The 58894-nt window shown below is 35.1% G+C and overlaps 6 protein-coding genes, 2 non-coding genes and 1 pseudogene across 10 annotated transcripts; 3 read left to right on the forward strand and 6 right to left on the reverse strand.

The window, feature by feature from the left end:
• The first annotated feature begins 4181 nt into the window (after window positions 1–4181).
• On the forward strand, window positions 4182–5603 carry LOC145124892 (small ribosomal subunit protein mS79 (rPPR3b)-like). Its single transcript, XM_079060373.1, has one exon. The coding sequence runs from the start codon at window positions 4233–4235 to the stop codon at window positions 5445–5447; it is 1215 nt and encodes a 404-aa protein (XP_078916499.1). The 5' UTR covers window positions 4182–4232; the 3' UTR covers window positions 5448–5603.
• Window positions 5604–5957: 354 nt separating this feature from the next.
• Window positions 5958–6029, reverse strand: TRNAW-CCA (transfer RNA tryptophan (anticodon CCA)). The gene has a single exon. It is a non-coding gene; the product is annotated as a tRNA-Trp (tRNA).
• Window positions 6030–6245: 216 nt separating this feature from the next.
• On the forward strand, window positions 6246–7206 carry LOC145124895 (signal peptidase complex subunit 1 pseudogene; annotated as a pseudogene). 2 transcript variants are annotated; one of them, XR_013715732.1, is made up of 2 exons: window positions 6246–6505; window positions 6796–7206. The product of XR_013715732.1 is annotated as a signal peptidase complex subunit 1 pseudogene, transcript variant X2 (transcript). The 2 variants fall into 2 exon arrangements; XR_013715731.1 differs by having other exon boundaries at window positions 6251–6505; window positions 6676–7206.
• A 634-nt stretch (window positions 7207–7840) lies between these two features.
• Window positions 7841–7912, reverse strand: TRNAW-CCA (transfer RNA tryptophan (anticodon CCA)). Its single transcript has one exon. It is a non-coding gene; the product is annotated as a tRNA-Trp (tRNA).
• Window positions 7913–8026: 114 nt separating this feature from the next.
• On the reverse strand, window positions 8027–9462 carry LOC145124893 (2-oxoglutarate (2OG) and Fe(II)-dependent oxygenase superfamily protein). Its single transcript, XM_079060374.1, has 3 exons — window positions 8927–9462; window positions 8494–8836; window positions 8027–8388 (listed from the first exon to the last, which is right to left on the reverse strand). The coding sequence occupies exons 1-3, from the start codon at window positions 9430–9432 to the stop codon at window positions 8146–8148; spliced, it is 1092 nt and encodes a 363-aa protein (XP_078916500.1). The 5' UTR covers window positions 9433–9462; the 3' UTR covers window positions 8027–8145.
• Window positions 9463–16623: 7161 nt separating this feature from the next.
• Window positions 16624–19694, forward strand: LOC145124894 (putative serine/threonine-protein kinase PBL23). Its single transcript, XM_079060375.1, has 5 exons — window positions 16624–16956; window positions 17066–17253; window positions 17780–17969; window positions 18128–18519; window positions 18798–19694. Exons 1-5 carry the CDS (start codon window positions 16923–16925, stop codon window positions 19011–19013), a joined length of 1020 nt encoding a protein of 339 aa, XP_078916501.1. The 5' UTR covers window positions 16624–16922; the 3' UTR covers window positions 19014–19694.
• LOC145126519 (uncharacterized) lies at window positions 19238–19660 on the reverse strand. The gene has a single exon (XM_079061876.1). The coding sequence runs from the start codon at window positions 19658–19660 to the stop codon at window positions 19238–19240; it is 423 nt and encodes a 140-aa protein (XP_078918002.1).
• A 2859-nt stretch (window positions 19695–22553) lies between the features above and the next one.
• LOC145123935 (phospholipase A I-like protein) lies at window positions 22554–30781 on the reverse strand. The gene is made up of 18 exons (XM_079059118.1): window positions 29778–30781; window positions 29520–29667; window positions 29350–29428; window positions 29114–29267; window positions 28830–29039; window positions 28498–28743; window positions 27102–27264; window positions 26713–26973; window positions 26521–26642; window positions 26246–26407; window positions 25979–26159; window positions 25721–25857; window positions 25478–25616; window positions 25149–25352; window positions 23867–24353; window positions 23553–23769; window positions 23380–23469; window positions 22554–23290 (listed from the first exon to the last, which is right to left on the reverse strand). Exons 1-18 carry the CDS (start codon window positions 30387–30389, stop codon window positions 22826–22828), a joined length of 4077 nt encoding a protein of 1358 aa, XP_078915244.1. The 5' UTR covers window positions 30390–30781; the 3' UTR covers window positions 22554–22825.
• Window positions 30782–37403: 6622 nt separating this feature from the next.
• Window positions 37404–40144, reverse strand: LOC145127357 (glucose-6-phosphate/phosphate translocator 2, chloroplastic-like). The gene is made up of 5 exons (XM_079062570.1): window positions 39401–40144; window positions 38603–38828; window positions 38249–38471; window positions 37895–38108; window positions 37404–37682 (listed from the first exon to the last, which is right to left on the reverse strand). The coding sequence occupies exons 1-5, from the start codon at window positions 39908–39910 to the stop codon at window positions 37671–37673; spliced, it is 1185 nt and encodes a 394-aa protein (XP_078918696.1). The 5' UTR covers window positions 39911–40144; the 3' UTR covers window positions 37404–37670.
• Window positions 40145–58894: the final 18750 nt, after the last annotated feature.

A 58894-nucleotide genomic window follows, 5' to 3' on the forward strand; every position in this document is an offset into this window, starting at 1 on the left:
CCATGGGAAGCTCATGCATCTTATAAACCCCTTTTTAAGGATTTTGGAGCCAAAAACCCCTTGCATGGGCATCAACTTCGTAGCTTTACGTATGAAATGGACCCTAGGAGGTCAGATTTATGGTTTTGATGCATTAAGAACCATTATAATCGACTGTATAGTTTTGGACAAAGAGAGACTCGGCGAGTCGCTTGGGTGACTCGGCGAGTCGGGACGCATTTTCCCCCAAACGTCTTCTAGGAATGGTTTTGGTTGAGTGGAAGGAACACTCAGCCTGCTAGGGGTTTGTTTTGGACCTGGAAATCATAGGACTCGGCGAGTGGATGAACAGACTCGGCGAGTTTAAGGCAATGTCCCAACCTCATGAAGACGGACTCGACGAGTTCAAGGAGAACTCGGCGAGTCATAGACTAGACTCATTCATTCGGATGAAGATGAACTCGACGAGTTCAAGAACGAACTCGGCGAGTCGGTTGAAGATAGTTTGATATGTTGTTGAAGGCGAACTTGTCGAGCTCTTTCTAGACTCGACGAGTAGGGACGGGATGGTAACATTTTGTGGACATGGGGAATCGGCGAGTTGGTGGACCAACTCGGCGAGTCGAGTCAACCATATGTTGACTTTGACCAAGGTTTTGACCTTGATTTTGACTTGGACATGAGTTGGCCGTTGTAGGGGTTATGAGTATGAAACGATAATGTAGAAAGGATGTTGTGTAGGGATTGAGGGGTCGAGAAGAGTTGATTTCCATACCGAGGACAGCGCAGACACTACACCACATTGATGTGAGTTACCTTCCAGTAGAAGTGGGTCTAAGGCACCAAGGCCGACCCACTAGTAGTTGATTACAGTTAAGATGACTGTCTTTGTGATAATTGTCTGGTTTGCTATTACTTGATGTGTTCTATGTGCCAGTATGATATGTTCTATGTGATAGTGGTAGTAGGGGGAATAGTCCCCCGATTCGGTCGTTAGGGCCGAAGGATAGGTCGGACACCCTAGATATGTCTGACAGCATGATTATGATATGTTATTATGTGATAGTAGTAGGGGTGAAATAGTCCCCGTGACCGAGCGAGATAGATCGGAGGGTAGGCAGGCACCCCAGAATGGCCTGACACGGGTAGGTCAGCACCCCAGAATGGCTTGAAACGGGTAGGTCAGCACCCCAGAATGGCTTGACATGGGTAAGTCGGGCACCCCAGAACTGCCCGGAAGTATATATGTTGTATGGTATGTGGTATGATGGGGGAACTCACTAAGCTTTGTGCTTACGGTTTTCAATTTTGGTTTCAGGTACCTCTTCATCTAAGGGGAAGGAGTCGGCAGGGTAGCAGCGCATCGCACACACATGAATTCCGCTTTGAGAACCTTGGGATTGTACTCTAACGTTTTACTATTTGATGTTATGGTTTTCGAGACTTGTAATTTTGTGACTTGATGTTTTGAAATGATAATAACGATGTTTTCGGTAAACTATTTGTATAAATAATATAATTAAACAAAAAAATTTGGGTCTCGATTTTGGGATGTTACATTATTCATTCTAAATCTCATGAACTGATGGGTATAATGCAAAACATATAAATTCCTATGTGTGCATGCAACCCTAATACTTTATATATGTTTTCTCTAATTGAACATACAACTTTGAACAACAAAAAAGTAGAAACCCTAGAACACTAGCATATTTTTGAAAATACAAATAGAGTTAGGAGAAACATACCTTGATTGTTATTTAGTAATAACAATGAAAATCCTTGTGTTGTTGAAACCTTGAGAGCAAGCGTCACAAATGTCACACCTCTAGTGGTTCACACCCAACACTAGCGAAGGAAGATGATTAAGAGAGAGGAGGAAGGCTATAAATTTCGGCTATCTCTTCAAAAGAATGAGTGGCCGAAATTCTTATGGTTGTAGCTCTATTTATAGTGCAGTCAGGAAACCCTAGATAAGCCCAAATCCAATATTATCTTAAACCTGGTAATTATACACCTTCATGTTTATCCACCAGGGATAATTCTAGAATCCCTTAAGCTTCAAGAAACCGTCCAAGTATATCGAGTACAATCATCAACCACAATAAGAAAAAAAATTATAACCATCATAAGAAGTGTGTTTTTATGGACCCCATACATCTATGTGTCTCAAATCAAAAGGTTCATTAGAAATAGTTTGACTGATAGGAAAAGGAATACGATGCTCTTTGGATTTAAAACAAATGTTACATGGTGAAATACCAGAAATGCCCTTTCCAAAAGGAATGAAATTAAGATGTCGAAGAGTTTCAAATGAAGCATGACCCATTCTATTATGCCAAACAGATACAATAGAATCTTTATTCAACAAAGTAGAATTGAAACATTTGAGTACATAACAATTAAAAGAAAGACTAGTTCTTATACTTATGTGATCAAAAACATAAAGATCATTGATCTTTTGTCTCATAATTCCCAAAGAAAGCTTACTCTTCAACAAAGGATCCTGCAACATGCAGTATTATCAATTAAAATGATAAATGTATGAATGAGATGTCAATTTAGTGACAAAAACACGATTATACTTAAAAGCAGGGACATACAAAACATTATGAAGAGTAATAGAATCATGCAACTGAACACCACCATAAGAATCAATAGATGTTGCATTGCCATCAGGAAGCCTAATGAGATGAGGCTGAATAAGTTTATGAAAGGTGATAAACAAAGATCGATTAGAACACATGTGATTCGAAGCCCAAAAATCAACAATCCATGAAAAATATTCATGTAAATGTTGAGAAGATTTATAAACATTTGAAGCAAAATGTTTAAAGTTCAATTTACCTTCAGAATTCATTGCACCATCAGTGACAGAAATAGGTGATGAAGTAATTGTAGTTGGAGATTTGATGTTGTGATTGTTGAACATTTGCATCAATTGTCTATATTTCTCAACAGTGATGGGAGAAGAAGAACACTCAACAATGGACAGTAGATCGAGGTTTATCTCTTTTTCCTTTAGTGAATTTGAAGGTTGAGGGAAAGTCGTTGAGTCTATAACACTGGGCTTTAATGTGTCCTGCTTTCTTCCAATGATTACAGGTGAGAGTCTTCTTGTTTGAATTAGCATCATAAGAAGCTTGCATAGCGATTGCATCGGAATTGAGAGAAGTTGGAATGTTAATTCCTCTTTGTTGTTCTTCTCAAAGAAGAAGAGAATGTTCAGAGGAAATAGATGGCAATAGTTTCATCATCAATAATTAACCTCAAATGACCATGAATGAATCATTTAATCCCATAAGTAACTATATGAGACGTTGATCTTCAAAAATTTCTGAATCTTCGAAGCAGTGCCACATGTACATGATGGAAGATCTTGAAGAATGCACAATTCGTCCCCTATTTTCGTGATTTTGGTAAAATAAACAGAAAATTCATCCGAACCCCGAGAGAGAGAGAGAGAGAGAGAGTAAAGTTGTTGTTGAACTTGATACAACGAAACTCCAATGGATTGTTCATATTGTTGAGCAAGATTGTTCCAAATTTCAGATGTGGTCTCAAGAAAAAGAACACTGTCTGCAATTGGTTTAGAAATCGAATTGAGAATTAATCCAACTTATAGCCATCGAATTGGCTCTAAACTAATTGGAATAATATGGTGAATTGATATTAGGTTTTGAAATAGATCCATCTACAAAGCCAGGCTTGTTCTTTGTAGATAAGGAGATGAACATCAAACGCTTCCATGAATTGAATCCAACTCTAGTAAAAACAGATGGTACAAGAACTGAATTAGGTGTATCAGAAATGGAAATAAAATATGGACTTGAAGCATTGAGACTAAGTGATCCATTGGTCTGATTGGATGAATAGGCCATTGGAGAGGAAATTGACGAAGATCAAAGAGAGAAATACATAAAGATTAGGATCGAATTTGATACCATGTAAACATGATTGAGTTATGAAACGTTGAGAGAGAATTCCATTGATTGAAAAGTAAAAAACTGTATACCATGTAAACATTACAATTAATGATTAAATATAACTTCTACTTCTAACTACAAACTATTAAAATACCTAAAATACCCTTATGCTAACATTCATTTAACAAACAATGGAACTAACTTTACAATAAATGACTAAAATACCCTTATGCTAACATTCGTTTGGGTGACTATAACACGCTTGCAAAACCCTACTTCCTGATTAAACCTCCAGTTCAATCGCCCAAATTTTCTGTTTGGAACATAATGGCTTCCAACATCATCTTTCGACGGTTCAATTCGTTTCGTCATTTTCAAGCTCGTCCTTTCTCATCAGTTTTAAACCCTGATTCCACCACTCCTCTCTCCAGCAAAGAGAAATCACGCGCCGCTCTTTCTCTCCTCAAAACGGAGAAGAACCCGGAACGCATCATCGATATCTGCCGAGCAGCTTCACTCACACCGGAATCACATCTAGATCGCATAGCATTTTCAATCGCAATTTCGAAGCTCGCGGATTTGAATTACTTGGATGGTATACGTGATTTCATCGAAGAGTTGCTTAAAACCCGACCGGATTTGAACAACGAGAAGTTCATCTCTCACGCGATTGTCTATTACGGTCAAGCTGGGTTGTTAGATAATGCATTCCAACTGTTTGATAAAATGTCCCAGCTGGGTGTTGCTCAAAATGCAAAATCTTTAAATGCGCTGCTGTTTTCTTGTATGTTTGCCAAGAAATACAATGAGGTGAAACGTGTTTATCTCGAGTTTCCATTGAAATACGGGGTGACGCCTAATCTTGATACATACAACACTGTGATCAAGTCCTTTTGTGAATCAGGATCATCAAGCTCATGTTATTCAGTGATTTCTGAGATGGTTAGGAAGAACTGCAAACCAAATGCAACCACATTTGGTACTTTGATTGCTGGATTTTACAGGGAGGAGAAGCTTGAAGAGGTTGGAAAGGTGTTGGAGTTGATGAGGAAACATGAAGTTCCAATAGGGATCTCAACATATAACACCAGAATTCAAAGCTTGTGTAAGCTCAAGAAAACAAATGAAGCGAAAGAGTTGCTTGATGGGCTTATGTTGAGTGGAATGAAACCAAATTCTGTCACTTATTGTCATTTGATTCATGGATATTGCAAGGAGGGGAAGTTGGATGAAGGCAAGAACTTGTTTCACAAGATGATTAACAGTGGCTTTAAACCTGATAGTGATTGTTATTTTACACTGGTTAATTATTCGTGCAAAAATGGTGATTTTGAAGAAGCATTGAAGGTTTGCAAACAGAGTATGGAGAAAGATTGGGTGCCGAATTTTTCGACTATGAAGATGCTTGTTGAAGGGCTTGCAAAGAGTTCAAAAGTTAATGAGGCAAAGGAGCTTGTTGAGAAGATGAAGGAGAAGTTTCCAAAGAATGCCTACATGTGGATTGAAGTAGAAGAGACTTTAGCCAAATCAGAGGATATATAAAGATGATATAATGACAATTTATTTGCATTTTTACATCTTTGCAAGAAAAGTAAATGTACTTCATGTTTTTCTTTATAGCATTGTTGTTTAACTTTTTCCTATTATAACATTGTACTTTCTAAATGCTAGAGAAGTATTTACTTTCTATTTTTTCCACATCGTTAGTCTCAAATATCCATGTTAAAAGTTGCTGTAAATAGCATTCTAATATATGAGACATGAACAAAATCTCTGTTGAATTTCATAATATTACTTTTTAATCACACAACTAATTTAAGTTAAGGAAAACTAAAAAAGACTATTAATAATTGACGTACTAAAATCATCAACACGACAAACAAGAGAACTTAAAAAGACTTCTCATAATTAGTCAAAGAAGATTTAGCATTTTGAGCAACACCATTTCAATCAAACAATTGGAGGGCATTAGTATCACCCAACAACTCATGCAGCTTGATTCATTTGTGATTTTTGGGATAAAAAAGATATGGATCAACTGTTTAAAGGGATTGAACCCGACGTGAATCGAACACGCAACCTTCTGATCTGGAGTCAGACGCGCTACCATTGCGCCACGGATCCTGTTGAAATATACGTCGTTTTCAATGTAGTTACCACATATTAGTAATTAACATTTATAAAATAGTAATATGTTTGTTGATATAAAACAAGATTGGTAGATTGTAAGTTGGTAAATACACTTTAATAAGCATTAAATTAGGATTTCTTTATAGATATTTTTGATAGGTTTATATGTAAACTATGTGACTGTTTCAAGCCATGATACATGCAATTTGACTTAGAATTAGACTGAGTCGGCTCAGACCATTTTGGCTGACTCGCTCAGCTATTTGTTATTTGTGTTTGATAAACACTTTATTCAGAAATCTATAGCTGATTGAGAAAGAAGTTGGAAATCAGCTGACTGAGAAGAGGAGAAAAGTTTCCATCGGTGCCCTTTCTTCTCCCCTTTCAGCGATTCCTCTTCTCCAGCAAGCAACATCGACCTATTTCTTCCTCTTCCAATCGCCGGTCGAAGCTCCTTCCTCGTCTATCAGGTATGCTTCTGCTGTTCTTTTCTTCTCCAGCCGATCAAAGCTCCTTGCCCTAAATGCTCACTGTGTTCGATTTCACCTTATGATTGTCCTTTTGCTTACTCCTTTGTAGCTGATTGACTCTGATTTCAATTACATGTACAAAACTGATAAAAATGAATTTACTGTTGAAGGTAGCAGAGCAATTGCTTACTCCTTGCCCTAAATCCATCTATTTACTGTTGAAGGTAGCTGATTGACTCCGATTACACCTTATATATTTTTTAATTCCGATAATACCCTCGGGTAAATAGATGGATTGGCAAGGACAGAAGGTAGCAGAGCAATTGATGCAGATATTGCTGGTGGTATTTGCAGTTACAACATTTATAACAGGTTATGTTGTGGGTTCATTTCAACTGATGTTGATAGTGTATGCTGGGGGGGTGATTTTGACAACTTTGATTACAATTCCTAATTGGCCCTTTTTTAACAAACATCCTCTCAAGTGGTTGGATCCAAGCGAAGCTGAAAAGCATCCAAAACCACAGGTGGCTGTGACTTCGGTTTCAAAGAAGAAACCCAACAAGAAATAGGCTATGGCTATTATATCATAATTGGGTCATATTGAAATGAGAATTGTGTTTTTTCGGAATTTATTATGTTTTTAATGTTTATCTTGATAAATGATATAAGGCAAGAAGATTGAAGAAAAATATTTTAAATGAGTAGAGCATTTGAATTTGATTATAGTTCATTTTTATAATTTTTCAACAACTTCATCCATTGTTGTATAGAGTAGAAGGGTAAAATGGTCATTTTTCATCAGTCAGAACATTAAGTCAGATGTACAATCAAACAGCATGGTTTCTTACTTATTTAGGATTTCTTACCGAGACAGACATTTCCCAGTCAGCTCTTTCTCAGTCAGGAACTATCAAACGGGACCTAAAATGGCTTTGATGGAAAAAAGTTAAACATGGTTTATCCGATGTAAGTAAAATATAATAGTTTTATGAAGTTTATCTTTTTTATAAACATTATTTTTTTATATATCCATGTCACACTTGAAAAATATTTAATTTTTTGGTAAAGTTATTTTCTCAGGGTCAAGTGTTCAACATGACTTTGATTTTAGTTTAGATTTTAGACAGCAGATATGATGAGGAAAACTTCAACTACGATATCTTCATTTTTTTAGACTGGAAAATGCAAACTAATCGAGATAACTTAGAGATCATCAAACAATAAATATTATCAATTGAAGTGTAAAGTCTTTTTTATGCAAACTTAAGCTTAGCTCCGGAATGCTAAATCTTTCTTGAAATAAATGAAAAAGGATGAATAGTTTAAAGGTATTGAACCCGACGTGAATCGAACACGCAACCTTCTGATCTGGAGTCAGACGCGCTACCATTGCGCCACGGATCCTGTTGTAACATACGTTGCTTTCAGTGTACTTATCACCTATAAGTAATTAAAAAATTATAAAATAGTAGTAAAATATTTTCTTGTATAAATCTGCCAACCAAGAAACATGATTAATTTTCACACAAAAGCATACAAATATTATTACCAAAGAAGACCTTAAGTTAACCAGGTCGATTTTATGAATAGAAAGACTTTTCTTACAAACAAGAAACACCATTAATGAAGATGAGAGGTTAAATAGCTGCAAAATCAAGTGACTTCTTTCCTTCATGAGCATTCCCAAAGAAGTTGTTCATGTATTCTTGGAATACGAGTTCCCTATATCGAGCAACCCCATCACGAGCCACCAACTCTGGCAAAGGACCTATCTTTGCCACGGGAAGTGGGACGTTGAATATTGGGACCGACACTCTCGATGCACTGCTTGTGGTTCGTACCCTGTGTTCCGCACTTTTGTACCTCCCATTGCTTACGATCTATAATTAACATCAAAACACCAAACAATCAAAATTTAATTACAAGAGCACCATTGCAATTAAACGTGTGCGAAATTTTAATTAGTTACGGCATGAAAACTTAACCTGTAAAATATCGCCAATATTAATCACAAGAGCACCATCGATAGGTGGAATCTCAATCCACTCTTCGTTTCCTGATGATGAGTTTTCACCTTTTTTCACGTATAATCCACCGATTCCATCTTGTAGAAGCACCGTTAGGGTGCCCATATCCGAGTGTCGCCCAACACCAACGGTCAGCTCTGGATTCGGGCAGGTCGGGTAGAAGTTCATGTTCACCATCCTTAAACCCATAAGCGATTCAAGTCTTGAATCGTCTAAATTCACTCCAAGGTTTCCGATTAGTTCTTGTAATAGCCTTTTCACCATCTCCTTTGATGTCTTTATGTACTCCAGTGTCACTTCTCTACAAAGCATATATATACAAAATAAACTTATTATCATGCATATGCTGCATGCTAATTAATTTTTCCATTCCAAAGTTAAAAATTCTTACTTGCATTCATTAGGCCAGAACTCAAGAGCATCGGAATCATTGGTGTAAACCATGTTAATATAATCTTTCCATTCCAAAGCTTTCTCTACCTCAGGAACAAAGCTTGTTCCATACTTGACTATCGGACTAGGGCTCACCTCTTTGAGATACACCGCCTTCTTTTCAGGTGGTTGGCTGAAAAACTGGTGGGCTGAAACTTTGAGTGAGTCAAGAAGCTTCAATGGTACACCATGGTTCACCACCTGAAAGAACCCTAGGGTTTCAGCAGCATGGGCAATGGCCTTGACCACTTGATCATGGTTAGCTCCATCGAGCTCTGATAGATCAATGGCCATGTTTTCCAGCAATGCGGTGGCTGCTTCTTGCTTGTTGATTCGCTGGTGGGATGGTTGGATGTAGCGGCTGGGGACCTCTGTGAGGCCGGAGTCCACCAGACCTTTGACACCGTTGCCATCTTTTACCACGAAGTTGAAGAGTGAGTTCTCATCGTTGAAGCTTGGAGCCATTGGAGAACGGTAAATCTACTTGTGTCTTTGTGCTTGACTGATTAAACATCTCGATCATTAATGCCTATAAATAGTCTTGTATGTCATGGTTTACTTAATTTTTTTTTGTCTATTTTATTAGTCATGTTGCGATTCTATTGCTATATGTGTTTAAAGGCATGGTCCAGGCCCCATAAGTAGGCAATGATAATACTCTTTCACCAAACGAGGATTGATAATATACTATGTAAATTGGCAGTTCAGTTGATTCATTTAAGAATTAACTCATTAGTAGTTATCAAGAATTAGTAAAAGCAATTGGCTTAGCAATAGTAGTCTTTCGGTTTCATACTTTGGCCACCAGATTTTTATATATTGGCGGATTTGATCCTTATATTTTTTGGGTTTCAGACTTTGACCATAAGAGTTTCGTATATTGATAGCTTTTGTCCATATACTTTTGTATATTGGCAGGTTTGGTCCCTAGAGTTTTGGCATTCAGACTTCTACCACAAGACTTTTGTATATTTTCGTGTTTGGTCCATAGACTTTCGTATGTTACGAAAATGCTTTCTCTAAGATTGTATATCGAAACTTTACTTTTATTTTAAATTAACAATTTTTTGCTAAAAATAAGGTCATATTGTGCCATACTTTCATATTTCTTGTTACCTTTTGTACTTCATTTTCAATCAATAGGAATATACTAGCCATTTTTCTACATAACTTTTTAATCATGTCCTTCAATTTAAACATTATAATGTTTGATTACTCAAGAAATATTTGAAGTGTTATGTTGGCTAGTTTTCCAATTCCTACCTTTAAATTGACTTACATGTTTTTCTCCTTCAATACTCAGCTCTGTTATTACTTATTTGGGTTATTTGTGTGATACTAGGTTGTAATATTCCTTGCATAGGCTTTTTATGATATTGGAACTATGCATATTTTCACAACACATTAGGGACTTTCCATAATTAGCATGGTGTGACATTGAGCCGAGCGCAGTGTTTTAGTTCTAGTAATGAGCTAGATCGATCATATATATATATATATATATATATATATATATATATATATATATATATATCGTGATATGTACAAGGTATGATCTCTTGTATGCTTTAAGCGCGACAAGTCCTTATCAGGATAATTATGGTGAAAATCAATGGATTGCTTTCAAGAACATTCTCAAGTATCTATAGATGAAAAATGGTATGTCCTTGATTTATAAAAGAACTTAGTGTAAAGAGTTAATTGATGTTGTGTCCAAACTGATAGAGACATCAAGATTCGTGTTCTTACTATATGGTGGAGCAGTGACTTAGAAGAGTGCCAAGAAAGACACCATAGTGGACTTGACAACAAAAATTGATTATATTGCATTGACTGCAAGGAGGCTATATGGCTAAGGAGTTTCACCATAAATCTTAGTGTTGTAACAAGAATTGATGGTCATATTGAGATCTTTTATGACTATAAGGGTGAAGTCATCTTGAATCACACAAGAAGACAAGGCATATACTTAGTAAGTCTTATTATATTTGAAATCTTGTCAAAAGAGAAGACATCATAGTCAGTAGAGTTATATTGGAAGAGAATCTTGTCGTTACATTCACTAAGCCACTGTCACAGACAAAGCATGGTTTTCATAATAGGTCGAAAGGCATTAGATTTGCAAATGAATTGGTTTGATTGTATTTAGTTTAGTTTGTTTTGATTTGGGCACTTATACACTTTAATATTTATCTAATTTGGAGATTATTAAGTGGAGATCTTAATATAGTTGGAGAGCAACCATTTCATTAGTTTACTACTATGTTCCATTTTCATGTTTAACCAACTTCCAGAATATTAACTGGTTTAAACCCTCCACACTCGGTCGTACTTTCGAAAGCAAGTAGTGATTTAAGATTGTCATTGAGTATTAGTAGATTGTCCATAGAGATGGACATAGCATGTAGATGCGACCAATAATCATGTGTACTTTGTAACGACCCAATTTTCCAAAAGAAAATTTTCATTTTTAAATAGCCAAAACACTTTTTCATAAACCATAAAATCTCAATACAATTGTTTTCAATTTCATATCCTTAACAATATTATTTGAAGTCATCAGAGTGTCCCATAAAAATGCATGAGAGAGTGCACACTGCGCCATCAAGCCTTGCCCTTGCCCTTGGGCCCGGATGTACCTGCAACAAATCCACAAATTGTAAGCTAATACTTAGTGAGTCCCCCAGAGCATACCCCGCACATAATCCACATAACACATATCACATTAGCCATAAAGCTACATATATCACATAAGCCATGCATACAAACATATAAGGATGTCGTGGACTCCTCCTAAGGTCTTACTCCAGGATGTCATGCGCTCCCCCACATGGTCTTACACCTAAGTGCCATGGGCTCCCCCATGGTCTTTAGCTGGAAAGCCATGGGCTCCCCCACATGGTCTTACATTCAAGTGTCATGGGCTCCTCCCATGGTCTTTACTTGAAAAACCATGGGCTCCCCCACATGATCTTACATTCAAGTGCCATGGGCTCCCCCCATGGTCTTCCATGCAAGTATCACATATATAGCTAGCATAACACCAAGCATAACTAACTATCATACCACATATCTCTACAACAACAAGATGGTGAGTTCATAAGCATGTTTTTGTAATGAAAATCTTGTCATTGAATCTGTAAAATGTTTGTATGCTTCCCAAGAAAATCCAATATTTTCTAACATATATGTTTATTATTGTGTTCTGTAGTAGTGTATAATGTATTAGTTTGTACGTCTGGTTACCACCAGCTGTATTGTATAACGTTGTTTTGAATGAAAACCCTTTGTATGAAAACCCCGACTATCACCAGTAATGTATAAGATGTTCTGTTTGAAAAACCCTGGTTACCACCAGTAATGTACAAGATGTTCTGTTTGAAAACCTGGTTAGCACCAGTATGTATAGTAGTTTCATTACTTCAAATAAAACTATGAGTTGAAATCCCTGGAATCCTCCATTTGTATTATGACTTAGTTTTATTAATAAAATAAAATTAAAGAAGAATGAAATCCCGTAAACAATAAGGTTAGTTTATACTATTTTGAGTCGTATAACCATGGTTGATATGACCTAGCGACCTTTACGACGTTCTTCAAGTGTCGGATAAATGACATTTGTCACCCTAGGCATGCCTGTCTAACTGTAGCTAGGAGTTCAGGTGTGGGATTGTCACTCCCGAATAGATCTATTCACAAATCTCACGCTCTCCCTCCAGGAGACTCTGGTTATACTATGATAGGATTTAACTTGTACCCCGAAAGGTACAATTGAAGTGTTGTCTCACAATCCTGTATTAACTAGTTTACGTGTAGTTCTGTATTGATCTACTGTATTTAAACCCGTGTGTATACTTTATAGGGTAATAATTATACTTAAATAATTATTAAATGCTATACTCTTGTAGTAATGTATATCATAAACTAAATTTGTCATAGTTTATATGTTTTGCTATGTAAAACTCTGAATTCGTAAAACTGTGTATTGAAAACCCAAACTATACCTATTATAGTTTGCATGTATGTTGTGTACTTAGTTTATGTATTGATCGGAAAACTATACAATTTTGATTGTAGATTGAAAAAGTCCCTTATGCTCAACACGTTACAAAAGGGATAAAATATCTAAATATTTTATAAACATGTGGAAACTGTAAGATTGTATCGATTGCATCAGTTTTAAATGTGTTGAAATCCTTTTGTATAAATGCACAAAATCATTTGTGTTTGGCTTGTACTCTCCCCCTGAAAACATTTAAAATCATAAAAGCATAGGGGTATGAACTCACTGTTAGTCGTGTGAATAGTCGGACAGCGAAAACTGGGAGTGAAGACCCTCGAGTTGATGTACGTGGCACTCAACGGGATCCTAATACAATTAATACATATATGTATTTTATTAGCAAAACCATTATTTATAGTGTTGGAAAAACACTTGCTTTTAGTTTAGGAATGTTACCGGGACTCGATTGAATAGGAAAAGCGAGTTTGCAGCCAAGATTTACGGTGTGAAGGAGTTTGCGGTCGTGAAGGGTTTCCGGCCGTGAACTGTTCTCGACCGTGAACAGCCCCTTGAAGGGTTTACGGCCGTGAACGGTGTTCTTGAAGGTTTTATGAATCTTGAAAGGTGTACGGCCGTAAACGGTTTGCGGCCTTTGAAGATTTGAAGGGTGTACGGTCGTAAACTCAAGAACAGCGATGTTGGATTCGATGAAAAACGAGCTTTAGATGCTCCAAAACAACCTCCAGAGGTGATTCTTGATGATTTTTGGAAGAAAAGAGGGTGTTTTGGTGTTTACGGTTGAGAGGTAGAGAGAGAGAGAATGAGAGAGTTTTCGGCTAGGAAAGTTCAAATGAAGGTGGGAGTCCCGTATATATAGGCTGGGGGTATGGTCGGTGGTGGGGGCCACCTGGCACTAGCCGTAAACGGGTTTACAGCCGTAAATGGGTTTACGGCCGTGAACACCACTCAGGCTGAAAACTGTCGATTTTTCAAAGGAAACTCGGGGTTTTTCGCGTGATTTTGGTTCCGACTCTTATATAAAATTCAATTATATAACCTAAATGATGATCCAAATCATAAGAATTTAACGGAACTTGATAAAATTTAAAATTTTATTAACGGAATCGGGCTAACATTAACGGAAAAAGATTCGGGTTGTCACAATAGGCCCCTCGATGATTTGAAGTTGACATCAAATGTACGGTCGTACTTAAGCTAAGTTGACAATGGATCAATAGTGTAGTTTGTTGTTGGTCATCACAAATCTCTATCGGGAAACATAATATTGAATGTTTGATTAGCATACTTCTATATCTTATGTTTATATGGATATCATAGAAAAAAGGAAGATTGTGTCACTTACTAAGAATTGTTCATACTTATAGGTTAAGAGTACATTTATAGTCTTGGACGAAGTACATCTTGCTAGGCTAAAAAAGGTAAGACTATACACTAGGAGTATTCTATTGGAACTATGCACATGGTCATAACAAGTTAGTGGCTTTCCATAATTAGTAGTGTCTTTTTAGGTTACATGCAAGACTTGAATTAAGCATAAAATGACAAAAAGAATTTTAGAAGGACTAGTTTATTAACTTATCATCTTACAGTGAATTAATTAGAAACTAAATAAGAACATGTTCTAAGTGCAATTATCTCTTAATTCAAGTTAGAGATAAAGATAACACTGGAGATAAGTATAAGGGTACAAATACCCCAACCCTAGTTGATCCAAGGTATGACCGGCTCCTTTTTGTCTTCCCTCTAATTTTATTCTCTAAGTTTCTAAGGGCTCTCACAACCTTCCCTCTCCAAGGCAGGCTTTGGTTTTGAGCATCAAAAAGAAGAAGAGTTTGTCTTGTTGTTTGGTCATTTCTCTTAGGTGCAACTACAAGAGAGAGATTCTGGTTTGGGTTTTAATCATCCAAGAAAAGCTAGAAGAAATCAATCCAAGTAAATTGAAAGGTATCTTTCGACCCATAATTACTTCTTAGTTTTGTTGCTAAAAGTTCCTATAACCGGATCATTGATGTGTTAAGATGATCAAATTTTGTTATTTCTTCCGTTGTGATCTTTGTTATCAATCATCAGAGCCTAAGACATGCAATACCCAAATGTTACGTGACTAACCTAGGCTATTCCCATGATACCAAAAAAATGCCTAAAATCGGTCTACATTATGACTATTCCACAATATACTTTTGATGACATGATGGAGTGAGAAATAATTGCAATGAGCCTTCATGTGATCTAGATAGATAGTAGAGCTCTCGAGACATTCTTTTTTCCTAGGCCTTCACCATGAGAATCACGAAAAAACACTTGTATGGAATATTGGTTGCTTAATGATACTAAATAATATAAGGAAACTTTTTCTTTGCAAGTGATTATGGTTCGGTCTGCAACAAAATGCCCTAGTTAGTAATGTATTGTTTTTTAGACTTTTATTTTGGGGGGTGGAGGTTAAGAGTGTGCCTCATCCAATGAGTCATTATTAGGTCATGACCTATATGTTAAGCTATGAACAGAAAAATTGTTCATCTACAAATAATTAGCAACAGTAATTTACCAAAGGAACTATGACAGAAGCCACCTGATTTCAAGGTATTAGGGATGGATTTATGAATTGGCAACGGATCAGTTACAGACTGGCGAGAGATATTGATGAAATTTCGATGAAAATTTCCTAATACGTAACAAAATTACAGACCCACTTAACGACACGGGCCTTGTACGGTTGAACATTCCACACCTTCACTGGGTCGGCCCTAAAATAAGCATAAGGCTAAAATGAAGAGTACAATTAGCCCAAGTTAAGGTCAAGCCAAGAGCTACCAGGCCGAGGCCGAGCCCAAGGCAACCAAACCCATTCCTCATTCAATATTGTTAAACGTCGATATGGTTTGAAATATATTCGGCTTTTAGGATTGCTATTCAAAGAATAATGTAATTTTTACCCAACTCGTAGGATGATATGTGATGATAATCACCTAAATCATGCATACCCTAATTGTGCATCCTCTTCAATGGCGGCCCCCTGTGTGTGCGAGTCATGCGGTCGTACTGGGCCTTCGACTTTTAGGAGCCTCCAATTTAAGAATAAATTTATAGTTATAGTGTTGAGATTTTTATAAAATATACTATTTTTTATGCATTATCATAAAAGAAAATCAAACATGTTAGTTATTTACATAATGTAATATTTGATTGCAATCTTTAAGTCATGAAAAAACAAAGAAAATCAAAAAATCAAAATCTTATCATAGATTTTAAATTTTATCTAAGAAAAGTATGTATATCAAATACAAATCTATTTCTAATATAAATTCTAGCATACCTTTTCCTTTTTATAAACCCACCAAAAATTAATTAAAGAACAAATCAAACCTTAATAAACATGTCATTGCATCCCCGGTATTGCTCGTCTCTATGGCGTGAAACTTCTTATCATTTTCTTTTGTAACTATTTCAATTTATAACTATTGTTAGGATTATTCTTCTTTTATTAAAAAAGAACGGCATATAAGAAAAACAAAACTAATATATATGATAATTAATGTAGTTAGTTAAGCAACAATCAGTATTCCGAATTCTCCTCTCGGTCTCTACCCCCCTCTAATTCTTCCTCACTTTCTCTCCTCCCTCATTTTTGAAAAAAAAGTTCCTAACTCAATTACCAAACACCTCCCGAAAACTCAAATCCATAATTTAGATTCCAATTCAATCGATCCAGATTCATCTTTATGTATATATTCATACATGTATGATTCAAAAGCATGCAGCATTTTGGTTCTCGAAGAACGGATATACGTCTTTGTTATATCTAGTCCCGGACCCTTAAACGGGGTTGGTTGTATTGCGTGAAAAGGAGATAAAGAACCTGATGTAAATTGCAATCGTGTCTATATATGTGTATATAAATTATAAAATTGAAACAAAATTGATTGACAATATGACGCAAGAGGTGGTAGATGACATGAATACCGGTTAGTATTATTATTTTTTTCTTCATTACAATATATAATTTTAATTAGTAAGTTTTTTTGGTGTTATGTTTATAAGCAACAAATGTATATTGTTATATATTTTGTATAGAAAATGCCGGTAGCAAGCAAAGGATGGTAGCCGAGGAGGTGCTTAAACACGAGAATCCGGAGATCGTGGCTGAGGTCTATAATTTTCGGGACCTCGCTCACGCAACTGAAAACTTCAATCCCGATCTACTTGTGGGCAAAGGTGGATTTGGGAGGGTCTACAAGGGTCATCTGGAAGGCAAAGACCAAGTATATATACATCTTTCGTTGTTATTTTTCGTTCTCTTTTAGTCAAATTATGAGTTATCTGTTACTAAAAATTGCCAACGCGTGAAACATTAACCATCCTCGTTTATTTTATAAGTATTTTGTGCCATGTTTAAACCATTAGTTTGCATGTTTTCTTTATCATCAAAAAGAAAATTGATTCTTGAACCCCTTTCATGCTCATGTCATGTCGAGGTACAGAAGAAAAAACTGCAAAATCCGATTCAATTTATCGTAATCGATTGTAGTGGTCGAATTTTGTAAAGCGTTTGGTTTTGTAAAATTGATTATCTCTTCATAATTAATCCAAAATTGTTATATACATCATGTCGTGTCCATATGGTGAATGTGGGCTCGTCCATGTCCCCTCTTTGTATAGTATATTAGTATTCTATATTTATATCAACCAAAAGGTCTTGAGTTTAAATTCTGAATGTGTATATCATGTGGTAGTTTACTTGATGCCATGGTTTGTGGTTTAACAATATTCCCAATTCATGTGCTGCAGGATGTGGCTGTGAAACAACTGGACATGATTGGAGTACAAGGGAATAGTGAATTTTTAGCGGAGGTTCTAACATTGAGTCGTGTTCGCCACCCGAACCTAGTCAATCTCATTGGATATTGCGCAAACGGGCATCAAAGGTTGTTGGTCTATGAATACATGACCAACGGTTCACTTGAAGAACACATTTTCGGTAATTCTAATATCAGATTGGATACATATAAATTTACAAAACGGTAATCGTTTTAAGTAATTTTATATTACAAGGAGGTTAGACCTGAAAAGGGCGAGGTCTACTCTTTTTGTTATTGTAATTTTTAACTTTAGTTTTATTCCTTTTTTTTTCTGAAGATTTGGATGACGACAAAACGCCCTTTGATTGGCATACGAGGATGATGTTGGCTAAAGGAGTAGCAAAAGGACTCGAGTACTTGCACAACGAAGCTGACCCTCCGATCATTTATAGAGATCTAAAATCTTCAAATATATTACTTGATGATGATATGAATCCTAAACTCTCAGACTTTGGGCTAGCTAAGTTTGGCCCAAAAGAAGGAGAGGATCATATCTCCACGAGAGTAATGGGAACTTACGGGCATTCGTCCCCTGAGTATGCAATGACAGGAGAATTAACGACTAAATCAGATGTTTATAGCTTTGGGGTTGTGTTTCTAGAGTTAATCTCGGGTAGAAAAGTCATTGATCACCGAAGACCATCCGAAGAGAAAAACCTAATTACATGGGTAAGTTTTCAAGAAAAATCATGATACCCCATGAAAAAATAACACATATACATGTATATATATGTGACACTAAGGTGTTTCACTTAATAGAGACATGACTTAGTCTCATAACTTAGGTATGAATGGTTTTTTTTTGACCGGCAAATACCTCATTTATTTTTCCTTCCATTTCCCCAAATATGTCATCTTTTCTCATAACTGGATAGCATATATTGTATGTGTTAATCTTTTGCTTTCAAAGACTAGAATATGACTTGTGTGTGTTATCTCCTTCGTAGGCACAACCATTGTTTAAGGACCAGAGTAAGCACCCGATGGTGGCTGACCCATTGCTAAACGGGGATTACCCGATAAAGTGTTTGCATCAAGCCATAGCGATTGCAGCAATGTGTCTACAAGAAGAACCAAACACAAGGCCATACATGAGTGATGTTGTTGTGGCTCTTGACTACCTAGCCATGGTTCAAGATGATCACAAACCAAGTGGCGATTAAAATGTTGTTTGAAATCATTGTACACCTTTTACTTTCATAAAATATGTCACTATAACATTGTTTAGCTCAAAAAAAATGAATTTACTTTCGTGTTTCCTTTTATGCAAATCAAACATATAAAACAAGATGCCATATATACTTTACATGGTGAATATTTATAGATATAATTGTACGGAAAACTGACTGTCAATATCTGATGTACCATGTTTTGTTTAATACGGTGGTTAAACATCGAATTGGCTAACATCATCTTTAAGATTTCGATAACTGAAACTAGGGATCTTACTCAATCTATGGTGGTTGTGGTGGCGGCTGTCTGCGACATCTACCATGGTGCACATTCTAGGCAAAAACCTACCACTACCGTCGCCCTTCCTCTTAGCCCTCCGCCATGTCAAGAATCCGAAACTAGGCCAAAATTTAGAACCACCACCGTCACCACCGTGTTTTTTGTTGGTGTTTGAAGTGGTTCTTATCGAACACTTTCCATGATCACCACCACGACTGTCAGCTTCAAGTCTTTTGAAATACTCTATCTCCTTCATCACAAGGTTTCCTACTGTACCACGTGCTCCTATCTCAATTGGAACCGGATCACCACCAGCCATCTTTTCCGGCAAGATGGTGGCGGTGAAGGTGGTGGTCATGGTGTTTATCTAATGTGGGGAAAGATTTCTTTCGGTGGAATGCACTTGTTTTGCTTTGTGTATGAGATGCAATATATTCCATTTCTCGCAAAGTGGTCCATTTGGACATGCCTTTGATAAAGTGAATAATGAGATGGGTTTTGCCTTTTGGCATAATTTAGGCTTTTTGCATAGGGATATTATGATAATGACACTCATGCCTATGCAAGTTTCATTATTCCTTTCACTTTTAATTGCGGTAATTATACATAAACAATGGATTTTTAATACAAAACAGTGTTCATAAATTAATGCCTATAAAATGCAAAGATTGTCGTGTACAAAAGAGTTTCCATTTTACAACTTCAAAAAGCCAGAAAACAGCAAAAGAACATCCATATTGGAGGCTTAATTTCAAAACATCTGCAATGCCAAGTATTTTATGTTTCCAAGCCACGTGGATGAATTCATTAAAAAATTTCAAGACACGTGAATGAGTTCTTTAAAAACTTGAAAGGCTTGCAAGTCAGATTATTATGTTTTTTTAACATCCGGAATATTTATAATAAAAAGCTAGCGATACATCAGATAAAAAGAATAGTTATATCGGAATGATATTCATTAGATTTTATTTTCAATCAATTCATTTGATAGTAAGCTTATTGTTTTTATATACAGACCACTCAAATAAATAATCAACATACCCTTAGTTTTCTTTTTTTTTTTAATCTTTTTGTTCCCAAACACAATATCATTGCGGTATTTTTTATTTTTTTTTGTTCCCAAGCTCAAAATCCTTCTTCCTCTTCATCTTCCAAACTCAAGAACAAATGAACAAAGTTTTTAACTAATGGATAATAGCAATGTTCCTACCCGACAAAGCTTTTAATAATATTTAACTAATTTATATCGATAAATCAAACTTAATAAAAATATAATAATATAAATTTGACATACTTTAAAATGTAGACATACAAACTAATAGAATGACAAAATAATCGGTTACTTGGCAACTTTAAGACATTCTGAAAAGTTAGTATCCAAAAAATAGTGATAACTCTAATGTATAGACAATTGCAAAAGTTGATACGACACAGTTAAAAGACTAATGAGTAATGGCATTTCAAAAAATGGTAAGCCGCACCATCTGAATATACCACATTAACCCGCCTCAAGGCCTACGTGGAGGTCAATTGTGGAAAACTAATAATATTATTTAAGATGTGTTAGGGTTTGAACAATGGACCATATATATGGAATTTACACTCTTTAGCTACTAGGCTTCTATCCTGATGGCAATGTTTTTTCATTGGTGTAATGGTCTAACAATCATATATACACAAGAAAGCAATGAAAGATCGTGTTGAACCAATACCCTTTACTTAATTGTATAAAATGTTTATATTTAGTAGGAAAATTGACTCTGTAGCACAATCAGGTTTGGTGTGTGTCCTAGATTTGTCACTAATGTTTTTTTTTGTGTAATTATTCATTTAAGTATCAAAAAAACGGGAAAAGGATATTGTCAGTGACACATGTGTCATGGCAGGCCACATGGCACATTGGTCAACATAACTTACCCGCATGGCTTCCACACAGAGCTTTTTATGTTACACAATAACATGTGAAGTAATAAGGCTAAAGGGAGTGGACTCGTTAAATGGATTCACTATGGCTCTGGAACACCGCCCCCTAGCACTTGCTAGGGGACTCGCTAAGCTCCACTCGTTACAAAGTTGGCGAGATGGTAGAGAATTGCAAAGTGGATCTGATTGGTGGAAATGACTTTGAGCAGATTGCATTTAATTCTTTTGATTGTATTTACTTTGTTGGGGCAATTGATATTTGAATTTAATTCACCAACAGGGAAAGCAACTTTTATTTGTTTAATGTAAAAAATAAATTATATTTTTAAAAAAGAATTCACATACTAATATATATATTTTAACCGAATTTATTTAACTTTCAACCACACCCTCATCTATAATTCAAATATTATAAATAAAGTAATTAAATTAAATTATAAAAAGAAAATACAAAAAATATATTTTATATAATATTAAATAAAATATGTTTTTTATTAAAATATAGTAATTAAATTAAATTAGAAAAAAAAAATAAGTGCTAGGAGTGTTACCACTCCTTACCAAATGTTAAGTGTAGGTGTTAAAATGAGAAAAAATGATGTGGCATTTAAAATGTTATGTGACAAGATGCTAAGAGTGTCACCACTCCCCTTAGCCTAATAAATTCTTTCTTCCCTCTCATCACATCTTCGGCCTTCACACACGTCTGCACTTGACCTTGACCTTGACCGATCAAGCCCCAATTTAATTGGTCAAATTCAACTTTAATGATTTATTGCATGGGAAAAAAAATTAGTGACCAATTTAAGATAAAAACCGAATTTGATTGTGTTGTAGTGTTAATTTCCCTATTTAGTGAATAAAATGTAAGATTTTTTAATGTTGTTTGTTGGATTGAGTGCAGAAATTATCTAAGTATCGTTTATGGTATATAAAATACTGTAAGAATAACAAAAAAATTTAGTTACTATAAGACTTAAAACAATAAATTATTTGAGGTTATCAAAGTCAAATGAGATATTTAAAAGGGTAATTGCGGTTTACCTAAAGAGGTAATAATTGATGCTTCTATTGAATTAAATCATATCATGAAACCACTTGATTGTCCTTTCGGCATCACAATGAATGCGTTAGTTTCTTACTTTCTTCTTTTCAACTCTTTTTTCTTACCTTCCCCATGTTTATATCATTACTTATTTGCAAATTAAGTTGCATATTTGCCTGTCGGCTTGGTCAAACAGATAGGGTAGGTTTGATACGGGTCGGGTGGAACGGATTAATCCATCTCCCTTATCCATTTTATGGAAAGAATATATACAAGTAATCGATATCTTAAAAATGATTACAAAAAGATAAATTTTATGCCACATATTTCATTGATTCCTCTTATTTCATGATCTATACACTCTATAACATGCCAAAAATGTCACATATTCTTCCAAAAGTCAACATTTATAAAATAACACTATCCCTTCATTATAAGGGCGATGATGATGAAAACGTTACATAATAAACATCACCCTTCTTTATCTATAGTATTACGTATACCTCCTCTATTATTTCATTTTCTTTTTATATATAATTTGTATAACAAACAATATTAAGGTACACGAGGGACATGACACGAATACCTCATGGTTCGATGAGACGCAAGAGCTTGTTGCAACGCAACATTAACTCGAGCTCCCCCATTAAATATCGAATCATATACCCGACACACGAATTTTGATAACTCCTCCTCATCATCATCCCAAACTAACATACCTTTATCTGTATCTGTACCTGTACCACCTTTATCTGTCTCACTGTCTTCCCAATCACTGGATGGGCTTACGGGTTCCGTGCCTTCGTCGTCTCCTTCGTCTACCCCGATTTCAAATTTACCGTTTTCTAAATCGTTGAATTCGGTGGTGGAGCCGTGAAATGTTGTTAGTTGCATTTCTTGGGGTTCGGATGATGGACATATCACGGCTTTTGCACCGGAGTCGAGGAAGGATTTTATTAAGGCGGGTGATGGTCCGTATAAACACGTGCATATTATTATCCTGTCCCTCCATGCACCAACCTGTCAAATTTCAATTTCCGGATTTTATCTCATAAGATAATATATCTATATATGTATATATGTGTGGATATATAAAAACATAAACATACCATCCAACGAACATCTTCGGGAGTTAAGTGCATAGAAGGGACTGTTCTTCGGAACATGTAAGCCCCAATTTCTTGATCATCTTCCATAACCTTTCATCAATCATTAAGATACATACATATATATAAGTGATATGTTTTTCAAAGTAGGATAAATGAAAGGAGTAAGCATATACTTGGGTTTGGCGTCCTATGTAACGATGGACAACGCCACCAATCTGGAAGTAAGGGCGACATGCAACAAGATCAGAAATGGTAGAGATGTTGGAGATTACTGATGTGTATTTTCTACGTCTTCCTTTTAACATTGATAGCAAGTTGTATTTAACGTTCTGTAGAAACTTCTCCGCAAGTTCTCCTGGCTCAGCCACCACAAACACATCGTTTTGCCAACTATAATAAATAATAATTGCAAGTTCTCAGAATGACATAATTAGTGTTCGATACAGATATTAAAAAGAGGGAGAATTGAAGGAAGAGAAATGCGGACCTTAATATGGAGCCAGTGGTATCATTTTGGAGAGCCAGGTGAACAACACCGACCTGAGGAGAATTCTGTAATTTCTCATGCAAGATTCTAACAGGCACAGAAAGCTGTCTGGGGACAGTGGGTGATTCCGGAGGGGAAGCAGTCCTTCCGGAATGGAATCCATCAAGGCTTAAATGTGGTACGGATTCAATTCTGCCAACTCTATGAATTCCACCAAGATCCGGACTGTAAAGAAGTGGGCTTGATGGGAAGCTTCCGGTGAATAATGGTGATGTGAATGGTGTAGGGAAAGATGTTCCTGGATCTGGCTTAAGTGGTCCAGATCCAGATGCAGCAGCAGCATTCAGAAGAGTTAATCTTATACTATGACCTGAACAAAATGTCTGAAGTGATCGAGCATGGTTGAAGACTCTTCCGGAATCTGGATTATGAGAAGCTTCTACTAGTAGTACGTTTCGTCTCCACCCTAAAGATGGACCACTCTCACCTGTGGAAACGGATGTTAACACTAAAGCTAAATGAAAAAAAATAGCATACCTACTTTTGTTTCTTTGTTTATTATAGCATCTTACTTTTGTTTCTTGCTATTACAGCCTTCTACTTACAATTTTTTTTCTTATAAAGACATTGTACATTGAGAAATTTACCCGATTATAGAATTCTACTTTGAAAATTTTGTCCAATTATAGCAGTAAAAATTGCTATATCTTTGGATGACATTATTAAAATTTGGTTGTTCAAAATAGAATACATACAAAAAGCAAATTGCTATTTCATGCAATCAATTATTTTTATTGTTAGAACATTGTGATTTGATTCAGTTGAAGGATATACGAAACTATAGCAGTGAAAGTTCTGTATTTGGATGACATTTGCTATAACTGAGTAGAATTTACAAAGTACAATGAAAATAGGAGGATATGATAAACAAACAAATAAAAGCAAGTTCCCATTTCATGCCATTAACCCCTTTTTTGTATTAGAACAACATATTTTGCAAAATTATAGCAGTGAAAGGTTGCTATAATAGATTTTTCAAGTATAATGTTATAATAGGAAGAAATGAAGATAAAATGATATAATAAACAAACATATAGAAGTACATTGCTATTTCTAGCGATCAACACTTTTTCTATTAGAACAATATTACCCAATTATATTAGCAGTGAAAGTTGTTTTGTATTTTGATGACATTGTTGTTGTAATTGGAAGGATTTTTCAAAGTACAATATTATAATAAAGAGAAATGAAAGTAGGATGCTACAAATTACAATAATTATACCTGTATTTGGACCCCCTGACTTCAAAAAAGGCTGAGAGGTGAGATTATCCAGCAACTTTTCATCACTATGGTTCAGCAACAATCTCTCACACACTTTTTTAAAAGCCGTAGAATTGTTCTGGATATACTCCTCTGTAGCTGCCTCCAACTTAAGCCAGACTGTGGGGTCCGTTTCATCCAGCTCCATATCACAACGCTCATCAACTGTAAAAACAACAGAAAGTATGCTATGAATTTAAGTCAACAAATTTTGTTGACAGTAAGTCATGCATGATCTTGTAGCATTAATTTCACACAACAAAACAGATTTAACATAACATTATTTTCACCTGGATTGAAGCGAAAATAGTTGATTTCAGGAATCATTGGCAACAATGTGCTCAAAGCTTCCTCAACTCGCTCGACTGAGCATGCACTCTCAATCAACACTTGCCCAGTGTCCAAATACCTCCATCCACCTTTACGAGCCTACAATCAATATTCGGGGTATTTTGGTCATTTAACTTTATTCACATTCCAGTTATTTGACAGTTTAAAAAAACCCAAACAGATAACAATAAAGAATTTATTACCTTTGTTGGAACAGAACAACAACCAATTGATACAAGAGTGTCGATTTTTGCATCTGGCCATAGAAGTTGTGCTTCTCTCACTGCAAATATTGTAGGGTTATTTGCCACAATAGCACCATCTTGCCACCTAAATACACCTGGACAAGATAGATGATATATATATATAAATGAAAAATGTCAGCTTCTTTTACATTTTTATAAGTTACTCAACCAGATATTACGATTATAAGTTCAGGGTTTAGGGTTTAGGGTTTATACCATCAGAGTAATCATCAAGATAATATGGAGCAGCAGATGATGCTCTTATAGCTTGCCATAAATCATGTCTACAGCTTCCCATGTAAGCACTCCTTTTATACCCAACTTGAGCACCAGTAGTTGCAGTGGTTGAAAAATTGTCTGACATTGTCAAAGGAACTTCTTGTGTGCCAGCAGGGTACTAGATTTTAAATGGAAATAATATCAATGATTGTTTATTTTCCATTAGGAAGCAAATTTAATTAATAATTTGTGGAAAATAAAAACCTGATAATTACGGAATATAAACGGCTGAGCTGGTGCCACATTGACTAAAGTTGATACAACAAAAACTTTTGGAATCCTTTTTACTGATGAATCTATTAAAAGATCTCCATCTTCATCTGCACATATCTCTTTTAATAGCCTCTCAAATTGATCGGCACTGTGCTGGACAAAGTTGAAACTTGTAGTTTTAGATAATTAATCAATATACAAATTATATAACCTCCTCATATATACATCTGATCTAGAAAAGATATTAGAAAAGAAGAATCACATACTTTAGATCCATGTACAACAACTCTAAAACTTTGTGAAGAGCTCTTATAAAGCTGATCCAACTTCTCTCTCCAAGTGGCAGCTTCATTATCTTTAGGAACAGGTTCAGCAAAAACAAGCTTCCCTGCAAAATTATAAACCAAAAAATGACGAAACTACCCCCCAAAAAACAAGTTTGATTTTCTTTGACTTACCAAGATTTTTGTATATATCTTCACATTGCTCCAAAGACATAAGCTTTATCCCAATAGCAACCGCAAGCATGCCACCAGTTGATGTCCCACAGATAAGGTCAAACATTTCATGAATTTGTTTTCCAGTGCCTTTTTCAATTTCTTTAAGAATTTGAACAGTAGCAAGACCTTTCATCCCACCTCCATCCATTGCAAGTATACGCAATCCTTGCTTTGGGACTTGCTTTCCTTTAATAGCACGTCTCAGATTCTCATTCTCCCCTAAATACCAACATAGAATGATCCAAATTTAAATAAAGGGATAATAACAAAAATGACCAAAATGGTATTTATAGATTGTATTCATAGAAATTTAAAACTTTTTGGAATTTATAATCAACAAAACCAACCAAGAATAGCCAGGACACGAGCTGCAGCTTTGCTCACACGTCTCTCAGATGAAAGTGTAAGGCGTAAAAGAAGATCTCTTAGACTTTCAGAAGCAACAAGATTACGTCGGTTTTCCAAACAGAATGCCAAGTTTCCAACAGCTATCAATGCTAACCTTTGTACCTAATGAATAATGATAACACCTTAATTCAGACAACCATTCAGAAAAGTATAAAAAATATACTAGAAATTGTCAAGCTACCGGACTTAATGGATACAACACATAATACAGACAGAAATATGTGAGTGTTCCTTTTTGACTGAATGCATTAAGATTGTCTTAATGGGTTAAGTGAAAATTTGGAGCTTTATGGCTTAAGATGCATTTCTTTACAAACTTTCCCTTCTACCCAACCCTTCCATCAAATTGATTGATTTTGTGTTTTGGGTACTGCTCAAGGTTGTTAATAGCGATCGCTACACTCGCTATAGCGAATAGCGTAGCGTAGCTGTGATGGGTCGCTACGATGCCTGTAGCGAGGCAATAGCGTGTGTAGCGATGTCCGGCAAAAAAAAAAAAAAATTTTGTTTAAATCGGTAAGAAACGTAGCAATTAGGCTCGGAATAGGTTTAGGCGGGCAATCGTACAGTCAATTTCATGTCTTCCCCTCTAATCGACTAAGATTGTACGATCGACACCAAAATCGATTTTGGCGGGTTATTTCTCACTTCTGCGATAGTAGCGACAATAGCACACCTCACCAAAATCGATTTGTGGTACTGAAACATAGTTTTAGACTTTAGAGTCTAAAAATAACCATTCTTTTGTGGTATTAGAACTTAATTTTAGACTTTAGAGTCTAAAACTAACCAATCTTTTGTGGTAAACATCTTTTGGAACTTAATGTTAGCTTAATAGAACTTGTACTTGTTAGTTCTATGTTATTTTTGATTGCTGCATAGGTGCAAGTAAATATAGTGTTAAATTTTATAAGAAATCACAAAACATGAAATAGCTGTCGCTATTTCATCGCTATCGCTACGTAGCGTATAGGTGGGTTGTCGCTATTTCCTCGCTATCGCTATCGATAACCTTGGTACTGCTCATCTTGATTAATCTGTAAATTGATTAGGGTTTTCTAATTTGGTTTCAATTTTTCAATTGATTAGGGTTTTGAATTAGGTTTAGGTGTTTGATTGATTAGGTTTATATATTATGTCCAGATTGTTAATGGTGAAGCATTGAAATCATGAACACTTGCATTTGTATCCTTTATAAGCAAAGGGTAAAATGGCAGGTGGTTGGTTAATCACTTTACCCAGACAGACATCATTAGCTATTCAGTCACTTTATGCTACAGTTTATCCATACAGGACTTAATGGTGAAAATAAATATGCCCTAATAGCAAGCTTACCTCTGGATCTTTATGGGCACATAATAACTTTAATGATTTCATGACATCTTTGCTAAGCATTTTTTGGGCCACTGTATCAGAAACAAAACCCAATTTTGCCACAACTTGCAAAATGGATTTTAGTTCTTGAGGTCCAACGGATGTAAGTACTCTTTTGATTGGTTGCATGATGTCACATTTCATCAATTGAAGTGCCACAGATACATCTGATGCAAGAGAAGTGAGTGCAGAGCAAGCCTCCACAACCTGCAACAGCATAAAACTACTTGAAACAAGAATCCAAAGAATATGAGATATAAACAAAAAAGAAGCCATATAAACTGCTAGTTTACCACATGATGATCTTCACTACTAATCATGCTTATAAGCTGTCTCACTGCATTTTCATCTTTACCAATAACTACACGGTTTCCTTCATCATGCATCATCTTGGCCAGAGCAGATGCTAGCAAAGGATGGTGACACGAGGAGAAACGGAAGATAAGAGAGAAAAATGCACTCAATTTGTGTCTTGATGCAACAAAGTAAGAACTATTTTCCGTCTGCAATCAAAAAGTAAGTTACTTTTCAACTAAAAGTTGTTTAAGCAATAAAAAGAATTGTCATCATTTGGTACCTCTATCTGAACATTCAGTGATCTAAGAGAGTCATCTGCCACAATACGAATGTTTGCAAGAGACAGGTGGCGAAGTTGATGCAAAGGCAAAATGTCGGGAAGAAATTCAAGTGGATTACCAAATAGCCTAAGAATACGTAGTTCAGCCATTGCCCTGCATAAAAGATCACAGTAAATCTCAAGTAGAATTAGGTTTAGCCTTCAGTATAATACAAGTTACAATGTGAGTGAATGACCTGAAATCAAGAAGAGGGCGGATTAGCTTATTATGTTCAAGTGATAATTCCACAAGTCCAACACACTGCCTCAATTCAGCTGTGTAGTGTTCAAACAGAAAATGAAGCATGAGTTACATGATGTAGATTTGTTCTATACCCATAAAACTTGCCTATTGTTAGTTTGTTACCTGGTACTGAAACCAACATATTGTAGTCAACTGTGAGCACTTTCAGGTTTTTCAAAGCACCAAGCTCAGGTGGCAAAACTGTGAGCTTATTGTTATCAAGGAATAGCTTCTCGAGAAGGGGAAGTTTAGTCACCTCTACTGGAAGAGTCTGTTAATAGGTTCAATATTTGAAAATTTATCAGAAAATTGCAAACAATTTGCTTACAATGATGTGAAGTACGCTCAAGTTATAGAAAAATCTAATTACAAAGAACTTACTAACAACCCACAGTTGTAGAGGCTGACAACAATGACATTTCTCCAATGATCAGCACAACACTCCACCCTCGGCCCTTCAGCATGACCAGGACCCGACTCTGCAGCAAAATCCGATTTCAACAGTTTACTAAGCACGCCCATCCCATCGTTTTGCTGACCTGAACCGCCGACCCGTGACATAGCCACCGCCCGAAGTGGTTCCCTCTGTTTCACAACCTTCAGATCCACACTCACCACATTTCTAACCTCATTCGCTCCGCCAGATTCATCGACCTCTTCACCGGGTTTAACCTGACCTGGATCATCACACTCCAACAACCGGATCACAACCGTGTCTTGCGGCAACGGCAACGCCACCATAACCTGAGACTGAAGTCTCAAAGTAACCTGATCTTCGTCATCGCCGGCGTTCCAATCGAGATCGATCCGAAACCCTACTTCCGGATTATTGGAATTATTATTATTATCTTGCGATGTCGACGATGATCCCGATGATGTTTGTGGTGGCGGCGAAGACGAACGAGTCTGATCATCTAATGCATCCTCCGAACCATAATACAAAGACAAATGAAACACGTCGGATGGCCTCTTCCATCCTAATCCCCACGACATTATGAACTAGGGTTCTTCGACTTCATCTAGAAACGACACATATCGATCAACTTTTCATTTATTCCAGAAATTTCCAGTTTTTGAGAATATCAATTGAAAATTTTAGGGTTTAAGCAAGGTATTGCAACAATGTATGATTTTGATTATCGCAAATTTGGGGAAATTTTTTTAGGGATCAAAGGATCAGATGAAAGAACGATTGCAGACACAATAATGAATGCGTATATGCAGTAATTGGTACGTACGTGCATATAATACGCATTCATGGATCTGAAATTTTCTTCATATTTGGAAGCAATGAGGTTTTTATTTTGTTTTGCGGTTGTTTGGACGAAGAAGACAGACAATACGACGACGTCTAGGGTTGTCTACCGACTTCGGCTTCTAATTTCTGTGAGACTTTTTTTATTTTTGGAAAGAAAAATCTAAAGACTTCATTAGACTTTAAAATTTAAATAATACAAAAAGCATGTAAATAAAGGGAAACTGAAAAATATTTTAAAATTTTTAATTTTTACACTATTATTTCATTTTTATTATATTTTCTATTAAATTAAAATAATAGACAAAATTATATAAATCTTAACAAAACTCACAAATTCAATTTTTGCTAAAAAAAAAAATTAGAGTCATCATTCATAGAGTTTTTAAAACTTTTATGGTTGGTCTTTTGGCCATATGAAATAACTTTTTTTCCTTTTTTAATTTCTTTTATTTTTTTCGTAACAAAAGTTATTTAAAAACAAAATACCCCCTTCCCTAATTGACTTGCATGCTCCTTCCATCGAAACAACTAACACAAACCAACCCATCCCTTTGTCGTTCATCACCGTCGAAAACTGCCAGAGGCCATCCACTCCCCTAATTAGAGATTCGCGACAATGTTGGGATATCGAAATAACTTTCCTCCATTGAAACTTGAGCGCCGAGGGAAGAAGATATGGATCAGATCCCATAAACCAACAAGGGTTTGATTTTGCACCCCATTGGTTAGAGTATCGAGACTAATGCACCCCAACATCGCATCCCAGAGATCTTCCCACTTTTTGGTTTGTATCATTCCCATCATCCCAGAGACACGAAGCTAAACCCTTCGGTGTGACGTGAATATTTGCACAAAAACCCTACTTTCGGGATTTGGACCCTCATTTAGAGTAGTTAACATTTAGGGTTTCCCCTTATATTAGGCTCCAACCTCCAGATTCTCTTGTGCATGAAACCATATCCTCTCTCTCCTTCCATTTTTGAGACTTGATACCTTAAGAATAAAGTTTAAAGAAAAAGTAAGTCATTTTGTGTCGAGATCTCCTACCTTATATTCATTCAACTTCTCACGCTATGTAAGTCATCAAGTTCCAACCTTTATGACTTTTGAATGCTATATTTAGGTTTTAAGCTTATTTGGTCCCTTTTATGAAGATTCTTTGGAGTTTGGGAAAACTCTTGGATCAAATTTTATGTTAAAGGGTTTTCTGGATCCATCATGGTGCATTGAATGCCTTGAATGTAGCACTAACTTCTTGTTTGGACCATGCTTGATGTTGTTGGCATTTTGGACTCATTTTTAGACTTAGTGTTAGAGGTGGTTTTGTTAAGGCATGCAAAGGGATAAAGTTGGAAACTTTATCCATTAAGACTATCTCTAGAAAGCATCAGGAAAGTTTGAGCCTTTGTCTTAAGAGATTAAGTGCTTAACATTTTGCCAAGTGGAAACCCTTTTGTCCAAAAAAAATGCTTAACAAGAAATGGGATTCAGTCCCGAAAATCGTGATGTGGCCAAGGAAGGGTCGCGACTCGAGGTTTGAACTAGGTTCACACGACGCGTTGAACCTTGAGTTTTACTTTTGGAAAAACTTGGATCAATTCTAATATTAGACAGAGGGTTTTCCTCTTTTTGGCATTAGGTTGTTTGAGTAGTTGATTCCCTCGAGGTCTAGCGCATGTATGGATTTCCGCTCATAGTTCAGGTGAGTTTTCTCACTATAGTACACGTTTCATTATTTGGATTCACTGTATATAGGATGCATGTGTAATGCTATGGTATGATTGTATGATTATTTAGACTAGTGGAGTCTTGATTGACTGTTGGGTATCTATATGGTGTGTGTGTGTATGTGTGTGTGTGTATATATATATATATATATATATATATATATATATATATATATATATATATATATATATATATATATATACGATTTATCTGGGATGATGACGGAATGGCTCCCGCCATGAGCCTACACGTCGAGGGGTGAGGTTCACGAAGTGGTTGTGAATGGAAATCACAAAAGTGGTCGCGAGCTCGTGTCCCGAAAGTGGCCATGGATAGTTTTCATGAAAGTGGTTGTGAGTATGCAATTGTATGCATAGTTGTTACAATAGTATATATGGTATATTAGGGAACTCACTACGTTTTGTGCTTACGTTTTAAAGTTAAATGTTTTTCCGGTGCTTTTTCTATAAAGGGCAAGGGTGTGACTTAGTTATACACATATCGGGAGATTTCATGTTTTTGGTGTCCGCAAACTCTAATACATTTTTATGATTGGCTTTTATGATGTTAAACAAGTTGGTACTTATTATCTTTATGAAAAAATGGTTTTAGATCTTTTATTTATATTTTTAGAAAAATGGTTAAAATTTTGGAGCGTTACAATTTATGTGTTAGATATATGACAACATTATAAATGATAGAATGAAGTGGTAAATAGAGTCATTGTAAGAAATATAGGAAAATGATATGTTTATAACCAAAGTTTTAATGACTTGAAAAATAATATGGAATGACATTATAAGTATTGGAAGAAATTAGTAATGGACCATTTGGATAATTAAAAGCTTATTATACCATAAAGGAATCTAAGATTAAAAATCATATAAAGAAAAGTTAGAACTTGTTATGTGTATAATTATGTGATAGTAATTAACTTATCTTTTCATGAATCAGGAGATTGAAGGTATTTGGAAGTAGGGATGAGCTTTAGAGTTGGAACGGTTCGTAACTAGAATCAGATTTGCTATATTATAGGAATCGAACCGTCGGTGTCGATGTCGGTTCCGGTCCTAGTTCCGGTTTTTTTGTTATTTTTAAAACTAGAAACGGTTGATATGTTGTAAATGATATGTTGTCTTTCGGATTCTGTAAATGATTTAATATTTAATGAAAATATGACTTTGTACATTCTAAAATTAAGTACAAACACTAAATTACATTGTGGAAAAAATCGAGTAATTCGATTTCATATGAATGAGTTATGCGCATTTTAAAATTCGGGACATATTAAAAATAACGAAATACTGAAACAGAAAATACGCAGCATTGATATGTTGTCTTCCAGGGCGTAGGGCCTACTGATTCAAATGTAACTGATTCAAAGCTAACCAGAATATGTATTTATACAGTCTAAAATGAAGTATAAACACCAAATTACATGATGGAAAAAAATTTAAGTAATCCCGACTTCATATGAGTGCGTTATGCACATTTAAAAAAGCGGGATAATTTCCAAAAAAAAAAAAAGTGTTGAAGTAGAAAATATGCAGCATTCATATTCTGTCTTTCGGGGCCTTTATCTTATTCAATATCTAACCAAAATATTTGTTTTTATAGTCTAAAATGAAGTATAAACATCAAATTACATTTTGGAAAAAAAAACAAATAATTCTGATTTCATATGAGTGAGTTATGCACATTTAAAAAAACGGGACATATTAAAAAAAACAAAAAAGTGCGGAACTAGAAAATACGCAACATTGATATTCTGTCTTCCGGGCTCTGTATCTGATTCAATATCTAACCAAAATATGTGTTTTTATAGTCTAAAATAAAGTACAAATACCAAATTACAAGTTGGAAAAAATTAAGTAATTATAACTTCATATAAGCGAGTTATGCACAATTTAAAAAACATGACAAATTTTGGTATGGTTCCGACTTTTTAACCAGGTTTTTTAGAACCAAACAGGTGTTAGAACCATAACTAATTTTTATAAAAGTGGAGAACCGGTAACCGGACCTTATGACTAAATATGGTCCGGTTCCGACGGTGCTAAAGCTCATCCCTATTTGGAAGTGATCAAGAGCAATGATAAGTGGATTAGTGTAGTTAGACATACTTAGCTACTAAGGTAAGTACATATAGCTTTTTCCCACTATGAGGTACATGGAAAACCAAGTTTTAATAGTTTAAAGCTTATATGCAATCTCATCTTCTTTTTATAAAAGTATTACAAGTTATGTTTGTGATTTTGAAGCATAATCTAGTTGATAATATTGAAAACTCTGTTTGAGTATATAAGAATAGTTTCAAAAAATGCTTTCATATGTTAAGAAAGTTATTGAAGCATAAGCGCATATCATGCTAGAAGTTAGTTTATGTCATCTGTTACTATATGACAAATATAATTGAATAGGTTGAGAAAAGTTAAACATGTTTATGATTTATTGAAAGCATTAAGTTATATTAATGAAATTTTTATATGTATTTTTTGAAGTATATGTATTTTCATATTTGTATGTTTGCTAAGCATATACATAACATGGCATTGCATAGTTGACTAATATAGAGAATCTTAGGGGTTGTTTCTTTTTTACTTAATAGACTTAATGTTTAGAAAATTTAATAAGTTCAGCTATATAAGACTAGACTGTTTCTTTTTTTACTTAATGTTAACAAATTATCATAATAGATTAAGTTATGAAAATAGTGTCCTTAACACTGACCCATGATTATACATTATTTTTGCCAAAAATACCCTTAAGAAAATCACTTTCCACCACCAAAATAGGAATAACTATTTATCTCTCCTTCTATATTTATTGTTATATTTGTGCAATTGGGTTATTAAAGAAGATAACTGTTTTTATGTATATGAATAATAATATTATAGAAAAAAACTCTAAAAGAAATAAAAAGCAACATGTTTACTATGTTGTTAATATTTTCATGTTTTAAAATTCTATTGTAAATTTGTCATTTTGACGTATAATTTCATATTTTAAATTCCTATCAATTAAAATTGGATTTATTTTAGTATTTATCATGTTATTTTTTCAATTTACTTAAGTTTTAAAGTTATTTAATGTAACACGTCTATCTAATATACAATAATAATTAAATAAATAGTCTTGTCTGTATTTTTTAAACATAAGGGTAAAAGAGTCAATTATTCAGATTCAGTTAAGATATCATTATCAATTCAGTCGACCTTATAAATCCAGTACTTAACCAACTAAAAAAGAAAACAACCCCTTAGTGAACATACATATATTGAATGTAGTTGCATAAGTTCCAAGTAAGGTTTAGACGTGTTCTCATAACAGGATGAGAAGAATTTATCAGGATGGTACCTCCCATTGTGAGGTAGATGTATTATGGAAAAGTTGCCAAAGCAGGTTGATTTGTTCTTCTCGTTTTGGTCTTGACTTGGGGTATCACTAAATGTGTTTATGCCCTAAGTATAAAATCCAGTATCGAAAAAAAAAACCCCCCGATAAGCATAGTCAATAGTAATAGTAAGAAAAACATTAAAGTTAGATCATGCACCGGATACATATTACTTATATGATTTTGAAAGCAAAGTAAGGATTTTTGTAAAAGCTTTTGAAAGTGTAGTAGAGTGTTTGTAGTAGCTTTGAAAATATAGTAAACGATTTGTATTTGAAAGAATAGTAAAGAATTATGCATAAACTTTTGAAAGTATGAAAATAGTTTTATAAAATCTTTTGAAAGTATGTTTGTGTTTAAACCCGTGTAGCTTACAAGACGTTTTCCTTTAGGTATTTTATTGTGTGACATGTATCTCAAGAAATTAGAAGATGCTTGTTGATATGCTAGAACACGTCGGAAGATAGTTGGAGTGGAGTTTTATCATTGACTCCTTATTATGATCTTTTGTAGATCTTATTTTTCTTTTTATGATTTAAGTTTGATATGAATTTGATAACACCCATGTTGTATACATTTAACAAATGGTTTTTGTTGGACCATATTTTTGTAAAACATGACTGCGTCATGACATGTTTTAAAACCATCACATAAAAAGCTTTGTGAAAATGGGGTGTTATAAATAGAATCCCAAGAATGTGAGCCACATACTTATACTCTTTTTACTATAATAACAACATAGTTATAACTGTTTCTTGACAAGGAAATGTAAGCATGTTTATATTACGGTAAGGAATTGCAAGTACATTAATATAATATGTAGAGAAATATAATTATGATGATATTACTATGTCTAAAAAATAAGTGCACTTCTTATACTAGTTAAAAAGGTACATTACATTGTATCTCCTTCAACTTGTCGTACCAAACTTGATAACTTTAAGAAAAAATGTGTTTTCCTGGGAATAAATGAAGGTTCCAAGAACGGTGATAGCAACTCAAGCATATTGACATGTTTGACATGTGTGCAAAGATTATAATTAACATCCCATTTTAGAAAATTTCTTTGGATTTCATATTAGGATTTGCATTTCAGACATTGGTTTTTTAGCTAAAAGGCATGGAAATAGAAAGTGCAAAACTAAATTTGGTTTATAGTAATCTCCTTTGAATGTGAATGTATACTTGGTTTCGTTGAAATCATTGAGAGAATCTAAATTGATGTAGTCGTGGGTATTGCATTTCAAATTCTCTTTATTAAGAGGACCACATAAACGATAGAACCCATTCTTATTTGGGTCCGAAATGACCATCAATGGTTAAAGGCAATACCACCATCACATTGGGCAAGAAGTCATTTTTCACATACCATTGTAATATTTTCAATTTGAATAGCCGTACTTAACATGGTTCATTGTTTTGATTTGTATATCCACAGGAAGAGCACATTCTAATGTCTTTTTGAACAATATGTGTAAGGTTTTTTTTTTTTTTTGTAGGCATGTAGATGGCTAAATTGTTACACATACACATATATATTTTATATACGTATGTATGTGTGTGTATATATGTCAATTCGTTAAAGTTGTTTTCATTTACCATGGTCAGAAATATCAAACTAACAAAGTAAAAGAAAAACATGATTTTGATGCCTCAATTTGTCCCAAAAAAGCACAATATTCTTATTTTGCTATCTAAATGTCGCAACTACTCTCAATAGCTTGATCAATGTTTCAAACAACACATGCCAAAAGGCGCACACACGATTGATCTGTCTGCAACTTTGGCACTAAAGAGTCTTCGGTTCCTACACTTGTAACACAACTCAATATAAAAAGAGTTCCCTCCGTCTTTACATCTACTCATGAAAACACATCCACCTTCTATACCATTTTTACGGTTTTGCCTATGAAAACACAATTCATATATTCATTAACAATAGAATCCCAAGAACATAAGCAACATATGTATACTCTTTTTACCATAATAACAACATACCTACATTTGTTTATTGGTAAAGAAATGCAAGTATGTTGCTATTATGCGTAAAGAATTATACGTATCATACTATTATGGCTAAAAAAGTATGTTGCTATTTTTAGGAAGAAGAGGGGTTACCTGGGAATAAATGAAGGTTCCAAGGATAGCAATTGCAGCTCCAAGTGCATTGACAGGTTGGACAGGTGTATGAAAGATGATAATTGAAGACACAATAACTGATATTCGCTTCATTGTGTTTCCAATGCTAAATGTCAAAGGAGATATTTGATCCAATGACATATATGACACTTGGTTGTATAAATGATAAAACACACTTTGTGCCACCACCCACCTGAATATTGAATACAATTTTATTAATCTAGCAACATATATATATATATATATATATATATATATATATATATATATATATATATATATATATACAATACATGTGTTTCTTTTTGACTAAATGAAGTGATGATAGTTTACCAAATGAAGTTGGGCCCAATTTGTGTTAATGCAGTTTGCCAACCAACTTCCCACATTTGTGGGCCTTCCATAGCGATTGTGAAAGGGGTTAATATCAACAAAGATAAAATCGATAAGCAAGCATAGTAATTCATCCCACTGACGGATTTGCCCTTCATTCCTTTTTTAGAAAATATATTTCGAAACACAAATGCCAAATTCGATATCATTGCTCCCATGAACCCTAAAGATAGAAAAACACAAATGGCAAATTTATTCCTATTTCCTGCAATTAGAGCTTGTTTAGCTCCATTTTGAATTCCAAAGTCTAGAAACATGAAATTTATTGGTGATTCAAGAGAAGGTTTTTCATACCAATCATATTGAAGTTGAGTTCGGTTAAAGCAGATAGTGCACAACCTCCAATGATTGGCAAAAGTGACAAATATACCCCCATTGGGAACGCCTCACCAAGAAAGAACCTTGAAACCAATACACTAAAAGCAGGTTCACTGCTTTTGATAATGTGTGTAAATGAAACTGCAACTTTTGACATACTAATTGTAGCTGCTACATGTCCAATTGTATGCGCTAAAGCAACCTGCATTTTTTTTATAAAGAAAATTCTTGTTTAGAACATATAAACGACATTAAAGTAAGGTTTATTCATCAATTTTATATGCAAAAACCAAAATTTTAAACTCCCAAATCGGCAAAAGTAGGCATTTGGTTTTCTTGATAAAAATTTGTTGCTTTTATCTTACAAATGTAGTTTATTTTGGAAGTCGTTTATGATTATTAGCTTTAATCAACGATTATCTAATTCCAAAAGCCACATTCAAAACCTGACAACAAATAGAGTTAATTTCTTTGGTTTTTTATACAAGTTTACCAAATCTATAAGTTATACATGCATATTTCATAACTCTACCCCGAGAATCATAACAATATGAAGATCATTAACAATTAACATAAAAGTTAAAGACCTGCATGTTTCTACTAATTTATCTAATGAAACGGATTTCTTATCAGTTTATTTACAGCAATTTGTTACCAACTTTATACCGATTAATGCAACAAAGAAACTCCACTGCATGGTAAAAACATGAGAGTTCTTTGCATAGATAAAGTCGCTAACCATTAACCAGATAATCAAAAGCAATAATTACATACCGGAAACAGAGTTTTCCAAAACTCAACATCGGTTTTTGGAGCTTCAACCATCTTAGTAGCCCAAGAAACCAACATAATCAAAGATCCAGCAGCCAAAGAAAGTGTTGATGTTAGCCATGGAAACGGAAAAGCATTCAAGACCTTCTTGTTATAAATATTAAACACCACATTCAAAGACCACCAAGTCGCAAAATACAATCCAATTTTCATCTTCTGACCAGCTTCAGATTGAGCCATTTCGTCCATCTTGATCTCCAATGGCTGCGAATGGTCAGCTTCATACGCGTTGCACACAGCTCCATGGTTAATTTTTCTGATTGACCCGCCAAAATCTTGAATGTGGGAGATGTAAAGGGGTTTCTTGAAGGTGATTGACGATGGTTTGATGTTGAAATTGAAGGGTGTTGGTTGTAAATATTGGATTTTGAATGAAATTTGGGAAGAACCCTTTTGGGGTATTGAATTCGAGCTTGAGATAGATGGTGATGAATGTTTTATAGAGCAATTCATTGTGTTTGTGTTTGAAATTGGGATTTTGGAGTGTGGTAATTGGGGTTTTCTAGGGGAAATTTTAGCCTTGGAATCTCAGAAATCAACAAGAGGATGGAGGTGGGTGACGGAGTTCACGAGATGCTGGTTTGATGAAATTGAGAATGGGTGGTTGTGTGACGGAGGAGGGCGGATGTTGGGAGGAAAAGAAAACCGGCGGCGGCGGAGTAAAGTATGGGACAGGTATGTCTTTCACGAAACACCATGCACTGCAGAAGGAGACACCTAAACCCCTATATATACTTGCATAAAAAAGTTGCATCCAGGTCCCTAAATTATGGTTCTCTCTCCACTTTTGTCCAAAAAAAAGTGTCATATTTTTTTCTTTAATTTATTTAATAAAAAAAAAGCAAACATCATTTTTTTTCTCTCCCCTATAATACAACCATTTTTTCGGCAATTAACTTATTTATGCAAGATTACTAAAAAAAAACATAGAAATCTTTTTTTTTGTTTTTTTGAGATGATTCGTACACAACAGTTTTTTATCATACATAACAGTTTATGCATCATAGAGTTGTACAGTACAACATTTTAAAACACCAATTGTTGTGTATGGAGAAAAATTATTGTGTAAAAATCTATCTCCTTTTTTTTCTCCCTATGGTTTTTTGAAAATGTCAATGTAAGACAATTTTAAAAAACACTTCAAATGTGGATATGTGGTTTCAAAAGGTTGCAACTTTGATTTTTTTTTAAACATTTCTTTAGTAAAGTTGGGTTAAGTATTGAAAATGAAATGACAAATTTATCCTTTTTATAAAAGTCAACACATCATCACCCCTTTACTCTCACATATTCTCCCCTTATGAACGGTGGTTGAAGGTGGTGGTGGCGTGGTGGTGGAGGCAGCTGTTGAAAGCGGTGGTAGTGGTGATGATGACTAAAGGCGATGATGGTGTTGGCGGTTGCTAAAGGTGGTGGTGGTTCACGATGAAGGCAATGATAGTGATGATGGTGGTTGCAAAAAGGGGTGTTGGTAGCGGTTGGTAAAAGTGATGTTGGTGTATGTTGAAGGCGATGATAATCGTGATAGTCGTGGCTGAAGGTGGTAGTGGCGGTGACCAAAAACTGTGATGGTAGTGGCTGAAAGCGAGGGTGGTGGTGACTGTTGTAGAAGGTGATGTTGGTGCATTGTTAGGTGCATTTATAAATATGTGGTTTAACAAAAATAATCATGTTTTTACAAAAATGATCATTTTGATCTAAAGTGGTTAATTCGACTTGTTCTTGACATTCTGTACCGACCAAAAATATATAATGTGCATTTTTTTCTCATTTGCGTAATATTTTTTTTCTTAAAAACTCTTTATACTTATGTCTTAAATGTCCGCTTTCAATAATATTACTGTTTTTCAATTATATGTGTGATTTTAAACTCTTATATCGTGTATACTTCCAATTTTCTATATTTATTTATTTATTTTTGTTACATTTTAGTAAAACGAAGTATTTTCTCAAAATTTCAGAATTATTCATCGGATTTCAAACTTATTGAAATTCATGCTGGAGCGTCTTATTCCACACTTATATATTGATATTTTTCAAATATATATATATATATATATATATATATATATATATATAAAATCTTTAATATTAGCTTAAAATGTAATTAGTTTAGCTTATATCCCCTTTTAACAACCAATTTTTCTCTATTAATTTTTTTGGTATGATACTCAAAATGATATTATTTATATCGTTTTTTCAATTCTAACCATATATTAAAAACATTACATCAAAAGTATATATTTATATTGTAATAATAAAATAGTAGTTATAAATATATTTAATATTAATATTAATTGTATATATTGTTAGATTTATCATTAATATAATTTACAAAAGTAAAAAACCATGTTCTCTAGCGGTGGTTTTCTCAAAACCGATCATCTACTCACATAGTCACATGCTAAGATGGGTTTTGTACACATTATTCTTCTCACTTGTCTTTGATCACCACCAAAATCAAGAATATACAAGTTTGTAGATGGAGGGCGAAGCTAAGATTTAACAATAAGAGGGCTCACAACTTCACATCATAATAATATATTAAAATCGGACATTTCAAAGAATCTAATTTTACCTCTCCTAAATCGGACATATCATCTTTTTCAGGTTCAATATTATTGAGTTCTTCCATCCTATCAGGTTGTTGTTGGTGTGTATTATGAACATCTTATTTATTATCACTGACCGGATGCAATTTTGGATCACGCATGTCTTTTATTCGTTTGAAAAAAAAACCCGATGGTTCTTTTTTTGCTCATAATTTTTCCTATAAATTTATAATTGTAATAAACAAATCATCAAAACCATATCACTATCACTGTAACTACTTATGATTTCTCTTATAAATTTTTAATTGTAATAAACAAATCATCAAACAATATCATCGTAACTACTTTTGATTTACAAATTGATAATATTATCAATAACAAATTACTAGTAAAACCAAATATAATAAAAATAAAAGTTTACCATATTAATTGGTGTAGTAGGAGGTAGAAGCAAAAACAAGAAACTGGTCTTCGAAGTCGTCGTTTAACTAAAAAAAAAGGATACGTAGTTTACGTCTTTGTGACTAGTGGCTAGGTGCCTAGGTTTAATATTGAATTCTAACTCCAAAACCAATTATACCAATTAAATTAAAATAGGATATTATTGGGATTTTATTTCATTTGTTTAATTACAACCAAGATGTTGTATCCGAATAAAAGCCCATATACTTTTTGTTATTACATGGACTTTTGAATTACGTCTATACTTTTTGTTATTATATGGACTTTTGAATTACATACTATATCTATCATTATAAGACCGGAGGGAGTGGTGCGGTCTGGACCGTACTCCTTCTGCCACATAAGCATTGAACACCGCCCCCTGGGTGCTCCCTAGGGTGCGCTGCGGCTTTTGGAGGGTGCGCTCTATGGATGATTTTGATTGGTTGGTCACAATTGACCGTAGCAAACGGTCAAATTTTAGAAATTTAATTTTTTTTAACCACTGCTATAAATACTTTATAAACTAAAAAAAAACTCGTCTACATTCTACCATCTTCAACATTTTACCATCTTATTTCTTTTTAAACCCACGAAAAACGTTATCCTCCAGAAATCCAACCAACGAAAAAACACCCACCAGAAAACCCACAACCCCAAGACCTTCACTCGATCAACCGATTTATTCGCCTCATTTCTACCACTACGGGGGTATGTTTCCCTATTTTCCACAAAATATCCAACAACCACCACAACCACAAACACCCATTTCTGAATCTGAACCAGAATTTGTTCCACAAACTCAACTATCTCAACCAGGAAATAAAAGAAAAGAGAAGACGGAAGCTAAAGCGTGGTCACCTCAAGAAGAGTTAGTATTAACACAACCATGGATTGACGTTTCAGAGGACGTGAAGACGGGGGGGGGGGGGGGGGGGGAACCAAAAACATGATCGTTTTTGGATGCGCGTTAGAGCTCGGTTCCATAAAGGAATGAACTTGGAACCATATCGTACTAAACATCAGGTGTACTCAAAATGGGGAAAGATGAACAAAGATGTGATGTTGTTTAACGATTTATATAACAACATGAAACGGCAATGGAAAAGCGGCGAAAATGACGAAGTGGTTTTGGAGAAAGCTTTTAACATCTATCAAAAAGAGCAAAAGAAGACTTTCAACTTTTTTGAAGTTTGGAATCTACTAAAAAACAACAAAAAATGGCAAAACCTGAAAACAAGCGACGAGCACATCGATAGCGGATCAAAACGGTCAAGAACTTCCGAATCAGAACACACTTCATCGGATGCTCGTGTTGGTTTCGACCTCAACGAAGATGAGCCCGTTCAAGTTTCACCACCCTCCCGACCAATGGGAAGGGACAAAACAAAAAACAAAGGCAAAGGCAAAGCGTCGGAATCAGATGACTTGAAAGAAATGGACTATAATGTGCAAGGCAGAAAAGATAGAATGGATAAATTTTTGCAACTTGCTTCGAATAGAGAGAGTCGGAAACAAAGGGACAGTGACCTGAAAGTGCTATCGATGGACACGCCAAATTTGACCGGGGATACGCTTCAAGTCGTTTTGCAAATGAAGGAAGACCTGAAAAAACGTTATGCTAATCGTGGTTAATTTTTAGTTGTTTTCCAAGTTTTGATTATTTGATGTGTGTTTTTTTTTAAAATTGTACGTTTAAACTATCTAGTTTTTTTAATTTCTAATTTCCTAGGTTTTTTTTAAGTAATGTAATGGTTTTTAATTTTAATTAATGAAATATTTTGTTTTTATTTAAAACTAAAAATTTTATTTATTTAAAAAATAAAAATAATTTGAAGGAGTGTGACACCACTCCTTGGGTGTGGTATGAGACCACACTTTTGTGGTAATGGGTGAGGTGACGCCTACGTGTCACTGCGGTTTCATGAGGGAGCGCAACACCACTCCCTCCAGCCTAAGATTTTTATTGGAGGGGGCTAGGCATCCGGCAGCCCCTCCATTCCCTCCGCGAGTTTAGTTCTTGTTTCCATGTTGGCAAGACGAGAATATAGTGACAATGTTTGCAAGGTGGTTAGTGGTGGTGAACGTTATTGCATCGTCAAATACCCATCATTTTGATTAATTTAACAATGTTACAATAAAACATTCTTTCGTATTAAAACTTAAAGGCCCATATAACAATGGTTATAATCTGGTAAAAGTTTGATTAATCTAACTTCTTGAAAGCTAAGCTGGAAGTTATCTTATTTTTTTTTATAAATCATTCACTTAATTATATTAAACTTGGTATATTAAATGTTTTTCTCATCATTCCCCTTTCACAATTACTTTCTACAACTGATGTGTAAAATTCAAGCTCAAATTTATAGATTGGTTTCACCAACGTTAGAGACTATTATACAATTCAACAAGTATACCAATCGAATGACAATATATATTTGGTAAGATCAGGTTATCAAATTTTATGAGAATATGTATGATTTAGTTCGGATAATTGAAATATTAGTTAAACTAAAAGTAGCAATTAAAAAGGGAATTAATCAAACTAAATTCAGCTAAGAAACAATCTAAGACAAAAACAAAACTAGAATTTTTCTTTAAAAGAACTTTCACAATTTCGATTTCCCCCCTTTAACTATGATTGATTTTGCATAAGTGCAATGAGTTTAACTAATTATCTACTACTGATTCCTAATGTGATTAGTTATATTGGCCTGATTAAATAACCTTAATAATTTTATGGATAACTAACACAATGATCATTGAATTAAGGGTTAATGTCATTGTAACCCGACCAACTTTAGGTTTTTGGTTTAAAAGGTCACTCATGTTTTTTTTTGGGTAGTTTAAATGTTTGAACTATGAAAAAGAGTAACAAAAACACCATTTTGTAAAATTCAAAGGGGTAAGCGGGTAATATTGTTAACGTGACAATTAGGTTGCGAGGAGTGGGCTCGCTAAACATGGTCGCTAGGCTCGCTAAGGGAGAAGGAACACCGCCCCTAGCGCTCGCTAGGGGGCTCGCTAAGCTTGAGTCGCTACCGTCGTAACGAGAGGAAAGAGAGAGCTGGCTTGCTTGTGATTGGTGGATTGACCATTGACCGGATTGATAATATTTGACCAAATTCAAACAAAAAATCACTCTTTTTTTCATCGAATTTTAACCCAAAAAAATAAAAATTAAAATTTGTATCCACCATTATAAATTACACTACACCCTCAACATTTCACAAACACAAAATATCATTAGCTCTCTCACAAATACTCACAATTCACCAAACAAAAATGTCTTCATCTACCCAAAAGAAAACCCTAAGAAACAACAAAAAAAAATCTTCAAACCTTCCATCACCACCATGTTATCGACCTTCATTTTATCAACCCATTCATTTACCCGCTAGCTACTAATTTCCCACTATGGCTCCACAAATGTTTTCATTCAATCTGTACTCCTCTCAACCCATGCAATTTTACTATAACTAATCCCAACCAATACCTCGTCCAAATTTGGATCTTGATCCGTTTGAGACAGTTCAAGAAACTTAACTCATTTCACAACCTCAAACCCAAAGTAATTTTCAATGCCAACCACGCCGCCTACTCGACGAGTCAACTTATTCTTCCGATGAAGGACCCGTTGAAGAGTCATTTCAAGAGCCTGAAGTCGAACCAACAAGAAAAAATAAAGGAAAATGGAAGGCTCAATGTAGAGGGTGGACGGATGATGAAGAGAGGGCACTAGCACAAGCATGGCTAGATGTGTCGGAGGATCCGACGACGAGCAATGACCAAGATTCGACAACCTTCAAAGCTAGACTTCGGCATAGTTTTTGTCACTGAATGAAAAAGCAGAACCGTAATCCTAACAACTTTACTCGAAATGGATGACCACCACCAAAGCCTCAATGGAGTTCAATGACATGTACATGAACACGATCCGCAACCCCCAAAGTTATGCAAATGAGGTGGATGTCTTAACAAAAGTTCGTCAGATTTACAAGGCGAAAGTCGAAAAACCTTTTGGGCAATGAGGCGTTTTGGGGAGTTGTGAAGGGCAAACGAAAATGACTTAATTTAAAAAGTGTTGATGATTATGCGGGCAGGTCCAAAAGAAGCAAAACTTTCGAGTCACCCCACAATCAATCTTCTGATGCGCGTATCGAGGGGATTGACCTCAACAACGACGATCCATATGAAGTTCCAACTTGTCATATGGGACGGGACAAAACAAAAAGAAAGCTAAAAGGTGGTCAGAGTTCATCGACTAAAGTGAATGAGATAAGGTCCGACATCAAAGGGTTGGACAATAAGCTTGATGGTTTTTTGGAATTAGGAAGGGAAAAAGAAAGGAATCGTGCGCTAAAGCTTTTCTTAGACCCGAGAAAGGACTTGTCTGAGGAGAATCGTCGGGTTTTCAACAATGCAAAGAAGGATATTGCTAAAAAAATATTAGTGGGATATGTAGTATTATTTTTATGTCTTAAATGTAGTTTTAATTTATATTTTTTCGTCTAGTATTAAGTCATGTTTTAGTCCAGTATTAAGTCATGCTTCTAGTATTAAGTCAAATTTTTAGATTTTACGTAAGTTTTTAGGAAGCAAGTCATGTTTTAATTTTTTTAATATATTTTATGTTTTAAACTAGTTTAACCTTTTTTATTTAAATATTAGTGTTTGTCTTTAAAAAAATAGAATTTATTTAATATTAAATGTTTGTGTATTAAAAAATATAATTTAATTAATTTTGGAAAAGGAAAAAAATGTAGTGTTAGAAGTGTTACTACTCCCTATGAAATTCTAAGAATTAGATGCCGAGACAAAAAAAATGAAGTGTCACTCAAAAAAATGACATGGAAAGGTGTTAGGAGTGTTACCACTCCCTCTAGCTTTAGTTGTCATATTGGTCGACATATAATCTCCACATGGCGCTGACGTGGAGCCTATGTGGACAATTCTATAAAATTAATATTATTATTTATCATATTTTGAGATTTCAATAATTTATTTAGGTGAAGAACATTCATCTTGTTCTTAAAGAGCTTTCACAATCTTTTCAAAAACGTCGAGAGGAAATCATGATTTCAATCTACCATAACCATTGTCCCAAAGCAAAAATCTAAATAAAAAATCAGTTTCAAGAACAAAGAGGCAATCCATATATCAAAAACACCATCAAATAATATGATTTCAAGAACAAAAACCTAGAACATTAACCCATTAAACTTGGAAGAAAAGCCCAACTTCAAGAACAAAAATTGTGTCTCTAATACCCTGTAAGGAATCAAATCAATGTGTTTTTTTTAAGGCATAATTTCAGATCTGGAAATTGGTTTCTTCTTGAAAAGGTTAGCAACGAATGTATATGACAATCGTGGATGTGGTTAGAAGAAGACGAAGGGAAAATCGGGTTTGGTGTTATCTTGCTTTTGATCTGGATTTGCGCTTGATGTTCCCCAAAACCATCGATCTAGAATTGTAATAACTATGATTTTTCTAGAATAAAACACCCTTCATCGAAGCTCATGCTCCAAAAAAAACCTCCATTGAAGCTCCCGCTCCATGACTTACTCGACGTACTACTAACCTAATTTGGTTTAAAGATTTAATTTGGATTTTTTGAGGAGAAAAAAGATAAAGGAATGCTTTGAAGAGAAAAAAAATTAAATCACAACATCTAGATTGAAGCGGAGGAAACAAATGATTTGTAGTGAAAAAGTAAATAAATTAAAGAACCAGTAGAGCAAACAAATGATTTGAAAAACCAAAGGTTCATATAAATTAATAATAATATTTTTTTAATAAAACAATATTAAATAATGTACCTATGTTTTTTAAAATATCAAAAATCAATAAGAAAAAACACATATGAAGCATTAAGCCACATCATTATAGATTTATCGGTGAAACCGGGATAATATAATTAGAGCATAAAATGGTCATCTAATGCAATCTTGTATATCAAAAGTTCATCAATTTATCATCTAACCCTGAGATTTGGTCGGTTACTAATTATAACAGTTTAATGATCATAAAACAATTATGATTCAAGCCAATATAATTATACTGAGCATCTATACTCTATTAACGCAACAATAGATAAAAGAAATATAAACTTCAATACATAAGGATCTTTGAACAAGCAAACACAATAATTTAGAAACTAATAAATCTAATATTTTGAAATCAAATCATAATCAAAGAAGTTCTTTGGGACATGGAGTTTCCCAAACTCCAAGATATATGACCAAAATGGGCCAAATGATGTTGAAAACCTAGATGTAGCAAGAATAAGTCATAAAGTTTGGAACTTTATGACTTACAACGGTCCAAAGTAAGATGAAAGTGATGAAACTTGTGTGGATACAGCTTCGAAGCACCAACACCTTCTTATTCTTCAAGGGAATCACACCAAAAACACCATAAACTTCAAAGAGACAACAATAAATGCTATGGTTTCTTTCTAAGAGATGGATGTTGATGATGATAGCAAACCCTATAAGTTAGAGCCTTTAAATAGAGCCTAAAACACGAGGCCTAGGCTTAAATAAAGCACGCGAAGCGGTCACGTGGTACCTAGACGTCGTGTGCATGCAATACATGCGCTACGCAACCTTAGAAACCCTAAATATTCTAATTTAGTTAACATGAAAACTAAGTAAATACATATCGGAAAACATGTGTTACATTCGTGTATAGTTGGAACAAATTTTTGCACTATGAACTTCTTTCTTCTCACTAAATTGCACCAACAACGACTTGATTTGATATTCTTTTCCATTTCCTTACGACTAAAGAAATCTCTGAACCATATACCGAATGACATAAAACTCAAACTAGATGAAGTTCCGGTGTCTGCACATCCCCCAATCATGCTCTTAAAAGTATCAATCTTGATTTTTATATTTAGGTTTCTTCCCATTTTGAGTCTTCCAATTTTGCTTTTCAATGCAAGTTTTTGATTTTCCAAAAAATCATATGAGATATATGATAAGGTTACGCTTAGTTCCATTGTGGTTCATGGCAACAGGAGGATGTTAGGACAGATCAAAGAAGTGGTTTTCCATTTTTATACGTTTCACAAAAATGGGGTTTAACCCCGTCAATCCTCGATGCCTAGCCTAATGTTCATAACTCCCATATATGAGTGCATTTTTGCTTATGCTTTGAGAATTCAAAGCTCTTTCGTTACCATGATTATGTTACATGTTTTCGGATCATTAGTGGTGATTATGTATACTATCAAATTGAATAAAATAATTCCCTTTTGGTTCATTGTACAACTTTGATTTGTTCGACACACTACCATCTACGAAGTTACAGGCGAAAGATTAGAAAAGATCACCATTGATTTGGATAAACATATGTTTTTAACAAAAATTTTCATGTAAGCTGTTTGATGAAATGCTTTATATGATTTCCAGGTTATTTTTTGGTAAATCCGATGAATATTGTGAAAATATGTTTATTTGGATAAAGTATTTTCTTGAGAGCATCAACATATGCTGACTTTTTGAGGTATTTTTGTTGAGTTGTATGCAAATTCATGTTTTTTGAAGTCTGTCTAGTTGCTTGGGTTAATCAAAAGGATACTTATTCATGTCTACAAACAATTTATCAACAACTTACTAAAGAGAAACAATTTATTATTAAAGCTTAAGTTTATTAATCAATATAATAAACTTACTTTCCCAATTGAACAATGGGCATGGGCATAAGTGCGCAAATATGGTGCAATGTTCATTCTTTCAACTGTTTGATTAGGTGTCTAAGCCCATAACTATAATTGGTATGTACTTGAATTGATAGCAGCACAGTCCTTTTGGGTTGCCCTCAACCTAGCAACTGGACAAGGAAATTATGAAAGGAGATATATTAATTTATAAGATTAATAAATTAATATATAAATGATTTATTAATATGTTAATGGATTAATATATTAATTAGAAATCATTATGTTTAATTAATTGTTAGCCAGAAATTAATCAGAATTGATTTTGGGGTTAAAAGAATTAATTATAAAGTGCAGGGACTAGTTTGCAATTAACTGATAGTTGAATGGAAGGATCCAGAACTCTCTTGGAAGGGGGTGGACGAAAACCCTAGGGGAAACCCTAGAGAATTCGTCCAAGGGGTCCAGTAAAGGCCCTTGGATCTTGCTTAGGCCCTAAGCAAAGGATAACTAGGGTTTTCCCTAAACCCTAGATCCCTCAGCTATTTAAGGAGCCTCCTGGCTCACATTTGAGGTACTGATTTCTTTGGAAGAAACCCTAAGGCCGAAATTGTATACTCTCTCCATCCTCTCTCCTCCAAGTTTCCTTCTTGCTAGTTCTTGGGTGTGATTCCATTAGAGGCATTACATTTGTGGTGCTAAGCTTCCAAGAAGATCAAGATCAAGATCAAGAGGATTATCAATTGTTTGCTATAACAATTGAAAGGTATGTAAACCCTAAACCCTAGTTTGTTAATTTCGAAATTAGCCTCTCTCCTCTAGGGTTCTTATTTTGCAATTCAAAGTTGTATGTTCAATAGTTAAAACATAGATCCAAAGTAGGTTGCATGTGAACTTAGGAATTGTTTTCTAGTTTATTTGTTTTACCTAAAACCCATCAGTGGTATCAGAGCCATTGTTGTTTTAAATTGAATTGCTACAATTGTTGAATTGCAAATTAGGGTTTATAGCTATTAAACCCTAAAGGCCATAATTTGCGATTTCTAGGGTTTTGGATCAAAGGTTTTTTCGAAAACCCTAGCCTCCAAAGAACCCTAATCGAAATTAGGGTTAGGGTTTTGAAAACCCTAGCCTACTCCCTTGTGAATTTCGAAATATGCTAGAGGATAACTAGGGTTTCTTGTTTTGGATAATTGTTACTTAATTAGATTAATTGGATAATTATCCTTACCCTATTTTTCGAAATTTAGAGGGATAAGGATTAGGATTAAATTAATGGATTAATTTAATTAGATAATCCTTACAAGATTTAATAATTTGATTAATAGTTAATTAAAAGATAAATATTAAATCTAGTTAATTGGTTTATTTAAATTTAAATTTAATAGCTTAAATTTCGAAATTTATAAACCCTTGAAGTTTTAAAATGTTTTAAAACACACCTTATATATATATTATAATTAAAAGTTCAATATTATATATGTATAAGAATATGGTCAGTCAAATCGCTAGTATGCCTCATTCACGAAGCTAATCTATAAGGGGGTATAAGGAAACTGCCTATAAAATGGTAGTTGAATGGGTGTCCACTCTCACCCACCGCTTCCTTGATTAGTGGAGGGTCGTTAGCAGAACGGATTTGATAGGACAACTACTTGTCATTAAAAGTATAATGATATTAAAGAAAGTACTAGAACATTATTTTCAAAATCCCAACTCTAGTTACTTTAGGAAAAATGTGAAAAGTATGCTAATCCATGAAATTGCACATTATGCTTTATTGGTCGTTAGTGGAGCGTGTGTGGTTAACCAGCACACTAAAAGGCACTAATAAAGAGTAGTAATGGGTATCTCATAATTGTCATTTTGATGGAGCGTGTGTGGTTTACCAGCACATCAATAGTTAATGATAAAGACAATGAGGTTACCAAGCACATTTGCATGGTTATTCACATCTTGTTTGTGATCCTCGGCATCCCAGTCACAAATAGAAGAGCATAATCTGAGATTAAAACATGTCATTGAATAGTTTCAATGTATCTCAAAAGAATTAGGAATTTCACTTCGTTTGTTTCGTCTAATGGTGGAATTGGTGAATCGTCATTCACCTACCTTTATGAAATTTGCACTTGGATCTCGGCATCCCATTTCTAAGTTGTGAATCTTCATAGTTGGATCCTAACCTTGATATTATATCTTTGGGTTATTCTATTAAGGTATCTTGAAATCTAACTAAAACTTTCTTTCTTTTCAGATGTCTACTCCTGGAAACACTTCTGCTTCATCCTCCTCCAACCAAAACTTCTCTTTGCTCAATATCTGCTCCAAAGTCGTTATGGATGGCTCAAATTATAACGATTGGATGCGCAACATCAAGATGGCTCTTCGTTTCGAGAACAAAGAATATGTTCTTGAAAAGGAGCTCAAAGAACTTGATGAGAATGAAGCTACTCCTGAAGAGCTTGCTGCCTACAAGAAACACTACGATGATGCTACCAAAGTGGCATGCATCATGGTAGCAACTATGTCCCCAGAACTGCAGAGCTCGTCAAGAAAGATGGAAAAGTACCATAAGCGAGCTCGTAAAGAAAAGTTTGAAGTAGTCAAGTCACTCATGGCTTGCAAGATGAAAGATGGGGAGTCGGTTGTGTCACATGTGCAAAGAATGCAACGCTACATAGAGCGTTTGGTCAAGCTCAATATTCACTTTGATGAGGAATTGGCCATTGACATGGTCTTGAACTCACTTCCTGAATGTTATGGTCAGTTTATTCTAACTTACCATTTGAACAATACTGAGCAGACCTTGGCCCAATTGCACAACTTGTTGCAGACAGCTGAGGCGGGGATGAAGGGTAAAAGTATACCCTTCACACCTACGAGTGCCCCTGTTTTGGCTATTGGACAGGGAAAGGGGAAAAAGAGGAAAGGTCCTCCCAAGCAAAACTGGAAGAGCAAGGCTCAAGCTGGGTCATCTAGTAATGGCCCAAAGGCTAAGCCCAATGGTTCCACTCCCCATGTTTCTAATCCAAAAGAGGTAGTTTGCTTTTACTGCATCCAAAAGGGGCATTGGAAGAGATCTTGCCCACAATATCTGCAAGATATCAAGGATGGCAAAGTGAAGCCATCTTCGGCAGGTATTTACACTATTTCTGCTAATAACTCATTATCTTCTCGTTCGTGGGTCCTTGATACAGGATGTGGTTTTCATATCTGTTCTGATTTGCAGGGTCTAAAGGAAAGTGAGGAGATAGAGCGAGGAAGGATAAACCTGATCATGGGAAACAGAAAGTCTTCACCAGTAACCAAGATCGGAGTTTATCAGCTTCTGCTTAGTAATGATGTTAGATTAGATTTAATAAATTGTTGCTATTCGTCTGAGATGACGAGAAACATTATTTCATTTCATGCATTGTTCAGACAAGGTTTTACATATTCTTTTAATGATTTGAATGGTTCAATTTCTGTTTATAAGAATGGTGTTTTTATGTTTGAAGCTTTGCCTTGTAATGGTGTGTATGAAACAGTGACTTGTGTTGATAGCCTAGGAAATAGTGTACTTAATATTGACTTGTCTAAAAGTGTAGACAAGGCATGCTTGTGGCATTGTCGTCTTGGACACATTAACAAGAAACGCATAGCCCAACTCCAAAAGGATGGAGTGTTGGAATCATTTGACCTAAAGTCAGATGATATGTGTGAATCTTGTCTTTTGGGAAAGATGACAAAATCACCATTCACAGGGTCTTGTGAAAGAGGTGAAGGTTTGTTGGATCTCATACACACGGATGTGTGTGGGCCCTTTAGATTAACTACAAGAGATGCTAATCGATTCTATGTGACTTTCACTGACGATTATAGCAGATATGGATATATCTACTTGATCAAGCATAAGTCAGAAACTTTTGAAAAGTTCAAAGAGTTTAAGCATGAAGTCGAAAATCAATTGGGCAGAAAGATAAAGATACTTAGATCCGATAGAGGCGGGGAGTATCTTAGTATCGAGTTTAACGACTATCTGAAAGAATGTGGGATAGTCTCACATTTGACTCCTCCTAGGACACCACAGTTAAATGGTGTAGCTGAGAGGCGCAATCGAACCTTGTTAGACATGGTTCGTTCTATGATGAGTCGGGCTTCGCTTCCTATTCACTTCTGGGGGTATGCCTTAGAGACAGCCGCCCACATCCTCAATCTTGTCCCTACAAAGAAGGTTGCCAAAACACCTCACGAAATGTGGACAGGGAAAGTTCCCTCGTTAGCACATATTAAAGTCTGGGGTTGTGAAGCTTTCGTAAGACGAGAGACTCACGACAAGCTAGCAGCTAGAAGTGAGAAATGTGTTTTCATTGGTTACCCAAAGCAGTCTTTTGGATATTTGTTCTACAGGCCTAGTGAGAACGTGGTCTTTGTAGCACGAAGAGGAGTCTTTCTTTAAAGAGAGCTCATATTCAAAGAGGACAGTGGGAGCACTATTGACCTTGAAGAAATTCAAGAGTCAGCCAATGAAGGAACCTTAGATGACACTAGCACTCAACCAGAGGAAACAGTTCCTGTTGAACCAATTGATAACTCATTACCTCTTAGAAGATCCACTAGGGTGAGTGTGCCACCTGAGTTGTTTGGTTTTCATATTACTTCAGATGGTGACACATTCATAAGTGACAGAACACTGGTAAACTTAGATGAACCAGTCACTTATAAGGAAGCAATGGCAGGCCCAGAGGCTTCCAAGTGGAAAGAGGCAATGGACAGCGAGATTAAGTCCATGTATGACAACCAAGTTTGGAATTTGGATGATAGTGCACCAGGTCGCAAGACAGTTGGGTGCAAATGGATCTTCAAGAAGAAGACAGACATGGATGGGAATGTGCACACATTCAAAGCTCGACTGGTTGCAAAAGGTTTCACTCAAACCCCAGGGGTTGACTATGATGATATCTTCTCACCAGTAGCTAAGATTAAATCTATTAGGATATTGCTCGCCATAGCTGCCTTTCATGATTATGAAATCTGGCAGATGGATGTCAAAACTGCTTTCCTTAATGGGAAGTTGGCTGAAGATGTTTACATGAGTCAGCCAGAGGGTTTTGTTGATGCAAAGTTCCCCAATAGAGTGTGCAAGCTTGAGAAATCCATTTATGGATTGAAACAAGCATCTCGCAGTTGGAATCTTTGCTTCCATGAGAAAGTCAAAGAGTTTGGTTTCTCTAGAAGTGAAGATGAGTTATGTGTGTATATCAAGGCTAGTGGGAGTATAGTAACTTTTCTGGTGTTATATGTCGATGACATATTACTCATTGGTAACGACGTTCCAACCTTGAAAGAAGTTAAGTCTTGGCTTGGAAAGTGTTTTGCCATGAAAGACCTTGGAGAAGCTGCCTATATTCTTGGGATTAGAATATTGAGAGATAGAAAGAAGAGACTAATTGGACTTAGTCAGAGCACATACTTGGATAAGGTACTAAAGAGGTTTAGTATGGAAAATTCCAAGAAGGGAGAGCTACCTATCCAGAGCAATACCAAATTGAGTAAGACTCAATGCCCGAGTACAGATGTTGAAATAGATGACATGAGTCGTGTACCTTATGCTTCCGCTGTCGGATCGATCATGTACGCTATGACATGTACTCGCCCTGATGTGGCATTTGCTTTGAGCATGGTCAGTCGCTATCAGGGAAACCCAGGTAGAGCTCATTGGATAGCAGTTAAGAATATACTCAAGTATTTGCGAAGGACAAAGGACTGGGTTCTTGTGCTTGGTGGCAGTGATACTTTGAGAGTAGATGGTTACAGTGATGCCAGCTTTCAGACGGATAGAGATAACTTCCGTTCTCAGTCGGGCTGGGTATTTTTACTGAATGGAGGAGCAGTCACTTGGAAGAGTTCCAAGCAAAATACGGTGGCTGATTCTACTTGTGAATCAGAGTACATAGCAGCAAGTGAAGCGTCGAAAGAAGTAGCTTGGTTGAGGAACTTCACCGGGGATCTCGGAGTTGTTCCAACCATCCAGGAGCCTATGGAACTGTTCTGCGATAATGAAGGAGCGGTTGCCTTGACAAAGGAACCGAGAGATCATGGTAAGACCAGACATATCGACAGAAAGTACCATTTCATCAGACATAGAGTATAAGAAGGCCATCTTATAGTAAAGAGGGTGTCATCTGAAGATAACCCAACAGATCCTCTCACAAAGGGTCTGAGTAGGGCTAAGCATATTCAGCATGCTCGGAGCATAGGACTGAAAGATGATATTAGTTTTAGTAGTTAGATTAGTTTTTGAAACTTGTAACAAAGTAAATGTAATTGACTTTTGGTGATTAAATAATAAAGTATTATTTATAAGCTTGGCTACTACCTTTTGTCAATTGTTTATTATTGTGTTTCATTTTTGCATGTTTTACTTCCTGAATAATGAGATTATTCAAACTCCACAGTCGCTCGTACTCTTGGAAGTAAGTAGTGAATTAAGACTGTCATGAATTGGATTGCAGATTGTCTAAGGATAGACATGGCAATAGAATTGCTGCAACGTTCATGAGTACTCAGAAATTGAGATTTGAGTATTGGATAAACCCTCGCTCAGAGTATTACTTCATGGAATTCATCACGAGTAATACTGAGACGATAATATCTTATAATCTTGAAACGAAGATATATGAGTTGTAATTTACAAGTCGGTTGTGCATTGGTGATACGAAAACGCATCAGTAACTTGGTGTTATAAAACGTATTGTCATGCATAATTTGATGAGTAAAAGATACAAGCACATGAGTTAACGTTTATTCGTTCCTTTTGCCCTAACAGGAAAAGCGATATCTGTGGGCCCCTCGATGATTTGGTGTTGACTTATGTGCTGGGCCCAGCCAGGACTAAATTGATGTGTTCGAATAGAAGTCCTACATCATCACAAATCAGGAATCGGGAAACATAGATTTTGGACAAAGAGATTGATTACATTCCATGTCTTTTGTCTGGGGATATCAAGCAGAACGAAGGGTTATATGATCACTTATCTTAGGACACGTAACTGACTAGGTCAGAGTTCGGCAGCAGCTTTTGGAAGCTACAATTTGCTGGTCAAATTTAGAAGGCATACTAGCAATTATAGTTACAGACTTATCCAAGTGGGAGACTGTTGGATTAGGTGTCTAAGCCCATAACTATAATTGGTATGTACTTGAATTGATAGCAGCACAATCCTTTTGGGTTGCCCTCAACCTAGCAACTGGACAAGGAAATTATGAAAGGAGAGATATTAATTTATAAGATTAATAAATTAATATATAAATGATTTATTAATATGTTAATGGATTAATATATTAATTAGAAATCATTATGTTTAATTAATTGTTAGCCAGAAATTAATCAGAATTGATTTTAGGGTTAAAAGAATTAATTATAAAGTGCAGGGACTAGTTTGCAATTAACTGATAGTTGAATGGAAGGATCCAGAACTCTCTTGGAAGGGGGTGGACGAAAACCCTAGGGGAAACCCTAGAGAATTCGTCCAAGGGGTCCAGTAAAGGCCCTTGGATCTTGCTTAGGCCCTAAGCAAAGGATAACTAGGGTTTTCCCTAAACCCTAGATCCCTCAGCTATTTAAGGAGCCTCCTGGCTCACATTTGAGGTACTGATTTCTTTGGAAGAAACCCTAAGGCCGAAATTGCATACTCTCTCCATCCTCTCTCCTCCAAGTTTCCTTCTTGCTAGTTCTTGGGTGTGATTCCATTAGAGGCATTACATTTGTGGTGCTAAGCTTCCAAGAAGATCAAGATCAAGATCAAGAGGATTATCAATTGTTTGCTATAACAATTGAAAGGTATGTAAACCCTAAACCCTAGTTTGTTAATTTCGAAATTAGCCTCTCTCCTATAGGGTTCTTATTTTGCAATTCAAAGTTGTATGTTCAATAGTTAAAACATAGATCCAAAGTAGGTTGCATGTGAACTTAGGAATTGTTTTCTAGTTTATTTGTTTTACCTAAAACCCATCATTAACATCAAGAATTCATGTACCCATAAACCAATCACAAAGAAGTGTACTTCACATCAAGATTATCATTTTAGCCAATTTTCAAATACAAAACTTCATACAAAATTTGGCAAAATCATGGCCACACAATCGGGAAATATCAATTGACTATTATATGGAAATGAGTGTTAGGAAAAAAGGCTTTTGCTAAATTTTCTTCAAAACCATACATGCAATAATAAAGGTACGCTGAGTGAGGAATAATTGATGTAACTTAGTCAATTTTTCTTAGAAATCAAACATGCTATAAGATTTGCATGCCTTCCAGAACAAAGGTTCGACTCGTCGAGTAATTCTAGTCCTAGATATCAATTTTATAAAAAAAAAATTCAAAATTAATATCCACAACATGAATTTGGAAAGACATGACTAAGGGAATGTGAGTGTAATTAGAAATATTGGTTATGAAGGCTACTTCACTAGCGTTCATAATACATTCCTTTAGCCTTATTAGACCAAGATGCGACATTATGTGTCATACCAAAAAACGTAGGCTATAGGCAAGGCTTAATGGTTTTCGTTTATTCAAATTGTTATGAACATTATGTGTATATACTTCTCTTAAAGAGGGACACTATCAAGGAATATCGTTGGTAACATGCAACTTAGAAATGTATGAGTCTAAATAACAACACAATCAATCATAACAATATTAGTGAAATTATAACCGCAAACAAACAAGTGATATATTACAAAAGTATTTTACGATATCCCAAAGAAATAAAACAAAAACTCAAAACA

The sequence above is a fragment of the Lactuca virosa genome, chromosome 7, assembly GCF_052849685.1.
Source record: "Lactuca virosa cultivar CGN04683 chromosome 7, Lactuca_virosa_CGN04683_v6, whole genome shotgun sequence".
Classification (NCBI taxonomy): Eukaryota; Viridiplantae; Streptophyta; class Magnoliopsida; order Asterales; family Asteraceae; genus Lactuca; species Lactuca virosa.

Coding starts and splice junctions, on each gene's coding strand:
- LOC145124894 (XM_079060375.1), top strand. CDS start 16,923: ATGACGCAAGAGGTGGTAGATGACATGAATACCG. Junction 16,957..17,065: donor GGTAGATGACATGAATACCG/GTTAGTATTATT, acceptor TATTTTGTATAG/AAAATGCCGGTAGCAAGCAA. Junction 17,970..18,127: donor ACTTGAAGAACACATTTTCG/GTAATTCTAATA, acceptor TTTTTTCTGAAG/ATTTGGATGACGACAAAACG.
- LOC145124893 (XM_079060374.1), bottom strand. CDS start 9,432: ATGGCTCCAAGCTTCAACGATGAGAACTCACTCTTCAACTTCGTGGTA. Junction 8,837..8,926: donor TTCTGGCCTAATGAATGCAA/GTAAGAATTTTT, acceptor TATGCTTTGTAG/AGAAGTGACACTGGAGTACA. Junction 8,389..8,493: donor ATATTGGCGATATTTTACAG/GTTAAGTTTTCA, acceptor TGTTAATTATAG/ATCGTAAGCAATGGGAGGTA.
- LOC145127357 (XM_079062570.1), bottom strand. CDS start 39,910: ATGAATTGCTCTATAAAACATTCATCACCATCTATCTCAAGCTCGAAT. Junction 38,829..39,400: donor TTTGGAAAACTCTGTTTCCG/GTATGTAATTAT, acceptor AAAAAAATGCAG/GTTGCTTTAGCGCATACAAT. Junction 38,109..38,248: donor ATTGGGCCCAACTTCATTTG/GTAAACTATCAT, acceptor TTCAATATTCAG/GTGGGTGGTGGCACAAAGTG.
- LOC145126519 (XM_079061876.1), bottom strand. CDS start 19,660: ATGACCACCACCTTCACCGCCACCATCTTGCCGGAAAAGATGGCTGGT.
- LOC145124892 (XM_079060373.1), top strand. CDS start 4,233: ATGGCTTCCAACATCATCTTTCGACGGTTCAATTCGTTTCGTCATTTT.
- LOC145123935 (XM_079059118.1), bottom strand. CDS start 30,389: ATGTCGTGGGGATTAGGATGGAAGAGGCCATCCGACGTGTTTCATTTG. Junction 28,744..28,829: donor GTAGTGAAGATCATCATGTG/GTAAACTAGCAG, acceptor ATGCTGTTGCAG/GTTGTGGAGGCTTGCTCTGC. Junction 26,408..26,520: donor TTGTTGTACATGGATCTAAA/GTATGTGATTCT, acceptor AACTTTGTCCAG/CACAGTGCCGATCAATTTGA.